Source organism: Lytechinus pictus, chromosome 17, assembly GCF_037042905.1.
Source record: "Lytechinus pictus isolate F3 Inbred chromosome 17, Lp3.0, whole genome shotgun sequence".
Classification (NCBI taxonomy): Eukaryota; Metazoa; Echinodermata; class Echinoidea; order Temnopleuroida; family Toxopneustidae; genus Lytechinus; species Lytechinus pictus.
This window is the reverse complement of record NC_087261.1, coordinates 31,366,371-31,438,459: the sequence shown is the minus strand read 5'-3', so window position 1 is coordinate 31,438,459 and position 72,089 is coordinate 31,366,371. Positions and strand designations below refer to the sequence as shown.

Genomic DNA, 72,089 nt, shown 5'->3' with positions numbered 1-72,089 from the left:
TGGTGGGGCGATCGCCCCCCTGCCCCCCCAGGATCGACGCCTCTGACTGGCAGGTCTCTGTGACCTCACAATGTTTTACTTCCATGGGGATTCTGAATAGACTTGCGCCGCTTTGAAAGTGTCGAATTGAAAAAATGTTGATAAGACAAAATATTTTTGATATCGGATTATCGCATTACTTTTTTGAGTAAAATGCATTTCCTCTTCATGAATTCCCAGGAACCGCAATTGCAATGTCGCCTTTTAATGTCAGAGTATCAAATATTTCCAGCTCGTGCTTTTGACTCATAATTTAGTAAGACACACTACTTGTTCATGATAACAAAAAGTGCCTATAATATCCCGATTTTAGGTCACAATCGCAAAAACGAAAAAAAAATCTCAGATCTCGTATTCTGCTCGTCTGATGTGATAAGTGAGATTCATGTTCCAATTTTTTTTTCACAGTTTTCACGTTTTTCCCGTTCCATGTCCTCGTTTTTTTAGTTATTCCCCGTTCAATCCTATGGCCTTATTCTGAAGACAGGTTTAACATAAACAATGTTTTAATGATGTGATAAAATTATGGGAAGCCAAAAATGTCAGAATTATGTTTATATTGTATGCTTCTCGTGTTAATTCTGCCCTTTCCTACTTCTTTAATGGTGAAGACAACTATCTTATTTATCCTTCCCAGACAGTTAAGAATTTTTTGAGTAACAAATGAGCTGCACGATTTCTTGTATCTCTACTGTTAAAGATTTATGTCACGATTGGCTTTCAATAGTTCAACCGCAACTTTAAGCCAGAGTTTAAATTAGACATGTCTTCAGAATACGCGCCTTTATCTTTTCGCATTAAGTCACCGTTACTATTTCCTTTGTCTCCTTTAGTTTTTGTTAAACTTCAGCGTATAATTTTCCTGGAATCATGGATAGAACATTCAACACTTCTTGCGCCTAGCACTTTCACTTGCTATGATTCATACCTCTTAACAGCAATAACATAGAGATGAGAAAAGAAAACCTATAGAATTTCTAGATAGCTTTATTTACAAGAAAGTGATTGAATATTTTGGAAGTCCATTATTTCGAATTTAGTTCGGAAGCGACCTCAGCCATTATTTCATTGAGAAAGGTATAAATGGATAAAGCATTGTCTGGCAGCCCAAATTCGACTTCTGGCAGAGACATTTCAAGCACGACGTCACTGTTGTCGTCATCGAAGAGATCATCGTCAAAGTCTGTCAGATCACTAACAGTTGTGAACGTGTCGACATCGTATTCATCATCGTTAGCGATGCTGGAAAGGCTGTCATTATCCATTTGATCCATAAACCTTAGCAGACTAGATGGAGAATCCGATAGGAACGATTCGCTATCACCTTCAATCGAGACATTATGAGCAGATCGATAAGAGTCATCGACGTTGTCGTCTTCGCCTTCGATTTGCTTTAAGGTGATTACCGGATAGTACAAGGTACTTTGTAAGCCATCTTCCAAACTCCATTCGGAAGTTGTGTCGCTGTAAGCATCACTGATATTTGTAGAGTGGAGCTGTGTTTCAATAAAGAAAATAAGATGTGGTCATATTAAAATCGACAGAAATGGGCCTCCAAAGTACGTAAAGGAGAGAGTACTTTAAAAGTCGATGAGAGATCTTAATTTTTAAAGGTGCAAGTCCATCCCAGACAGACATTGATTGAATAAAAAGAGAAAAGTCAATCAAGCGTATGTTTTATAAAAATTAGATGTAAAAAGAAGATAATGACGTTAAAGTTTCTTTTATTTTCACGAACGTTAAATCTACATCCTGCTTAGTATGCAAATAGGGGAACCGATGACATCATTCATTTACTATCATTTGTATTTTTTTATATTAAATATGGAATATTGCATTTTTTCTGTCATAATATGAACATTTGAAACTTCCATTGCTGCAACCTATTGATTCAATCAATAGCTTATTGTAAGATTTAAAAAATTATGAAATAAACATCATTCTATTTCATATACACTGTAATAAAAATGCGAAATGAAAAAAAAAATTAGTGTTTCACATTGTTGTGCATATTATCACTTGTTTTCCTCTATAAGCGAAAATTTAAAATATAGCTTTTATTTTACATCTAAATGGTATGAAATATTTAGCATTATGCTTATTGGATTTTCCTCTTTTTATGCAAATCATCTTTTTCCTGAGTTGGACCTGACCTTTAAGATTTTATCAAAATCAAGTCACGGAGCTTATTCAGTCACTTGGTTTTTTTAAGTACTAAAGTACAAATCATTTGAGAATAAGAATAATCGAAGTACAAATGATGACTGGCATAATTCAACATAGCAAATTTCTAAATGCTGCCAAACATACATTCTTCAGTTTATACATATTTCAATTGCTGGTGAAAACCTAAAAAAACACATTTGATTACCACTATGGATATCAATATTTTATCAGTTTACTAGCCAGTCTTCAAAATTGACATTATTTCTGCATCATCTATCTTCATGTCCACGTTATAGTCAAGTTCATTCATTCCAGAGAAGGATCCAGGATTTTCCAAATTTTTCCGAGGAAAAATTTGACAAGCAAAAAAAAATAAAATAATAATAATGATATTTCGTCCCCCCCAAAAAATCGACAAATAAAGGTCTTCACTTTCAAGGGGGGGGGGGCACACTTCTGTTTTAATGGTATTTTACACATTACAAATGTTTATTTTATCAAAATCAAGTAACGGAACTTATTCAGTCATTTATTTAAAACAGTGCAGAAGTACAAATCAATTGAGAATAAGAATTGTCAAAGTACAAAATGTGATTGACATAATTCAATATAGCAAATTTCTACATGCCGCCAAAAATACATTCTCTAGTTTACACATAATTTAAAGCCTGCTCAAAAAAACTTAAAACATGTTTGATTATTACTATGAATATCAATATTTCTATTAGTGTACTAGCCAGTTTTCAAAATTGACATTATATATGCAAGTGTCATCATGTCCACATTACAATAATGTTTCAAGTTGATTCACTAGTTATACTGAATCGATTGGTATTGTGTAACTTCTATTTAATGCCCCAAGTCACATGAACTTTGACAGGGAGCTGTCTGGTCTATTTGAATGAAATAATATTTTCCCTATTTGTTCACTATCCTCGCTTGACTGCCTTCAGCAAATATTCTTGATACAACGCAAACACCTTTTACAGGTTAACAGTTCATTATTTCTATGGGATGAATAGAAGAGGAAGTAGATGGATCTAAAAAATCAATTACTCACAACATGTAGATATAGACGAAACCTTGACATTACTATCCATTATTACATAGGTGTTTGAGATTATCCGTGTCTCAATCTTCTTGATTATTGGGAACCTTATTTCGGGAAGGATATTGAGCTTAAACATTGTTACATTTGAAGTAGGTTTGGCATGGCGTCTCCGGCTATAATCTTTCTGATTTTGATGATGTCTTCATTGAGCAGGGCAGTATATGGAGTGATTTTAGGTGAGCATAAAATATAGGAGGCATTTAGTAGGGCCTACAAGCTTTAAGAGTTCAAAGGCATTTTTAGATCTCATTAAAAAATATGTGACAATAGTGGTTAAGATCAATAGCGAACTTTATATTTCTGATTTGGGAAAATACTGTGATTGAATGAAGAGAGTGCATGGATATTACAGTGAAAGGCGTCATGAGATAACTTTTGAAATCTAATCTGAAATCTATAAATGAGAAAGAAAGAAAATGTAGAAATGGTAGCAGTAGTAGTAGTAGAGTATAGTAGTAGTAGTAGTAGTAGTAGTAGTAGTAGTAGTAGTAGTAGTAGTAGTAGTAGAAGTAGTAGTAGTAGTAGTAGTAATAGTAGTAGTAGTAGTAGTAGTAGTAGTAGGCCTAGTAGTAGTAGTAGTAGTAGTAGTAGTAGTAGTAGTAGTAGTAGTAGTAGTAGTAGTAGAGTAGAGTAGTAGTAGTAGTAGTAGTAGTAGTAGTAGTAGTAGTAGTAGTAGAGTATAGTAGTAGTAGTAGTAGTAGTAGTAGTAGTAGTAGTAGTAATAGTAGTAGTAGTAGCAGCAGCAGTAGTAGTATGTTGACTTGAAAACGGGATATTTTAATTGCCATTTAATCCTCTTGATGTTAGTAAACAGGCAATGCGAGCGCGATTGGAATGTCTATTTATGGTCACATAAAAGTGGATTTTATTTTCCAGGTCCACCCTTCCTCCTTTTAATTTTTTTTTTTTAAATCTTCATTCTTACTTTTTTTGCATTTTTTTTCTTGCTTCCCCATAATTTCCTTTTTGTAGATGGGCCCCCAGATTCACCGATGCGATTTTAATGCAGGGCGACAATCCCGATGCCATATTCCTCTGTGGTATATCTACTACTTGATTAATATATATACCATTGATGAATTTGAAATTTTAGAACCCTACTTTGAGTTAGAGGTTCCTAATAAAGTGTTCCAAAGCTAAGTTTTACTTTAATTTTTTTCATCGGCCCTTCACATTCCTGACTGAATTGTATCAAGGGGGATGACTGGCAGTGAGGTTTAAATCCATATTCCCTGTTATATACCTCATTACCATATCAATTTACATATCCAAATAGTTCTCTTAAAAGTTCACTTTTGCTAGCTCTTGAAAATAAAAAAAAAGCACTGGGGCGCTATTCAATTCAATTTAATTGAAAATTGTTTATTCAGTAATTGGTGATGAAGATCATTTTGTTTCACTGTTCTCTTTTCAACAATGAAAGATAAATACCTGAAATTGTACTTCAGAAACAGGCCAAACATGTCGAAGATGAATATAATGTGAAAGATTTCACAAATTACTAGTAAGCAAAATCTTGTAGGGTTATAAGGCTTCACTTTAGTTTTAAGTTGATTCGATTTGTACAGAGTAAATAGAATTAGAATACGACATTCATGATCACGCAATGTCTGTTTTTATCATCATTTTCAATAATTTGTTTACTTTTTAGTTATGGTTTCGCGTTTAATGTATAATTTAGCATGTTACAGATTGTATACTAAAATTGTTAGGCCTTTTGTTTATTTATTCATTAGTTTGTTTATTTAATTCTTCATGTATTTCTTCGTATATTTATGTAGTTGTAGTTATTACTGTCTGTATATGAATATGTAAATATTTAAATTATTGTTCTTATTTCAAATGTGAACTTATGATATTCTCCAATGTCAATTTCGGGTGACATGAGGATATAAAAAACACATTGTCATTGTCATTGTTGTAGATGTTCGGTTGGTGTACGGTAATAAGCCAAATGAAGGAACCATCATGTACACAGAAGATTGCCTTACCTGGAATACAACGTGTGGACAATTCCATGACAAGAGAAATGAGACGGACGTCATCTGCAGACATCTTGGCTATCCAGCTACTAATCTGGTAATTAAGGATTCACCTTTTGGTGGTTTTGATCAACCCACCACACAAATCAAATGCAATGGAGGTACGTTTACGTTATTGGTGTAAAACCATAGTATTTATCAACATATGTATATAAATTAGGAGGTAGCCGTTGACAAAACAAAATGGTTTGGTTGTTATTTCATTTAATTTCATTATTTTCCAAAAAAAAGTACTTGTTTGCATTTGAGATGATAATATATTGATAGGGTTAATGATCATGATAATTATATTGCTATGGCTATTGTGAAAACAAAAAAGTAATGTAATATGAAAAGGCATAATGAAAACAATAATCATGAACATAAAACATTGATAATAATTATCTTTTATGATAATCACTTTCTTTGGCATTCAAACCATTCACAACAAAACAATTATACAAACAGAAGAAAAATGCAAACATGTTATATGACATAATAAAATTTAAAAAAACAGGACATAAATAAATGTCATAGATTATAGTAACAAAATCGTATTTATTTCCAGGAATCAAAAATGTTAATAAAAGCTATTTGTAGGAAACACAAAAATAATAAAGAATATGAAAGAAGAGGAATAAAGGGCGGAGGATTGCACATGCAAACTTTAATTTGCAAAAGTGAGATTAAAATAAAAGAGAGATAGAGAGAGAGGGGGGGGGGAGAAAGCATTGCATACCTCGCACATACATTAATTTTTATTTTTCATATTTCACATGTAGTTTGGGTCAAACTTTCGGTGCCAGGTAAAAATGGCAGAGGTAAAAATGGCAGAGGTAAAAATGGCAGGGGTAATAATGGCAGAGGTAAAAATGGCAGAGGTAAAAATGGCAGAGGTAATAATGGCAGAGGTAAAAATGGCAGAGGTAAAAATAATCATAGGTGTTTCTTAGGTACCATTTTATCGACCTGTTTTGAAGAAGAAATTCACCCTGACAAATGGTTTACTGTAAAAATAGCAGAAAGATATATTGGGGAATGTTTGAGGAAAACCCATCAAAGATTAAAAAAGTTATTATGAATGTTATTTTTTTCATATGTGACGCCATATACAAGTAGCTGCCCCGTATTTTATGCGCTAAAATGTATACTTTTCATTTTTTTTTAATCAGTGGGTCATGATTGCTAAAAAATCTTTCAGGAGCGGATGTGAAATTATTTGTATACATGTTGATATACGTAAGGTACAATAAAAACCATTTTCATTTTTTTTTAAATGACATTTCATTGATATTTTTATTACACCATAATGTGGGGAAAAAACGGCTCGCAAATGATGTCGCCATTAAAATATAAGATTCTAATAGATTTTTAAATCTTTGATTCTAATAAGATCCTATAAGATTCTATAAGATTCTATAAGATTCTAATAGCTTTTTAAGTCTTTCTTTAAATCCCTGAAACCCTCACCAATATTATTTTGATTTTCTGCTATTTTTACAATAAACTTTATGTCAGGGCGAATTTCCCCTTTAATGAATTAAGTACTTGGGATCCAAAGTGTGCTTCAAATTTGAATATTAGAGGAGCGATTTGACACGAGAAGGCCGTGCATGTAAGTCGAGGAAAAAATAAGAAATACCCACTCAAGTGTTATCAATTTGGTGCAGAAGATCTACAATGTGATTTTAAAATGTTACCCTTTCCATTAGTTAAACATCGTAGGCGGATCCAGAGGGGGGGGGGGGCGAGGGAAAAAAGGGAAAACATAAGACTTGGAAATTAATTGAGAAAATCTTTCATGTCACTATATAAAACTTTTGTTCGCGCTTCGCGCTCGCATTGCCTTTTAGGTGATTTACATATGTTGTTCAATATGGAGTTTAAATATCAAGTTTGGAAGTCAATGTACAAAACACATTTTATCTTGGAAATCGAACTTTCATTATTTTGTGTGATTTACAAATTGATTTTTTTTAAAGTGCTCTGTAAAATGTCTGAATATTAACATTTTCTGCTCGCGCTGCGTGCTCGCATATTTCGATAAGGTACCTATATTATTTTTGTGTATTCCATAAAGTTTTAAAAATATCCCAGCCTTTTCAGGTCTGATGGTCAAAACGTATATTGAATATACAACAAATTACTTAAAATCCCTTTTTCATGACAGTGTATAAAAAAATTAGGCTCGCAATTTTTGCTCGCATTAATGTTTAATAATATATGAACTGATTCATCCTAGTTATGATTACAAAAGTGCTTTGAATGTCCCGTTTTCAAGCCATCATATCATCAGATTTCGCGCCCTCATTAGGCATTAATGAATAAGATATTAATTTAATAATTGAATTGTCCCCTTTGTTTCATCTTGCGCTTAGCAAGAGGAATTGGAAGACAGTCTTCATTTTTATATGATGAAATGTCCTAATGATGTGCCGGTCCTATGTAAGAACTCAAAGTAATAGTAATAAAAATATCAGCTCTCTACTAGTGCGAATCATATCCACCTCACAATTCTCCTACAAAGTGCTTGAAATATGGAGCTGAAATTGACTCCTTTTTCAGATCGGAATATGAAATAGTTTAAGCTCACGCTTCGCGCTCGCTTTGATTTCCAAGATAAAAGGTGTATTTAGAATGCCTATATTCTAGGTCTTAATACAAAACACGCGCGCGCATATTTAATTTAGATACTCAACTTATTCTCTATTTAAATCATCCAGTTTCAGATCACAATATCAAAAATTTTCCGCTCGCGCTTTGTGCTCCCATTGTTAATGTAGAAAGATCCCCTATTATACTCATTCTTTTCATGATTTACAAAACATAAATAGAGTGTCCAGTTTTTAGGTCTAAATCTAAAAAAAAAAATTCCCGCTCGCCTCAATTGTTTAGTTATTAGCTATCTTGTTCACGATTATAAAAAATTGATTAAAATTTTTCATTCTTTATGTAGAAATGTAAAAAAATTTAAGCTCGCGCTTCGCGCTTGCATTATTTCATTGTTGAAATATGTAAGGTCTTCATGGATAAGTGGCAGTGCTTAGCCTTTTCGATCAGTTTAAAACGCTTGTGAAAATTTTCGATCAGTTTAAAACGCTTGTGAAAACTTTCTGCTCGCGCCTTGCGCTCGCATTATTAATGTAAGGAAGATCCCCAATTACTCATCCTTTTCATGATTTACAAAACATGAATAGAGTGTCTCGTTAATTCAGTATAAATTTTCTGCTCGCGATACGCACTCGCATCAATTGTTTAGTTACATACCTATTAATTCTGTTTAAGTTACAAAAAGTGCTTAGAATTTCCATTCTTTTGGGTAAAAATGTCACAAAATTTCAGCTCGCGCTTCGCGCTTGCATTACTTGATTTTTAAAATATGTAACTTCTTCATGGCCAACTCCATGCAGTCTATAACAGGCACATTTTCATCAGTTCATTTCTGCTCGCGTTTCGCGTTCGTAGTAATTATTTAGTTGCATACACATCTTTTTCAGGATAACAAACATTGCCCAGAATGTTAAAATTTTAGGAAAAAAATACATAAGGTTTCCAAAAAATTTAGCTCGCGCTTCGCGCTCGCATTATATGGATAAGGATTATGATGTTATATATTTATGTTGATTAATATTAATAAAGAATAAAGCTAAAAAATGACTATTAGGACTACCCCTTCAAAAGAACCAAAAATCGTCTTCAAGCGGCCGATCGGAGAAAATATGGCTGAAAAAAATTCCGCCCCACCCCCCTATTGGCGAAGGTTGGATCCGCCCCTGAACATTTTAATTCTAATTTTCTTCCCCGAACATTTCTTATTTAATTTACTGTACATGGAGGGGCTTTTGGAATTTTTTTGCATGGGGTTTAAGACTGGTCATTTATACTTCTGTCATTTTACTGCTGTAATTTATATCTCTGCCATTTTTACCTCTGCCATTTTTACTTCTGCCGTTTTACTTCTGCCATTTTTACCCTTGCCATTTTTACCTCTGCCATTTTTACCTGCCATTTTTTTCTCTGAAATTTTTACCTCTGCCATTTTTGCCTCTCCCATTTTTACCTCTGCCATTATTTCCTCTGACATTTTTGCGCCGATCCAAACTTTCGAAACCCTTATAATTGTTATTAAAAAAAATATAATACTGATGATTACAATGAAAATGCGATCACGAATGTCTAAAAGGATAAGAAGTGCTTTAGAAATAAATATATTTATTGCTACATTATGTCTTGACAAATGCTCACACAATGCATAGGGGCCAAAGCCCCCCCCCCCTCTATTGGCGGCACAAAAAAGGTGAAGAGGGAGAACATGTAAAAGAAACGACCAGAGAGGAGAACATAGAGGAAAATAAGAGGAATAAATAAAATAAGGTGACGGGATACTTGTGAAAAAAATCATAATTTTTTTTTTGTAAATATCTAAAATATTTTTCTAAATAAATAAACAAATAAAACTAATTTTTTTTTTTTTTTTAATATGGATATTTCAATGGTGCCAAAAATATCCAGGTTTGGAATCAATATACAAAACAAATTTCAGCTCGGACATCAAGCTTTCCTCCTTTTGTTTGATTTACAAATTGATTTTTTTTTTAAGTGCTCTGTAAACTGTCTCGCTTTTTGTCTGAATATAAATAATTATCTCAACCCAGACAAAATACACGAGAGGCGAGTAAATGCAGTTTCTGTGGAGTTTAATACAAATTGTTTCTGAAAAGCATCTTCCAAACGATGTATACCGAAATGTAAAATGATGTGTTGTCAAATAAAGCCAAATGATATAATGTAACAATCAAAACATAATAATATAAACATAAAGCCTCCTGAGATGTGTCATATGCGAAAAATTAAAGTTATTAAACCAATCTCCTCAATTGACAATTAAAACACACATCCACATTCATGACAAAGACACCAGTTTGTCGTGTTGGCCAAATGTGGGCAACGTAAAATTCCATCTGCAAAGCTACGAAGCAAAGATTCCCGTTTGCAACACGAGCTTATGCAGAAAAACTTTTAAAACAGAAACTTGTGCTCACCAACGGCCCTGAACTAGAATGTGAACGAGGCAACGTTAATGTTCGGTTCGAAATGGAATTCGCTGGCGGCCTCATCCAAATCGGGTGACGAACCAAGCCCCGTTCACATTATAACCTGAGGAGTGGAATATACGAAATGTACCGCTGGCGGGATATGTTGTTGTCCAGCTAGTCTGACCTGAGATAACCTCTCATTAACTCGCTTCGCGCGTTAAGAGGTATTTTCAAGTCGTAGATACAAAACGACATGATTATGCAACAAAAGCAAACATTCAAGATTATATAAAATCGAAATAAGGGAGGGGTAAAATCAAATATAGAAACAAAGAACAAAAACATAAAAATTGCATGTTGATGTCCCAAAATATAGGAGTTTCGGAAAATTAATTAAAACATTTATATCAGAATCTATATCAGATTAAATTCGTATTTCCGCCTTCGTTCAAAACAAATTGATATTGATTGGGCGTTACTTTATTCAGGTGATCGACAACATAGTAGGCGTATACATTTGAAATTCTAGCATTTTATGGCAACAAAATTTGCGTGTTCAGTAATTAATCTTATTGTAATTCAAACCTACAGATGAGAAGAACGTATCCAAGTGTAACGTCACGGATTGTTCATCAGGTACTCCGGGAGGCGTGACTTGTTATGGTTTGTTTGATTGTTTATCACCGTTTTTATACTCAGACTTCAGACTTTTTATGTCTAAACAGACTGAACTCTCCATAATTTGGTTGCACATAGTGACTATGACTTATCTTAATTTTATGGTTAGGTATAATGCATGCATCGTTTCATATTTCAAGTTGTTGTTACTGTTTGGTTACACTCCAGATTCCAAAGATTTAAAATAAATCCAGATCGGCTGTGAATAGTGACCAGCCGAATATTTGAATTTAGATCTTTTGAGATTTAAAAGTTAATCCTTAAGATTTAAAATAAATTAAAAATTCGACTGGTCGCTATTCACAGACGATCTGGATTTATTTTAAATCCTTGGAATTTACAATGTCCAGCTTGACATACTTTGAACGTGACAAAAAAATGTTAGTTTGTTGTGACCCGACTTTCATTTTTTATTCAAATCGACCCCCCCCCCCTGCAAAAAGAAATCCGACCTACCTCAATTTTTTTGGCCTAATTTTTTCTTTGCGAATGGCGCAATAGAGAAAAACAAAAAGCACAATCCGACTGACCGACCCAGCAAACAACAATTTTGTTCGCCTCAAATCAACGTAAAGAATTTTTCGTTAAAGTATAACAAGATCTGTTATTCCGAAGGTTATTTGGTCCCAAAATGGGGAAAATGTACAGCCATGGCTATTATTGTTCCATAATGAATAACACATGTAAGAATTTATTACATTACTATCCACTTCGTTTAATTTTCCTGCTATTCAACGATCAAAAAGTCATAGGAAAAAATTTATATAATCGCGAGACGCTGCTTAATGATACAATTTACCATCCTTGTGAAAATTATCGAGAATGCTTTGCGATAAAAAAATATATATCAGAAATGACGGAGAGTCGGGGAGGGGCATACAGAGAGTCAAATGGGGACGTACGGGGCAGCTGGCCTGTTGTTAGCCTTCCTGATAGCCTTCTTAATTCTCTTAAAATGCCCTTGTGAAATATTACATTCACGGTCTTAATATTTGATTTTCTTGTTAGTTTGTATTATTAAACCGAAATTATGACTGGAAGGCTGCGGCCCCTACTCAATTTGATCTTACCCAGCCCTTAGCTGCAGCCCAGAACCCTGCAAGCAGTCAATTTTGGGAGAGGGGCAGAGAATTGGGGGAAATACGTTTTATCCCTCCGCTCCACATTTTCATGATTATTCTCGAGGGATAACTCCTAAAATCCCCACCCGTACACCAATACACTTAACGCACTCTCTTTCGTTTGGGGTTTCTGCATTTATTGTTACTTCAAAACATGAAACCACATTGATCATAATGTAATATATAAATCATGCAAAATAATTTATCAGATTACAAAATTTAATATTTACATAATAGTAACAATAGATAATAGACATAATTCATATAAGCATGATTCACATAAACATAACTTTTCGCAAAAAAAGCACTGTTGACGAACCCTTTTTTCCAATTCTATTGAACCTTCAGGGGAAAAACGGATCGGGGTGGAGAATGATGGGGTGCTAGCCCCTCCCTCTTTTACGGTTCACTTGATGTAAAAATTTAATACTGGGCATTGACGAATTTAGGGACGGGGGGTTTGGGGCCCTATTTTGTCTTGTTCAGTTTACATTTTATATTCATCAGGGCCCCCTTCCATTTTTATTCAGGCATCATGCCCCTTTCATATTTTAATATGAATTAAGGACGTTCCACAGTTATGTTTGTGCACATTGTGCTCTGCGCATAGTTTACACTATGCGCAGGTGATTAATTAGCTGCAGGTTTGAGCTGATTTTTCTCATCTTCTGCACTTTAACTGCAGATCCTATGTGTTATTTCATGAAACTAAAAAATGGAATTATTCCATGGACCATTAAAAAAAATTCTCTACAATTTCAAAATACTTTACTCTGCAGTGCTGCCAAGAATCACGAATATTACCCCGAGTTTGAATAAATGGTAGAGTGGTTTTGATTTTTTCTTCACATAGATACAAAGCAATCGGCGCATTTTTGGTGTTTTAAAAAGCACATTTGCTCTAATAAAAATGCTGATAGTTTAAAAACAAGCACATGAACCCCTATTTTTTAATGTTTGTACCTCTTAGGTATACCTTCCTCTACAACTCTGCAAATTTTGGTGAAAATGACATGGATTTTGAATAAAGCGCAGCATATATTGTACGTTTGTAGTTTGTTACTGAAATTTCACATTTTTTAGATTGGGATTTTGTTATCTTTTACGCCATTTTTAAGAACTGGCAGTGCTGTTAAACTTAAAATTGCAAACAAATAGCACTATAAATAGATTCTCCATTCTAACGATACAATTATTAACTCTCTTGCGAAATTTGATGACTTTTTCATGTATTTTGACTGAGTAATAGAGGTTTAAATCATTGTAGTAATCTTGGGCGGTCTAAAAATGCCAAATTCTTTTGAATGCGCAATTCTTAAGAACATCAATTTGGGTGAACTTTGAAGCTCTTTAGCAAAAAATCAAGCACATGGACCTATGTTAATTTTTGCATATTTCGAATATTAAGGTTCTAAAGTATCTATGAGCAGAGTTTGGTGAAAATGACATGGATTTCACTTTAACTGTGGAACGTACTTAAGGCTTATATCAGCGTTTCTGATGAAAGTCTTTTACTGTATGAATCTGAAAAGAAAAATGATCACAGAAAAATGCAGAAAAATTATTTTGCTAGAGGATAATGATTGGGAAGATATATCTTACAACTCTTATAATGCTGGCCTGCATGTGTCTCTCATAATCATGTAACTATGTTTGTCTTTTCCAAAGTAGAATTCCTGGTCCGTTCTTACCCATTAATTATCCCCAATCTTTCATCAAAAAAATTAAAATGAAATTATTGTAAGGAATAGACACATGACTCGAACGTTTTCTTATACATATGCAAAGTGGAATTCATTTCCTTAAACTGTATATTTATTGATGGGCAAACTATATGCAATTTCCGTATTTCGGAATAATGAACGCTAACCAAAACTAATTGAATAGACGGTTTCATTTCAAGTGCGTTTTTTTTTATTATATGCATGACTAAAAGAAACCCGACATTGTGAAAGTGAATAAATCGATTGCATGACCAACTATACAGTGCGTATCAAAAAAAAAACGGGACAGATTTGAAAAGTCTATCAAATTTTTGTTTCAAATTATGATCTCTATATTTTGGTGTCAATGGGTGCTCTGAGGTCTTATCTTTCAAGTGCCTTTAAAATAATTTAGTTTCGTTCATGCTTGAGCGAACACGGAATGTTTTTGTCTGGGGTTAAAAAGGAGGCTTGCGCCAAAAAGGCATAAAATGATAAATATGATGGTTGGACTTCTTGCTAATCAGCAGACTTCCTCTTAACCTTTTCATTATCTTTGTCATAATTTTCGAATTATGCGGTCAAAATTCATTTCCAAATATACTTATTTGCTTGAATTGGTCTGTTGTTCCTTTTTAATATGTTCTCTTTTAGCTTCGAATATTCCTTCTTTAGGCAAGAACATTTTTGTTCTTTTTTTAAACCGAAGTATGGGAGAGTGTTTTTTTCTTCAAATCATTTGATTGTGTGCTACAAAGGTTATGGTTTCTCTGAACAGTGGCATACTGATGGGTGGGGGCTTGGGCCCCCCCCCCCCCCACCAAAAAAAAATCATGGCCAAGAAAAAAAAAGTGGAAAGGAAAATAACAGAAAACATAGAAAGCGAAATATGATATCATTTTCTTAATATTATGTCAAAATCACAAAACTTTATATATATTTTAATAAAAGAGTGGAAATGTTTGCTTGATGGCTTCACAACTTTTTAATACATTTTACCCGATCTGCCATATCTTGCTCCTTCAAAATTGACCCAATACACCATTGCCGTTGAAAGACATGAATCATTTCCTGTTTGTCCTGTTTGTCCTGTTTGGTGAAGGATTCTATAACTCCTTGAAAATAGGATTCGTGTCTTTTATAGGTACCATAATATAATTTGTTTCACATAATATAAAAAGGATTTGAATAATTAAAAATACTCCCAATTAATAATGCAAATCTTCTTACTTGGGTTGAGAAAAAGTCTTCTTTTCTTTCTTATGAATAGTAGAGCGGATTAGCCGAACAATTGTGCAAATTATGACTAAAGCATGAAACTTTCACAAGTATTAGTATATGCCATAAGATTTATTTTAAAGATGGGAGGTAAATTTATAAATGCCATTTTCGGCCGTTGCCATAGCAACGGATTAATTTCTCCAAAACAACATGCATTCCCATGTAAATGGTAAATAAACATGATATAGATGACCAAAATGATAATTTTCAGGCTCTCAATTGAATACATATGAAATTTAGAAATATTCAAGATCATCAAGAAAGTTCCAATTGGTCCGTTGCCATGGCAACGGCTTGTTTTTCCCCAGAAAAGTAAAAATTTTGATTAAAAAAACGTTGTAGAATATGATTTATCTTTAATTTCCCCTAACTTTACAGTGCTTATCGAAGATATTTGGTTGCTAAATGTGTAAATTACATCTCAAGCCATTGCCATGGCGACAAAATAACATCTAATTTACAAAAATAACATCTTTGACAAGACAATGGACAGGTGGAAAATACAAGTGGAATTAACTTAATCTGTATGCTTAAGATTTGACCCCCTCATTTGAACAAAAAATACAGAAAGTGTTCTGCAGGAGTTCTTTATAAAGATACAAATTAATGTTGCCTTGGTAAAGCTTGAATTAAATTTAAAAAGGAACAATTTTGCAAAGGACCCGTTGCCATGGCAACATCTTATTTCCCTCTAGAAAAGTAAATATTGATAAAAATGTAAAATACATGCACAGTATGATCATCATTCCATTTCCCCTAGTTTCAAGGTACTAATCGAGATATGTTTGTGACTAAATTTTATAAATATAACATCTTAAGCCATTGCCATGGCAACCAGATAACATCTAATAAAAAAAAAACATAGATGATAAGCTTATGAACAGGTGAACAATACAATAAAAATTAACATGTACATATGCGTAACGTTTGACCTACTCAATTAATTTAGGGGGAAATAATACAGTCAGTGTTCTGCATGAACTAAATTAGAACTAGAATTTTAATTCGTCTTGAGGACGAATTAGGTGATCTGTCTGTCATTCTCATGATCACGATTTAATATTCGATCATTACAACCATGTCAATGTAGATCAATATGATCATCATGATTAAAAACGGACTTTTATTAACAAAAGAACATATTAAATACAACAGCTTAAAGACAAAATATTAGGTTATGTAAACGATCTTGTTTTATTAGAGAATGCCGAATGCAATTTCGCAAGTGACTACACGAAATAGTGAAAATAATGTTGCCGGAATCCATGAATGTAGAATCAAATTTGGAGAAAAATCAGTATTTAATAGAGGTTACACACAAATACATGAGCAAAAAAAAAACATTGTCAAGTGAGTTTCGAACCTAGGACCTTTGCATTGCAAGGCAGGTGTGCTATCCATTAGACTACACAGCGTCCCGTACTCTCATCGTTCAAAGAAGGAATATTATCTTAAATTGACTTATGATAGTGAAAATTGGCATTGTGATATGCGTCTATAAATTCTCAGTTTTGGGGATGAATAATTAAAATAAGTGAAAATGTTATGCAATATTCAGTAAGAGTATAAGCTCAGCTACAATATGTCGGAATCTGGGCGAAAAATGATCAAGAATTACGGAGTTATAGTCATATTTGCAAAATTATTCAAACGTCATAAAACCAAAATGGAAAAATTTAGTTCCGACGCCATTTTGATGACGTCATGATAAAATTTAGGGTCAAATGTGACATAAAATCACATCTATATTTCATACTCTATCCGAATATAAAAGAAAATTTAGGGGTCAACGGACTATCTGAAGAGCTATATTGAATTTTGTAAAGGCATGTTTTTGCACATATTTGGTCTATTGTTAACGCGCGCGTGCGCGCGTGATTCAAACTTTGATGGAAGCTAATTCCTTTACTACTGGTCGTAGAAGGTTGATCAAGGTATCAAATTATTAGAAATTTAATACCAAATGCATTGACGTAAAAGAAAGTGAGATTTTACATTGCGTAACGACGCTACGCGCGTGAACGCGCGCGAAAACGGTTGAGCGCGCAAATTCTTGAAATGCTTCAAATGACCTGATTCGTACTCTACTTTGATCAAAAAGTGATTTGGGGCATTTTAAAATTTTGACGCGCGCGTACATGCGCGTCGTTACGTGTACATGACCTTTGATGACATGGACAGTTGACCCTTGATCTGAAGTTAATTCGATGTTGATATTGTTCATTTTTGATGATCGATGATGAAGATATTGTTGATAATGTGATTTTACAAAATGGCGCGTAGATGACGTCACGATGACCATTTGACGTTGAACTTGTTTCGTACACATCGCATGATAACTGTTCATAATTGATAATATTTTGATGAAAATTGATTGAGCACTTTTTCAGCTTTTGGTGGAACAAGAAAAGGGTGGAAAAAGAAAAATAAATAAAAACTAGAATTTTAATTCGTCTTGTGGACGAATTAGGTGATCTGTCTGTCATTCTCATGATCACGATCTAATTTTCGATTATTACAACCATGTCAATGCAGTTCAATATGATCATCATCATAATAAACAGACTTTTATCAACGGAAGAACATATTAAATACAGCTGAAGACAACAAATTAGGTTGTGTAAAAGATCTTGTTTTATTAGAGATGCCAAATGCGATTTCGCAAGTGACTACACGAAATAGTGAAAATAATGTTGCTGGAATCCAAAAATGTAGAATCAAGTTTTGAGAAAAATCAGTATTAATAGAGGTTACACACAAATACATGAGCAAAAAAAAAAACATTGTCAAGTGAGTTTCGAACCAAGGATCCTCGCGTTGCAAGGCAGGTGTGCTATCCATTAGACCATAAACCTTCTCATACTCTCAACGTTTAAAGAATGAATATTATCTTAAATTGACTTATGACAGTGAAAATTGGCATTGTGATATGCCTCTCTAAATTCTCAGTTTTGAGGATGAATAATTAATATAAATGAAAATTTTATGACATATTTAGTAAGAATATAAGCTCAGCTACAATATGTCGAAATCTGGGCGAAAAATGATCAAGAATTACGGAGTTATAGTCATATTTGCAAAATTATTAAAACGTCATAAAACAAAAATGGAAAATTTTAGTTCCGACGCCATTTTGATGACGTCATGATAAAATTTAGGGTCAAATGTGATATAAAATCACATCTATAATTCATACTCTATCCGAATATAAAAGGAAATTTAGGGGTCAACGGACTATCTGAAGAGTTATATTGAATTTTGTAAAGGCATGTTTTTGCACAAATTTGGTCTATTGTGAACGCGCGCGTGCGCGCGTGATTCAAACTTTGATGGAAGCTAATTCCTTTACTACTGGTCGTAGAAGGTTGATCAAGGTATCAAATTATATAAAATTTAATAACAAATGAATTGACATAAAAGAAAGTGAGATTCGACGTTGCGTAACAACGCTACGCGCGTGAACGCGCGCGAAAACGTGTGAGCGCGCAAATTCTTGAAATGCTTCAAATGACCTGATTCGTACTCTACTTTGATCAAAAAGTGATTTTGAGCATTTTAAAATTTTGACGCGCGCGTACATGCGCGTCGTGACGTGTTAATGACGTTTGATCACATGGACAGTTGACCCATGATCTGAAGTTAATTTCATGTTAATATTGTTCATTTTTGATGATTGATGATGAAGATATTGTTGATAATGTGATTTTACAAAATGGCGCGTAGATGACGTCACGATGACCATTTGACGTTGAACTTGTTTCGTACACATCGCATTATAACTGTGCATAATTGATAATAATTTGATGAAAATTGATAGAACAGTTTTTCTGATTTTGGTGGAACAAGAAAAGGGTGGAAAAAGAAAAATAAATAATAAAAATAAATAAAAAAGAAAATTCGTAGAAACACAAGAGGTGATCTGTCAACTGACAGATCACCTAATGATAAACATTGATGTTGCCTTGGTAATACTTGCATTCAACAATAAATATCAATTCCAGCAACAGATCATTTAGTACCAGTTTTGATTAAAAAAGGGACTGCAGAATCTGATTTTTCTTGCATTTCCCCTAATCTTTGTGTGCTAAACATCGATATGTTTGATGCAAAATGTATAAATAACATCTGAAGCTATTGCCATGGCAACCAGATAATATCTAATACTAAAAAATAATGATTTGGATGACAAGATTTTGGACAGGTGGAAATACATACAAATAACTCAATATGCGAAAGGTTTGGCCGGTCATTTAATTTTGAACAAAAATTTCAATAAGAGTTCTGTATGAGTTCATCAGAATAATAAAATTACATGTATGTTGCCTTGGTAATACTTGAATTTAATGATAAATATTAGTGTTTCAAATGTCCCGTTGCCATGGCAACAGCTCATTCCCCCCAGAAAAGTATCATCTTTGATAAACAAAAAACAAATTAAAATGTGATTTTTATTTCATTTGCCCCAATTTTAGGGAGCTAAGCATATATATGCTTGCTGTTAATAAATAAATGACATCTTCAGCCATTGCCATGGCAACCAATTAAGATAGAATTTTTAAAACAAACTGACACAGTTGTAATGATAATGGACTGGTGGAATGTAAAGTAAAGATTTACTTAATCTACATAAGGTTTGACTTTGACCAGTCATTAAGTTTTGAACAAAAAATACAGTAAGTGTTCCGCATGAGTTCATTAGCATGATAAAACTGATGTTGCCTTGGTAATGCTTCTTCTTCTCTATAAGTACAGGCCACCGTCTGGCGTATTGTCGTACTGTTCTGGTGTATTGTCGTACTGTATTGAATTTATTGATATCAATGTTTACAAATGTGTGTTCTGTTCCCATGGCAACGGGTCATTTTATTCCCCCTAAAATACCATCTTTGATAAAAAATACCTTGTAGAATCTTATTTTTCATTCAAACATACACGTACATCTCTGTTGTTTAATGTATAAATAACATCTTAAGGCATTACCATGGCAATAAAATAACATTTAATTTACCAAAAATAACATGGCTGACAAGATAATGGACAGGTGGAAAATACAATAAAGTTAACTTAATATGCGTAAGGTTTGACCTACTCTTTTAATTTTAAAATCACATTAAGTGTTATGCATGATTTCTTACGATATGTTGATTTGGTAATGCTTGAACGTAATGATAAATATCAATGTTGCCAATGGTCCCTTAAAAGTACAAATTTTGATAAAAATAATATGTTTATTTTATTTCCTTTTCCCTTATTTGAGGGTCCTAAACATATATATGCTAAATGATAAGCACCATCTTATTTCATTATACATGGCATCGAAATAAGACCTACAAAAATTTAATTCAAGCATTTCCAAAGCAACATAATATTTTATCTTTATAAAGAACTCCTGCAGAACAATTTTGTATTTTTTGTTCAAATGAGGGGGTCAAAACTTAAGCATACAGATTAAGTCAATTCCAATTGTATTCTCCACCTATCGATTGTCTTGACAACCATGTTATTTTTGTAAATTAGATGTTATTTGGTTGCCATGGCAATGGCTTGAGATGTAATTTACACATTTAGCAACCAAAATATATTTGTTAAGCACTGTAAAATTAGGGGAAATTAACGATATATCATATTCTACAACTTTTTTTAATCAAAATTTTTATTTTTATTTTTTTATTTTTCTGCCATAGCAACGGACCAATTGGGACTATCTTGATGATCTTGAATATTTCTAAATTTCATATGTTTTCAATCGGGAGCCATTTTGGTCATCTATATCATGTTTATTTACCATTTATATGGGAATGTATGTTGTTTTGGAGAAATTAATCCGTTGCCATGGCAACGGCCGAAAATGGCATTTATAAATTTACCTCCCATCTTTAAAATAAATCTTATGGCATATACTAATACTTGTGAAAGTTTTATGCTTTAGTCAAAATTTGCACAATTGTTGTGATTTTTGGAGCTAATCCGCTCTACTAGAAGGAACATTCAAAGGTAAAAGAAGTTTAAATGAAATACAAAATAATTCAGGTAAATAGATAAATTTGTAAACGAAACAGCATAATTCGAAAATTATGGCAAAGACAATGAAAAGATTAAGAGGAAGTCTGCTGATTAGCCAAAGGTCTAATCATCAAATTTATCATTTCTGCCAGTTTTGCGCAAGCCTCTTTTTGAACCCCCGACAAAAACGTCCCACGTTCGTTCAAGCATGAACATTGTTTTTTTAAATGGCATTTCAAAGATAACATCTAGATATAATAATTTGCAACAAATTTTTAATAGACTTTTCAAACTGTCCCCTTTTTATACGCACTGTATAGACAGTTAGAGACATTTATAAATCACGTAATTTGGGCTGATTATCGCGAAAGACAATATTTGTGAAGTAGACTTTTCCTTCTCAACAACATGTCAGTGCCACATTGCGCAAAAAACGACACATTATTCATGTTATTTGTCATATTTGGATATCGAAAAGTTTGATATTAATTTGATTTTTTTACCATTAGAATAATGTAATTTCCTCGGCTTATAACTCAATAGTTTCCAGTTTCGTTTACTCTTTTCCTGTATAGAACGCAATTATTTGGGCTGCTTTTACGACAATACGTCGAAGCGCGTGCTTGATGGAGCGGATTATAACCAAAGCTTCACTGGGCTAACGATCGCTAAATGTTTGGAGTTCTGCCGACGCAACGATGAGAATGTACTTGCAGGGGTGGAGTTTGCAGTGGAATGTTATTGTAGCAGTGATACAGCAACGAACCTCAGTCGACGAGCCTCGGATGATGACTGTAATCATCCGTGCAATGGATCCGCAACAGAGAATTGTGGTGGACTAGGCAAGATCGCAATTTTTAATCGTAAGCACTCTTTTTAAAAATGAAATACAACATATTTATATACAGGGGCGGCGGAACCAGGGGGCAGGAGGGGGCAAGTGCCCCCCTCCCCCTAAAAAATATATATATATATATACATGTATATATCTTAAAGATTCACGTATTGGCTTCTGTAAGGTAACAAAATAATGCTGAAGATAATGCTTTCATTGCCAATAAAGTTTTTTATTGTTTATATATATATATATATATATATATATATTTACATGTATAACTTCACATATATATATATATATTTATATATATCCTTTTTGAAGTAGTTAGAAAATTACACATTTTTGGCTCGTGCTTCGCGCTCGCATCAATTATTGTTGTATAAGGTATTCGTCCTGTTCATGGTTAAAAACATTCTTAGAATGTCCAGTTTTATAGGTTTTAATATTGCACATTTTGGCTCTTTTTTTGCGCTCGCACCAATTATTGTTTATTAAGGTGTAGTCATTCTGTTCCCAGTTAAAAAAAAAAAAAGAATGTCCAGTTTACTGGTGAGAATATCACAAATTTTCAGCTCGCGCTCACATTCTTCGATTGGTGAGATATGTAGCCCGTATCCTATTCATGGGTCATGCACTAAATGCAGTCTTTAAACGGTTCCTTTCTGGTCAGTAAAGGTTTCAGCTCTCGCTTCGCGCTCGCGTTCTTTAGTTCACATCCTCTTTCATGATTACAAAAACTGCTCGGAATGTTTACTTTCATGTCCTATTAAAAAAAAAATCCCAAAGTTCGTGATTCGCGCTCGCAGCATCTCGCAAGGATGCCCTTTCAACAGTAATTAGGTCCGTAATTGAACCAAATTAAAGCTCGTTTTGCAACTTCAGATATCTTCAGATATAAAGTTAAAAAATAAAGCCTAAAGATATATCTTATCAATCACAAATCACTTCAATTTTTTTTTTGCTCAACTTAATTACTACATAACACGCAACTTGGTTGTACATAGTGAAAATATACGTTTGCACAAAAATGCCCTTTTTGTCATATAGGCGCCCTTTTTTGCTTTGCCCCCCCCCCCCTCCCTAAACGAAAATACGTTACGCCGCCCCTGTTTATATGGTGGCTTTTATGAGGGGTTGGTCATAAACGCTTCGTTGAAATGAAGAGACTGGAGGCTGAAGCCAGGGCCATGGGAACGATTTTTTTACTGGGGCCCATGTAAAATAAGAAGGTTATTCTGTTCCCCAAAAAAATGACAAGAAAAAAAGATGGTTTCACTAATACCGCGTTCTCTTACCCCCGCCAGCTCGCGCAGCAGACTCGCCTCGCGGGTCTGACTCGCGAGCTGGGGCTCAGTGAGAATGCGGTATTTTTAATGAAGCTTATTTCGGTCCGGAGAAATTTGATAAACCAAAAAAGGAATTTCGCTACAAAATGTAGGTCATTACATTTCTCAATTTTTAACACCTACCGAAATCCCAGGGCCATGAATGGATGGAGCACTTTTCTGACAATATCCAAAACTATTGAAGCCATTTTGAATAAATGGAAATGAATTTCTTACAACTTAAATCATATCTTTCATCAAACATGCTTGTTGATAAACATATGTTGTTAGAAACAATAACTTGGATTTTCACTTTAGTTCATGAAAATAAATGCTGGTTGAGAATCTGATTTTGCCTTCATGATGTTCCGATGTCTTTCGTAAATTCATGCGTAACGGATATGGAACGGGCTCTTGTCTTTGAATTCCTTAACGGAGTTTAATATTTGCATAACCACCCGATAAAAAGAATAAGGGTATTATGTTCAAAGGATTCCGAGTTTTGTACCTATTCTGAATGAACATCGTCCCTCATTCGATGACCAGCGTCTCAAAGGAAGAAAAATACTGATTTCATATTTATATAGTTTATATGTAGGTCTAATACAATCTTTTTTTCATCCTAATATATCCCGTAGAGCAAGAGATCACGTTCTACATTTCTTAGGCCTTCTTAAAGAAATGGAAATTAAATTGGATTTTGCATGTGATTTTCTTTTAACCCCGGCAATGAAGTAAGAGCAGATCCCACCCCATCTACACAACCGATAGAAACACCATGTGATACCATCCCAGATATGACTTCATCTACCATGCCTTCGACTACTGTCCAATCCTCGACACACGATACACCTGGTGAGTAATGTTTTGTCAGGTATCTGACCAGGGATGGCACTAAGGGGGGCAGGGGCGATCGCTCACTCGTGATTGATCAACATATAGCGCCCCCGCAACTAGGAGGAACAAAATAAAGAAGAGTATATAAAAAAAAATGTCCGGGGGGTACTCGAATTATAACATGAAATACCTATGTGCCGCACCATAAACGAAAAAGGGGGCTCTGGACTAAGGGAGAAGTCTGTGTCGTTTAACTCGATATTACCCCTGTTATTAAATTGGAAATACTTTCGTCATTCCCAAACCGTAGAGCCGCCTCTGTATGCCCCATCTGTCATACCTCGTTCAGACTTTTGTTAATAAATAGCGACCATTTATAATCATGGTAATTCAGCTAGGATAATGATACTTTTCTTGTAACAAACTGGAGAAATTGATCGGTCTCTGTGTATTTATTTTTGAAATATTATTAGATATGATATGAAAGCTTCTAAATCAATTTTTTTCTGATCCATGCGACGGGGACTCCTCGCTATTTATAGAGCCGTGTTCATGCATAAAATGCACAATATTCTACCGACATTTTTTAAGAACACGGAGTGAATGTCCGGTCAATACATTTTTGTGGTCAGTAGCGTACCGTGACCCGGAGGAGACAAAGCATTGGGGGCACCGCATTGTCTGTGAACAATGCTGTGCCCCCCCCCCCATGCTTTGTATCCTCCGGGTCACGGTACGCTACTGTTTGTGGATAAATTTCAATTAAAGAATAAAAGTCGACAGGTTTTACTATAGGCTCGTCGGATGAATTACGTCAAACTTTTCGTTTTGCCTAATTGCTAAATCCAATATTTTTATGAATTAAATTAGGTTTGCAGTAGTATGATTTTATCTAAATTGGCTTATTGTTGCTCATCAAAATTTCATATGTAGACCTATCGACAGAAATGGGCACCTATGACGAGGGAATTACTGCTTCATCCGAAGGAATAACTTTCATATCATCTTCTCCTCCGGGAGGTAAGAAAAGTAAGCAATTCTTCTAATCCATTACAGTGCCCATATACTTAGACTAAAAAGTACCTATCATTACTGCGAGGTGCTCAATAGTTTGGGAATGACTGGGTGTCTACATGCCTTCGCATTTTTACCTGTGGACTAAATGAAATAATTAAAGAAAATAACAATGGGCTACATCACGGAAGTAAAAATCAGAATATGATCTATATGACTATCTGACTAAAATTATCATTCATTTAGATTTGTCAATAAATGTATTATCCAAACGTAGACCTTGGGCATTTTAAAGACGTGAATGTTGTTAGAGTCAACCTTCAAGTTAAAGGTTTCAGCTTTTAGATCTTAATTTGAATGCATGAAACCTCCAAAAACAAAATACACAAAGATGTGTCATCTGATCGTTGTGTTCAATTATCGTTTTGTATCGATACAGCTCCGTATGGTGCAATCGGTGGTGGAGTGGCTGTAGCAGTAGGTGTTGTAGTGGTCATCATTGTCATTATTACCTTGAGACGCAAGTAAGTTAACACCAACGGAATCAACATCAAACCAACTCCAGAATGACCAAATCTATTATATGATTAAATTGGCTTGTAGATGGGGGTCATGTCCAATAAAATTAGATAAATGAAATAAATGAATAAATATAAATAAAAATTCAACGACCAAAAAAGGAAAAATAAAATAAAATGATAGAGAAGGAATGGAATATTATACTCTTGCCCGAATATGTACAACAACAAAAAACCTCGAAAAATTAATTTATATTTGCTCGTTCTTATCTTTTTAGAACTTTTTGCTCCATCCACATTATCTGCCCCTTCTCAATTTTTGGGCTCATTACGCTACTTAATGTTATTTCAAATGTCATACCATATCTCCAGCCCTCTGATGGGGATAGCTTAACAACATGATTACAAGAAGTTGATAATTGAAACTCTTTGGAAGATATCAAGATGCGTTTATGTTCACTCACAAAAGGAGATATGGTTGTCAGTATATCATCATTATACTAGTTTAGTATTACTATTATTATTATTATTACACCATTACCGCTACACCGCCGTGGTATAGCGGTTCTGACTCTCGACTTGTAATCAGAGGGTCGTGTGTTCGAATCCCACCATGGCCTAGTGCCCTTTGGCAAGGCGTCAATCCACACTTTGCCACTCTCACCCAGGTGCTAATTGGGTACCGGTAGGAAACAACCGTCACTGTGGTTGGTTTAGCAAATTTGCGCCTAACAGGACCCTGCTTGGAATGATATGAATCCAGTGACCGGGTAATAATAATTGATAAAGCGCTATATAAATGCAAATTATTATTATTATTTTAATTATTATTATCATTACTATAATTATTCATCATCATCAACATTGAATTTACGACTGTCATTATCATTATTATCATTATCACTATTATTGACATTATCATTTGCATTACCCATTTGCTTACTGTGGTATTGGCTCTTTCTTTACAGGTCCAAGGAAAAAGAGGACCAGAAATATGGTGTTTGTGAGATGACAAGAAACACATCCGGGTCTCAAGGATATGAGAATTCTATCGTAGGTTTCCATGAAGCCACTGATAGGGATACAATGGTAAACAGATAGAAATATTCAAGAATAATATAGCAACACAATTATTAAAGGAGAATGGAACCACTGAAACCAGTTGACTGGTCTAATACAGAAAAATATCAACAGATCAACAAAATTTTGAGAGATAAATTAGTAAATGACAAGAAAGTTATGGACAATTGAATGTTGATATCACTAATGCTATAGAAATCCTCTCATTGGCAATGCTAGCAAGATGCAGTGGCGGATCCAGGGGGGGGGCACAGGGCGCCGCTCAAATAAAATGAAAGAAAAGTAAAGGAAAGAAAAGGTACCGCTTAAAAATAAAAATAAGGAAAGAAAAGAAAAGGCGCCGCTTAAAATAATTATACACTGAAATAATATTAGCAACAGTAAAGGAAAGACTATCCCCCAGCAAAGCACAATCATATCATCTTCCTTATCTTTTCTTTTAACTACCCTTTTCCCAACAATTTCGCCGATTAAAAATAATTCATGAATGCACTGCCTGCATATAACTGGCGCCAATCAAGAATAATCAGTGCCACCTAAATCTAAATCGACGCCGGACAAGAATAATCAGCGCCATTTGGTTATAAATAGGCGCCAGTCAAGAAAAATCGGCACTGCCAGAGTCTTAACCGGCGCAGATCAAGAATAGCCAGCTCCACCTAAATCTAAATCGGCGCCGGGCAAGAATAATCGGCTCCATCTGGTTATAAATCGGCGCTGCCAGAGTCTTAACCGGCTCCGTTCAAGAATAATCCGCGCCACCTAAATTTAAATCGTCGCCGGTCAAGAATAATCAGGGTCCCCTGGTTCAAATAAAGGCGCCGGTTTAATAATGAAGAAGGGCCTATCGCCAACCAAATCTAGATCGGCGCCGGTCACGAATGATCAGTGGCACCTGGTTATAAATTTTATTGTTGAATGGTCATAACGAATAACAAAGCTGATCGCATGCCCTTTCAGAGTGGACTGGGGCGGAGCAGTTGCCCACAGATGTCATGAAATATTTAATTTGTTATTTAAAAAATCCCCGAATCATACAAAAGTGTAGAGCAAATCCTTTAATGTTGATCTTATTTTCCAATGCTTTAATAAAAAAATGTCTGATGGTTGCTAATAACGGGAGTGTATAATTATGCAACCAGACGTATATTCGTTAGACCTAAATATCATTTTCAATGTATAAATACAGTTTGTCAATACCTTTGTTTTAACGTTTAAATGTTTACGTCACAAAATTTGATTTATTTTCATCTTCCTTTAAGTTAAATATTATTCATCTGATCACTCGGGAAAAAGTTAAAAACAAAGGTAGCGATACCTGTAAAACTGGAGAACTATTTCCAAAGCTCTGTCTTGAAAGATCTCTTTCTGAATTCAGGTCATAAGCATGATATCCAGTTTCGTCAAAGTAATTAGATAAAAATTACTCATCATTACAAATTGAATTAGATTTAGTGAAAAGCATCACAATATATATATATATATATATATATATATATATAGGCATATACATCATGTACATGAAAATTGAATGATAAAAAAAACCTGGATTGGTGATGTATTCCAAAATCCAAATGATTCATGATGTAGTATCATTGTGTATGTATATATACATGTATATATAGTAAAACAAAACTTGTATCTCAATTAATATGCAAAAGTATTAGCCTCATCGCAATAAATGGGTTAGTACACGAGATTTTAAAATCGCACATAATTTGTGTTACTTTTGACTTGTTTCTTTCTTTAATAAGTTTTTCAATCTATCTCTATATATGTTTTAGAAAGATTATATGTTTAAATTGATGTATATTTTCTGTTATAATGAGCTATGTTTAAGTGGACTTCATGGAATGGTCGTACGCAGCAAGAGGGAAGGGGGGGGGGCAATTCCCGATCAGCTGTTGTGAAAACACATTTTGTTTCCTTAACATTTCATGAAAACTATGAAAAATGTGCAAATGTGAGATGTGCACCAAATACTTTAATTACACTTGTATAAAAAATTATCACCCCATTGAGGGTCCGTTTACTCTATTGTTTTTATATTTTTTTTCAAAAATATGTTCGAGTCTTGCCCCCCCCCCCCCGGAAATATTTGCGTGTGGTCATGCAAAATGGCATGACTGGAAATCCTACATTTTGAAAAGAGCATTTGACAGGGTCAGACTTTACCCCTTTTTCAACATTTTCTTTTATGGCGGCGGTGAAGTGCAAAAATATGTGCGCCGCTCGGCAGTACGCCCCCCCCCCCCACCATTTCGCCAAAAGCTGGATCCGCCTATGAGATGTGTGATGCCATTACTATTAAACATAATAAATTTCTCGCTTTTATCCTCATGGGAGGACATGTAATAGAGGTAACACGAAATTCATCGTGGACAAAGTGTTTGCACTAACATCATAGATTGTGCAAAAATTAATGTCTTGGGTGTATTTTCAGTGTACAAATAGGGAAGTTGTACTTCTGTAACATCTCAAACCTTGATCGCATTGCCAATTGATCTCTCCAGCGTTAATGATCAAAATTAAAATGTTCATAACTTGGTCAGATTATTCTCAAACTTTCATTAATTTCATTCTTTTATATTTATGTTTTCACAAAAGTTAACTTGTTCCAAGGGTTTCATTCCCATTTAATTGGGTGACCATCAAGACTTGACCGAGTTATTCTTAACCTTTATTAATTATGTATACTCTTATAATATATCGCTACCTCTAAATATATAGATTTCCAATGTTACTTGAAGCGCCTGCTTGCAATTCAATTGTTTAGCTGCCCGCTATTTTGGACCTCTCAAAATTTTGATATGATAAGGGAGCCTTGCATTCTGACAAGAGTGTTGAAGTGTGACGAAATTCGATAGTATTATTCTCATCATTTTGTTTATAGTTTTCAGCTAGTATTTGAATTTGTTGGTGTAGGCCTTAGAGACTGAAGCCTGACGGGATCATTGTGGCATTGTGGCCAACTGACATTACAAAGCCATTTTTTATCCAAATATTACCGTTTATTTTACTTGAAGGATGATCTGTACGGGGTGGTCGAGAAGGATGCCTTTTCAGCCCAAATGAAGAGAGGTACCATGATAGTAGAATACGTCAACGTGAAAGGGGAAGCTGGCAACACTCCAGCCGTGGCAGAACCAGACTATAGCTATGAAAACATGGCAGCTGATACAACGGGCAATGACGCTATGACATCAAAGGGTGTGGGTGGTTCGGATGAGTTGTACGCGATGTCGACCAAACATCGTCTGGGACCAGACGGTCGAGAAGTTGCCGATGAAGAAGCGGATATGTATGCGGTACCAGATAAAGGGCGAAAAAGTCAACCTTCCCATGATGCCTTAGACAAGTCCCATCCTGTTGAGAAAGCAGACGACGCTGGTGATTTGTATGCGATGCCCGATAAGAATCGAAGGAGCAAGAATGCTTTAACTTCCTCACCCTCATATGATATTGAATTAATGTATGCTATGCCAGATAAACCAAGGTTTGGTCAATTACATGATGACGATGATACAACCGAAATGGTGGAAAATGAGTTGTATGGATGAACTTTTGAATTCTCTCACGTACTTTCAGCAACCAAAAATTTATGCTTTAAGGTGTTTAATGAAAATTATAAAAATCAATCAGTAATACTTTCATCTATCATGTCTATTTTTGTGATAATTGTTGCAAATCAGAGGTTAGGAAAATAATCGTCTAAGCTTGTCACCCTAGTATAGGATATTAGGGACCGGGAGCATTCGGATATGGTAAGGGTAGGTATGTGGCCCCAAATTTTGAACCGAATCCCTATAAGCAATCGAAGTTGCTATGAAATGAATGGCTAAACAACGCTGCCTATGGGATTGGGATCTGGAATTTAATGTGAAATGATGGCGCCTGAAATGAGGGGTTCATAGGTCTTATGAAATAAACTCGAGAGACTGACTGACCACTGTTTGTCGAAGCGATGATAATGATATGTTTTGGAAATGGAAGTACATGTACAGTGAAGCAATATAATAGAGTGAATTGTGGGTAAACCCCCCCCCCCCCCGTGAAGGAACACTCACGTATAAATGACGGTAAGGGTATGACAGCTCTTTTAAACCCCACTCCCTCCCTTTTACATCTTGCTAACAGTTCACACGCATATTTTAATGATTATGATTATTGTTATTTCAGGAATAAAATATGCCCTGTAAATTGACAGATAATCGAGAGTCTAACAGTTTCTGACATCATCTAGCAGTTTTTTTTTATTTATGACTCTGTTTATTGTTTAAAATGTTAATTTATTAATGTAACTTTTTGTTTGATATTTTGTATATTTTTAATTTTCTTAGATTGTAATGTTTGGATTTGAAATCAATAAAATAAACTTGAAACTTTTAACGCTTTTCATTTGACAACACGTTCTGTCCCGTTCCTGTTCCCCTCATTCCAGGCGTTAGTTCTCGGAGACCCCTGGTATTTCATGTTAAATTCCAGTTCCCAAGTACCCCCGTTTGTAGAGGGCTATCTAGTTCATATTTCATAGCAACTTCAGTTCTTAAGGGAAGGTGGAGCCGCAAACCACTACCCTGTCAAAATCCGGGGGTAGGCCGGGGATGGGGTTACATACGATGTGGTAAAAAGGGATCTAAATTATATAGAGATAACAGAACATGATATTTTGTTGTGCATTGTGTTCTTTTAAAATAATTCTGTCTGATTATGTGCTAGAAATATTCACTATTCTATTTAGCTCTGACAACCACTTGACATAAAACATTTGGGTCAATAAACATTACATTTAAGGAATAATAATATGTAGAAATGTATTAGCCAGCATATGGAGCGATACATGGTTACTTTGTTTATTATTATGTCTACATTCTGTATTCAGCATTGTGATAATACATTATGGGCTGTATATGTATACTTGTAAATTTGTGAGTTATGAATGTTCCTTTTGATACATCAGTTTGTGTAACGACGATGTGACTTTGAATATGCATACCATAATATTGAACGATTTAAGTATTGTGAACTAATCGGGAATGTTTGTGCTTTGATTTCAATGGCTGTCGCGTAAACATTCGCTTATATTCTGCTTAGTATAGCCTGTTATCATAACAAGCATCGCTAAAATAATGTAACATTCTTACCTTTTGAAAATACTTTCACCTGACTTGTATTCACCTGATCAACGAAAACAGACCTACATTTTCACGAGACCGCCATCATAGTCATGCTCTCGGTCACGATGGCGGTCTCCTGCATTCCTTTCAATTGTCATTCTGTTTAATGAATCATATATCTATTTTCATTGTTTGTATTACGACTACATGTATTGTATTATTGATTGTTTTATATTAACTTTGTATATGAAAACATTTTAAATAAATAGTGATAGTTATTAGTTTATGATATGATAATCTGCCATTACTATTCCTATCGGGGTCCACCCGCTAGTCATCGTAGTCATAAGGGTCGCTCTTCATAAAGGTCAATGTTCATAGGGATCGCTATAGTAATGATGAACGAAGAGGGCTCGTCATAGTCAAAGAAGAGGGTAGCTAGTCATAATCATGCAAGGGGTTTCTAGTCGACTCATAGCAGGGAAAATTGTTTCAATATTCATAAGGCTCTCCAGTCAAATTAGAAGAGGGTCGCTAATCATAATAGGAGAAGAAGTTCACCAATCATAATATACAATAGAAATGTTCGTCGTTCGTAACAGGCCAAAATGATCGCTACGATAGTGGAAGTATATGGCTGCCTATCTTAACAGGCAATGGCTGCGTGAAGCACAAAGATTTTTTTTTTTTTTTTTGGGGGGGGTGGGGGTAGTCATTAATGTTGAATTTCCCCTCATTTTCCCCCTGTACGTTCCTTTTTTAGCTCATCCGGCCCGAAGGGCCAGATGAGCTTACGCCGTGGCGTGGCGTCCGTCGTCTGTCGTCTGTCGTCTGTCCACAATTTCAAAATGCTTCTTCTTCGCCATTTCAAGTCCGATTTCAAATCTGTTTGCTTTATATGATAGCACTAGGTAGGGGATTCAAAACTTCTACACAGAATTTTGAAACTCATTAAATATGCTAATTTATGCGCATTTGTCAAAATTCACAAAAAATGCTTCTTTTTCTTCATTTGTTGACCGATTTTGAATTTTTTGCTTCCATCTGGTAGAGCTTTATGAGGTTCACCAAACTTCTACACAGAATTTTTTAATTTGGAGTAGAAAATTATTTATGCTAATTTATGCGAAATTCATAATTCACAGAAAATGCCTCTTTATTTGTTGACTGAATTTCAAAATGTTTCTTCTTCGTCATTTCAAGTCTGATTTCAATTCTGTTTTATTAATATGATAGCATTAGATGGGGGATTCAAAATTCTACACAGAATTTTGAAACTCATTGAATATGCTAATTTATGCGTATTTTTAAAAATTCACATAAAATGCTTCTTCTTCTTTAATTGTTGACCGATTTTGTTTTTTTTCTTCCATCTGGTAGAACTTCATGAGGTTCACCAAACTTCTACACTGAATTTTGAACTTTTCAGTAGAAAATTATTTATGCTAATTTATGCGAAATGTATTCATAAATCACAGAAAATGCCCCTTCTTCTTTAATTTGTTGACTGATTTGATTTTTTTTCTTCCATCTGGTAGAGCTGCATGAGGTTCACCAAACTTGTACACAAATATTTTGAAATTTTGTCTAGAAAATTATTTATGCTAATTTCTGCAAAGTTTATTCATAAATCACAAAAAAATGTTTTTCTTCTTCATTTATAGATCAATTTCAATTTTGTTTGCTTTATATGATAGCTCGAGGTGGAGATACAAAATTTCAACCCAGAATTTTGAAGCTCAATAAATATGCTAATTTATTCATATATTTTCAATACTCACAAAAATACTTATTTATTTGTTGATTGATTTTGATTATTTTTGTTCCATCTGAGAGCTACATGAGGTTCACCAAGGCTCTAAACTGAGTTTAGACATTTTGACTAGAAAATTATTTATGCTTAATTTATATGAAATGTATTCATAGATCACAAAAAATGCCTTTTCTTCATCAACTTCAATTCTATATCCTCAATTTATGTCACCAATGTAATTCACTACAGTGTCAACTGGGCTGAAATTAAACTTGTGTTAAATTTCGTTGCAAGATGCCGGATGAGCTCCACATCATTGATGTGCTAGTCGTATCCCTATTAGAGAGGTACAATGCTTGATCGTATACCGATGAAAGCATAAAAATAAAGTTTTCACTCACACACTCTACTATTTGATCCTCGGATTATTTTCTCTATTTTCCTTGTTTGTTTATCGTTTAATTTTCCTCTTAAACCATTTTCTTCTGGCGGCAAGGTGTTTTATGCGTAATATGTAATTAATATTTATTCAGTTTCACATTATATCGCTTACTGTAAGTGCTTATGTTTTTCCCCAATTGGAGCCTACTTTACAACAAGATCTGTTTCTTTTATTTAGGCTTTGTGCGTTATGACAAATACTTAATCGGATTTGAAGCGTTATGTTTATTAATACATATTTTTATGTATACATATTTTCATTTGGAAATGTAGTCTTATACCGCAACCGCTTGCTGCATGACTGGAAAATACATTGATATAAAAAGATGCTGCTTTAACACAAATATCATTATGAATTTCGTTATTTCAGTTGTTTCAACTATTATGTTATGCATAGAGACAATATCGGGTTTATGTGTATCATGATGAATAACCAAGTGAGGAATATGAATAAGTTATGGGTATCCGTTTTATTGGAGGTTCGTAGTAAATTGATCTTAATATAATATTATGTTTCACTTTGAAAAATTAAATTTCTGCTCGGGGACTTACCTCATCCCTCGTAATATGTTAATGGTTAAGACCCCCATGTTCTTTGCAATATCCTTTTGTACTGTATTATAGGGGATCTAAAATGTGTTGTATAGCTCATTGAGATTTTTAAAAAAATCCCACTCGCATATTAATAATTTAAACGATTGGAGATGGTAACAACAAAGACCTCTTTCTGATTGCTAATCGTGACTCGAAATGACATCCCGATTCAAATAATGGTACAAATTAATTTTTTTTTGGCTTGTCAGCTTTTCATTCAGCTTGAACCCCCCCCCCCCCCTTCAAAAATCTTGGATGGATTCATAGCTAGATAGCTAGCTGGATAAATACACTCCAAACATAGATTGGTCAGATTGAAGTACTATCCTCTTTGTTAATATGTATATATACTTGTGTGTGTGTTTGTGTGTGAGAGAGAGTGAGGGTGTGTGTGTGTGTGTGTATATATATAAACCTGGTAAGCACGTTAGTTAGCTATACCTAAATAGATAGATAGATAGATAAATAGATATGAATGGATTTTCAAAAGATAAATTCAACTAATGGTCAAATTATAATAAATTCGACAATCGTGAAATATTTAATGAGCCGTAGACCGTAGATACACCTATGTATTTATCAAACTTGACTAAATCAAAGGGGATCTATCTGAACCTGAAGAAAACCAAACCTTCTTTTAAAAATGTAAAACTTCAAGAAGTCTCCGGCTTCAAAGATTAAGGGAAATTCCCGAGGATTGTTAATTGTGTAGCACAACATTCTGTCTATTCGTTAATGAAAGATATGGGTGCATTTTCTAGACACATGCGTGCTGTATTAAAACACCAGCATGCCAGTATATATCCGCTATACGGATGTACACTCTAAATTACAGGGATTTAAAATAAGTCCAGATGGACTGTAGCTAGGGACCAATCGATTTCTGAATTTAGTTTTAATCCTAACGACTTAAATTTATATCTCAAATGATTTAAATTTAAATCTTTCGAGATTTAAAAATGAATCTTAAGGATTCAAACTAAATCCGGAATTCGATTGGTCCCTAACTACAGTCCATGTGGACTTGTTTTAAATCCCTGTAATTTAGAGTGTAAGGTTTGTTTGTAAGGAAGAACGAAAGCAAAAGTACTTCATTCTGTCCGAGTCCTCACAATTTGACTAGAATAGGCCTAATTTGAGCTGCACGGTCAAAGATTTCTCCAATATTATTTTCAATTTGAATAATTCTGAAGTTTGAATTCACCAACTACACAATGATGAGAAGAGTGAGGAAGTGTATTATCATCATCTTTGGTATATTGCCGAGTATTATCACTCCTAACAGCGCCGCAATCGAATGTAAGTACTGATTCCAGACAAACATAATGTTTGCATTTATCTTTAACAATAAACAGTAGGAGGGTGCACAATCTGTTTTAAATACTTTTAAGAGGAAATCAATCCTAACAAAAGAAACAGAAAATCAAATGAGTTTAAGCACACTGGGTAAAAAATGTCAACGAAATTTCAATGTGAAGTAAGAAAGTTCCGACATTCTATAACATTGCTTATTCCGAACAAACGTTTATTTGAATTTCAAAAAAATATATCAAATGCGCTTAACACTGGGTAAAACTTTCCACGAAATTCGGATGTCAAGTAAGAAAGTTCACAAAACAGTTGTGTATCAGTAAAATGTAAGTAGACTCTAAAAAAATTTTACCCAATATTGGGTAAAATGGGAACATGCATGTCGGTTGGGTAAAAACATTTGTAAATTTTACGCAATTTACAGAATTCATAGCTTTACACAGACAAATTATAAAAACAATTATAATCATGAACTTTTGACAATGAAAATGTATCAATTAAATCAAATATAACAAACAGAATGGTTAATTTTCATCTTCTCTTTCTCTTATGTTATTTGATTTTATCCCTTTTTCAATCTCCTTTTTTTAATAAGAAAACAAGAATGTAAATTCATTTATCAAAACCAAGTGAATTTTTCTCCAAAATCAATTTATAAATACTCCATAATGCAATTTGCCAATGTTAATAAGGAAATCATATTGATTTCTATTACAGTATGGAAGACTTTTTGCAATAAAATATTAAACGAATATAATTTGTTCAACTCTCAGTCAAAGAATGCATGATTAATGTCTTCTTCAATATTGAAATTTAAACATAAATTACTAATGATTATTTTCCACTTGTAAAGGTTTTTCCGGTTGGGAAGTAAATTATAGAGTAATTTGAAAGTAAAATCTCGAAGTCTATTATCGTCAATCTCTATTTAAAAAAAAAGTCTGAAAAAATGTGACCAAATAATATAAACACCATTGTTTATTAACATATGGTAATCTATCACATAACAAAATTCTATCATTCTATAGTATTATTTACTGCTTAAATCATGTGCATTTTTTTTTCTTTTTTGTTGACAATTATAAAAGGTAGCGTAAGACTTTTGCTCCAAATATTTACATCGTTTTGTAACCATGCATTTGGTATTGATTTTGTAATTTACTATAATAAAAGAAAAACATTCACCAATAATGCGAGCGCGAAGCGCGAACTGAATTTTTTATCTAATGAACTTAAAAAGGGACATTTAAAGCAACATTTGAATCTATGGGCATGATAAGTATATCACTGAACAAATAATGCGAGCGCGAAGCGCGAGCTGAAATTTTTTGATCTACCAATCTGTAAAAGGGGCATTTCAAGCTCCATTTGAATTCCTAAACGGGATTTCATTAAACCAATAATGAATCCAATAGCCCGAGCTCAAAAAAAAATGATCTACTGAACTTCAAAAGGGATATTTCAAGCATTACTTGGATTCATGAGCAGGATATCATTGAATCAATCATTAAATTTGGCGCCCCCTCATAACAGGTAAATTTGGCGCCCCCCCCCCCCCCGACGAATATCGATTTGGCCCGCAAAAACGTGAAAACTATCCCCTAATTTAAAAAAGGAGTCGGGGAAAAATACTTCAATACCCCAATTTTCCCTAAAATTTACCCTTTTCCGGAGAAATGGGAAACAAGCATACGTGTATAAATTGAGGGGGAGGGCCGGGGACTGTATATGTGCATGAAGTACAGTAGGCGGATCCAGGAAGGCCCGGGCCCCCCTATTGGCGGAGCAAAAAAAGAGAAAAAAAATGGAAAGAAAGAAAAAAGGAAAATAAGGGAAAAGAGAGGGGGAAAAGAGAAAACAAAAGAGGAGGAAGACGAGTGAATAAAATAAGGTGAGGGGAAGACTTGGAAAAAAAATCCTTAATTCATGTCACTATACAACATTTTTGCTCACACTTTGCGCTCGCATTGCCTTTTAGGTAAATTAATTATCTTGCTCAGTATGGAGCTTGAAATATCAAATTTAGACGTCAACATGCAAAGCATATTTCAGCTCGGAAATCGAACTTTCATTATTTTGTTTGATTTACAAATTGATTTTAAAAAAAGTGCTCTGTAAAAAATTATGTTTTATTTTCTGAATGGTAACATTTTCTACTCTCGCTTTGCGCTCCCAAAATTGATTTGTCAGGTACCAATTATTTTCCTGTATTTATAAAGTTCTCAAAATATCGCGATTCAGGTCAAATTGTTAAAACGTATCAGCTGGCGCTGCACGCTCGTATTTTGATTGGTGAGTTATGTATATCTCAATAATAATTCTATAACAGACTACTAAAAATTCCCATTTCACGACCGTTTAAAAAAAATTCGGCTCGCGATTTGCGCTCGCATTGATTGTTGAAAATATATTAACTCATGCATCTTATTCATAATTACAAAAGTGCTTTAAATGTCCAGTTTTCAGGCCATAATATGAACAGATTTCGCGCTCTCATTAGGCTTATTAGATTAATAAAGAAGACATCAGTTTGATAATCAAATTGTCCCTTTTTAGAATGAAATATCGACAAGTAATGATAATGGAACATATCAGCTCTTTTTAAACTGTGATCCATATCAACCTCACAATTTTCCTACAAAGTGCTTAAAATAAAGAGCTTATTGACCCCTTTTCAGATCGGAATATCAAATATTTTACGTTCGCGCGCTCGCTTTATTGATGTTCATGATGAAAGAAGGTATTTATAATGCCCAGATTCTAGGTCGAAATCTGAAACACGCGCGCGCCTGTTTATTCAAATACACAGCTTGTTCTCTATTTAAATCGTTATCCATTTTCAGATCACAATATAAAAAAGATTGTGCTCGCGCTTTGAGCTCGCATTATCAATGTAGGAAGATTTCCAATTACTCATTATTTTCATGATTTACACAACATGAATAGAGTGTCCCATTTTCTGGTGTAAATCACGATTTTTTACGTTCGCGCTCGCATCAATTGTATATTTAAATAATTATCCTTTTCACGATTACAAAAAGTGCTTGGAATTTCCATTCTTCAGATAGAAAATCAAAATCCTCGCGCTCGCAGTAATCATTTAGTTGGATAGATAGCGACGGCCTCACAGCCGAGTTTTATAAATGCTTTTGGAGCAAGCTAAAAGATATGTTAATGAACAGTTTAAATGAAGGACATAGAAAGCAGCAATTATCTCCATGACAAAACATGGCCATGTTGGCGTTATTGTTTAAAAAAGGAAATAAAAATATCATTCATAACTGGAGACCAATATCAATCATAAATGTTGATTACAAAATTCTTGCACAAGTTCTTGCCAAACGACTACAAAATGTAATAACGAGCATTGTATCTCCCGATCAAAGTGGTTTTATTAGAGAAAGGTCTTCAGCGGAAAATATACGTCTGGTGCAAGATATAATTGATTATTATCAGGGCATAAAAGCCCCGGGCATAATTATGTTTCTGGATTTTGAAAAAGCCTATGACAACATAAGTCATAATTTTCTATTTTACCTTTTAAAAAGAATAAATTTTGGAAATTCATTCATTCGGTGGATTCAATCGATGTATAATAACGCAAAAGGCCGTGTGTTAAATCATGGCTGGATCTCTGAAACTTTTCAAATTAAAAGAGGTGTAAGGCAGGGGTGCCCCCTCTCATCACTACTTTTTATTATTGTTGCAGAAGTTTTGGCGACGAAAATTAAACAGAATCATAAAATTGAAGGTCTCAGTTTACCGATTTCGCAGATGAATGATGATCAAGTAGAAGTAAAACTATCCCAATTTGCAGATGATACAACTATATTTATGAAAAATAAAAATTCTCTTTCTATTTTGATGGAAGAATTAATACTATTTGGTTCAAATGCTGGGCCAAGGATTTATTTGCAAAAAACCAAGCTGCTGAAGCTTAATATTGATATTGTCCCCGGACAAATAGAATGTACTGAAGAACCGATAAAATATTTAGGTATATATGTTGGGGAAAATGAGAAAGATGTTGAAGATTATAATTGGCAAAATAAACTAGATAAGATACAAAATATTATTAGAGTATAGAAACTAAGAAATCTAACATTTTTCGGAAAAATTATTATCATCAAAACTTTGTTGGTGTCTCAAATTGTGTATCCTGCAAAAGTGATTAGAGTTCCCCAGAAAGTAATCAAATCTCTAAATAAAATGTGATATACTTTTATTTGGAATTCTTCAAAAGAAAAGGTTAAAATAAATGTTTGTATAAATAAAACAAACGAAGGTGGTCTTGGTATGGTCCACTTGGAATCGAAAATTGAATCGCTTAAGATTTCGTGGATAAGCAAGTTGTTAGAGCAAGGCGAACGTAGTTGGAAATTTCTTTTTAATTATTGGTTATCAAAGATTGGTGAAATTCCTTTATGTTTTGAATACAATATATCAACAAAAGATATGAATTTTCTTTGTACAAAAGCAAATATACCTAGTTTTTACCATGATTTTTTTGTAGCTGGTCTAAGTTAAGATATATTGGTATATTTGGAGTAAAAAACATTGAAAATGAAATCATTTGGAATAACAGCAATATTACTTTTAATAAACGTATGTTGGTATTTGAGAAATGGAAGCATGCAGGTATAATTAGGGTAAAAGATGTTATAAGAAATCGTCAGTGGTTAGCACCAAATATTTTAAATAAATCTGTCTATTCTTCTCAGCTTTTATTTGATTTAGAATATGCTAAATTAAAAAAGTATTTTCCTGTTTATTGGTTGAATAAGTTGTTTAAGGAAAATTATCCACTCGAATTAAAAAAAAGTGAACGAATCGTAATTTCATTAAAAAGTGGAGAACAAATAACTCTAGATTATTTACCAACAAGAAAGATATATTCTTTATTATGTTCGGAGGTATCGGAAAAACCAGGCATTGTTTCTTTTTGGTCTTATCTTTTTTCATTACCAGTTTCCTTTAGTTGGAACCATGTATTTTATTTTAAGTTGCATTTAATTGTGGATAATAGAATTAGACAATTTAATTTTAAATTTTTTAACAAGATTTTACCCTCAAGAGACAATTTATTTAAGTGGCATGTAGTAGAAAACAACTCATGTAACATTTGTGGAGAAGTTGATACCACTTTTCATTTCATACTGTATAGTAAATATGTTCGATTTTTTTTGGAAAACTATAGAAAGGTTGGTATTTTATATTTTCAAGATTACTATTTCTATAGATGAAAAAACATTAATCATAGGTTATGATCTGCAAAGTTCCAGCAATGTTATGTGTAATTTATTTTGTGTTATTGCTCAATTTGTTATTTATCGAAATTACATAAAAAGCATATTTAAAGGAAAAAGATATGATGCGAATTCTTTATGGATTGAATTCAAGCTTACTAAATTTATTTAGAAAGTTTATGTAAACAAAAAAGCAAGTTCGGAATTTTGAAAAAATGTGATATTCAAAAAATTATTGCATTATTGAAGTGAATTAAATTTTTTTTTAATGTTTGTATATATATGTACATGTTATTGTGAATAAATACCTCGATTAAGAGGATAAAAGAAAAAAAAATTAGTTGGATAGACATCTCGTTTAGGATCACTAACATTGCCCATAATGTTCAAATTTTAGGACAAAATACATGAAATAAAAAAATAGCTCGCGCTTCACACTCGCACTACTTAAATAAGGCTTGAGATTATAATATATAAGAATAAAGCTTAGAAGTGACTATTAGGACTACCCCGTCAAAGAAACAAACAAAATTCAACTTCGAGCGGCCGATCGGGGAAAATGTGACTGAAAAAAATTCCGCCCCCCCCCCCTCCCCATTGGCGAAGGCTGGATCCGCCCCTGAAGTACTGTTGTGTGTTAACTGACAATGCATATATCGGCCCCGCGAACTATAACATGCAGTCATTTTGGGTAGTTATCAGAGGCGATTGCCCAGGGCTATTTATTCTAGAAGGTCATATCATTTTACCTTAGACCCCGCGGACTATCGGGATGTCCCCGGACAGATAGTCTCGGTTTTGACCCAAAATCCAGAAATCTTCGTTCTTCTTCATTCCTACGCTATTAATGCCCCCTCTTACTAGACAGCAACATGATCCCCTCCCATTTTTGCTTAAATTCCACTAACTCAGCAATTTAATTTTGGCCCTTACGGCTGCCCATAAAAATTTACCCGAAAATGACTTGCAAATTACGCGGCCATTTATATCGAGCCCCTTTCCCCGTGCTGCCCATGGCAGACTATTCACTCTGTAAACTTTCAAGCCCCAGAACCCCCCCCCCCCTCCTAAAAAATAGTATACATGTACACTGGTGTAGGATCCATACATTCTTGTCAAAATATTAATGCTACCCACAACTTGATGGATGAAAAATGGACTTCAGGTTAAGACAAGATATATAGAACCATATGGGACTAAGCCCCACCCCTAAAAAAATATCAACGACAAATTAAAACAAAAATGATACTAAATCTACTATGTATGCCCTATATGCGTATTTATTTATTGAGTGATACAGTATACCATTCATGATGCAAAGTGCTCTAAAATTATAGCTATTGATATTAAAATTCCGATCATTTTCCGCTCGGTCGCAACATAACTTTTAAATGCAGAATATATGCTTTCCTAAAGTGCTAGTATATAGCATTATATAGGCACTTCAGTGATCCCCTGCAATACATTAGAATGTAAAGCAACTTTTATTTTTCAACTTTACCTCTCTAATTTACCCAACACGAATATTAATGCAGTGAAATTCAAGTTTGTCTTATCAGCATGTACCTTGGTACAACAGACATCCTTTCTTTGGTATTTCTTTATTCTCAAAACAAACTAAGATTACATATACTGTTCTTACTTTTTCCTGGATCTATAACATTCACTGGATATATCTAAATATTTCACTTTTCATTTTAGGTTATTCTTGCTTGACCCTTAACCAAGGTAACATTTGATAATAATACTTCTTATACTATTATCATTATTTCTTATGACGGAAATGAAAAGGTTGGATTTCAGTACGGATATCTGAATTTCCGCTGTTGGTGTTATACACACACTGAATTGCTGGGTGCGTTAATTCGCGGTAGATCCAGGATTATATGAATGCGGGAGCCTGATTATATATTATATTTATGTCATATTCATATATCCCATCCCTGATCTACTGTGCATGTTGAATAATATCCAATCGCTTTGAGAAAAAACAACAACAATGTGTTTTTTCCTTGACTGTTATTAGGACCTACATTGACTTATGTAAACGGCAAAGCTGAACGGATCGCGGATTTCAAAATCAACATTAAAAAAATAAATATTCTACGCTGAAATAAAAGGGAAATTTCCCACTTTTGAAGAGTTTGTTGTGAAAAATAGAAGAAAAAACAATAAAAAGATATTGGTGAAGGTTCGAGGAAAATCCAATAAAATGAATAAAGTTGTTTTGGAGTCATATACGAGCAACCGCCCCATATGTTAATGTAATACACAATGCATATATTTTTTTATGATTCGAGATGATATTTTTTTGGTTCTCTTTAGAGTGGGCTTGAAATGATTCGGCTATGTATACCAAAGGTACAACATAAACCACTTTCAATTTTCTGATAAAATGACATTTCATTTATTTTGTGTATGTAGAAAAGCTACTCTTATATGACGTCACAAATAAAATAATTAAAATTCTTATATTTTTTGTATTCATCGATGGATTTTCCTTAAACCTTCGCCAATATTTTTTGCTATTTTTACTATACACTTCATGTCAGGGTGAACTGTGATCGGCAAATTTAGTTTGCCTACAAATTATCTTAAGAGATAAATTAGTTATCTCACATATCCACGATATAAAACATTGTATTCATATCGATCGATTCTTGGTTTAGGAAGCTTCAATTTTATATATAATTTATTTACAGTGTTCTTTGAAACTAATATATAAAGGTGTTTCATAATAGCCAATTAATTATTTTAATCATGATGGTGGAGTGGGTTGGAAAAAGTGTTCATAGGGTGATACAAAATTATATAAAGGAATAACAGAGAAAGTGTATGGCAAAGTGAACTAGGCTCTGTCACCTGACAAAAGAAGGCAAACAAGAAAGAATAAGAAGAATTGAATTAGCATTTACCGAAACAAATCCCATCCCAATCAGGTATACATAACATAAGCTAATGTTAGACATTAATAGTATAGTGATATGAGTTGCCATTGTTCTACAATAATTAGTAAATACTCCGACGTAAACGATAAGTTAAGTTGAGAGGGTCATCTAAGCCCAGGGTAGTTGGTACTGTGCAAAAAAGGGTGTGGCTCAGGTGAAATTGTGCGCTTCGATTGGATTATAATTATTTAAATGAGGAGAAAAGGGCTGGTCAATTTGCACTCGGACAGCTTACCACTAGTTTAAAGGTCAAGTCCACCCCAGAAAAATGTTGATTTGAATAAATAGAGAAAAATCAAACTAGCATAACGCTGACAATTTCATCAAAATCGGATGTAAAATAAGAAAGTTATGACATTTTTAATTTCCACTTATTTTTCACAAAACAGTGATATGCACCGTTCCCTGCACAACTCAGTTGCATGCAAATGAGACAGTCGATGATGTCCCTCACTCATTGTATCTTTTTTGTTTTTTATTGTTTGAATTATACAATATTTAATTTTCTTACAGATTCGACAATAAGAAGGAACTTGACTGAGCCATAATAGTATTAAACAATGTTAATTCCACATGTTCAGGGCGGAATTAATTGTTGTTTCACTTGACAATGGGGAGAAAATTAGAATAATTCATATTTCGCATAATAAAATACAAAATAAATAGTGAATGGGTGACATCATCAGTCTCTTCACTTGCATACCAGCCAGTATGGGCATATAACTGTTTGGTGAAATTTAAGCGAAACTTTAAAATATAACTTTCTTATTTTACATCCGATTGTGATGAAATTTTCAGTGTTATGTTTGTTGGATTTTTCTTTTTTTATTCAAATCAACTTTTTGTTGGGGTGGACTTGTCCTTTAAAACTGGTTGCATCTTTTGGAAGAGACAGAATCTACCTCATTCACCTCCAGCAAGCATCTCTGACATCTATCTTCAGAATTTATTGTCAGAATTCATCTTCAGAGTTTACTGTCAGAATTCACCTTTAGAATTTACTGGCAGAGTTCATCTTCAGAATTTACTAGCAGGACTCATTTTTAGAATTCATCCTCGTCAGAAATCATCTGCAGAATATCTTTTCTGCTTCATTTTCAACGTCATTCTTGTAAGATCGTGGACTAAGGAGGCCTTCCTTCTCCCGGTTACTTTTTACCTCTTGCCGAGACAAATTAGGGATAGGATGAGCATCAGTGGCGTACCTAGGATTTTCCACAGGGGGGGGCAAAATCGGCCGCCAAAAAATTTGACAAGCAAAAAAAAAAAAAAAAAAAAAAAAAAAAAGGTCTTAAGAAAAAAATAAAGGTTTTCGTTCCAGAAAAAGATTGACAAGCAAAAAAAAAAAAAAAAAAAAAAAAAAAAGGTCTTCAAGCTCATCAGGGAGGGGGGAGGAATAAAGGTCTTCAAGCTCGTCGGGGGGGGGGGGCAAAAAAGGTCTTTTAAGCTCGTCAGGGGGGGCAGGTATATGTCTTTTGTATGGGTTGTGGCTCGTCAGGGGGGCAGAGTGCCCCCCTGCCCCCCCCCCCCCGTAGGTACGCTAGTGATGAGCATTGTATACTGATCTTCAGTTAAAGTAAATACAGCGAGGACACCGATTGTAGAATCACAGATCTGTTACTGCTGGAGGGAAAACTCGCAATCATCGGTGCAGAAAACGCATAATATGTGTTGTATGGAATTTATTATTTTAAACGTGATAAGATATATCATCGTCTAACCAGGCCCCTCTTCCCGCCGACGGTCTCACCGCTGGGGTGGGGTTCTCTTTTCAAATGTTATATGGTCTGCCAGCTCTCAGAGCCTACCGTCGTCGAGGAGGGGGGTCGGTTAGTTTAAAACAACAACATCACAACGTGAAAAAATTATAAGACAAATAAAGTTTCAGTTAAAATATAAATTAATCCTTGTTTGGCTCCTTATTAAATATTAATTATAAATTGCCAGGGAAATACAGTTATACTCTCCCTTTTGTTATACTATAAGTTTTCCCTTTTTTAATGAATAATCAATCAAAATTTAGAATTTAATCTTCATATACCAATCGGGGGGGGGGTACTTCAGCGCCCCAAGCACTACTACTTCCCAGGGCAATGTGCTCTTTGTTATATCATGTTTCTATTTTTCAAAATCTTTATCTCAAGAAGTAAATATTCACGTTTGATTATGTGGGTTCATTGATTTGATTAAGATCACATGGCTCTTAGTGACTTTTTTTATTCCGGAATAAATCTTTAATCCGGATATAAATTTATCTACTTAAATGTTTCCGAATTACATCTTAGAATCTGTATTTGCTCAAAATTTACACTCTTAAAAATGTTGGGCAACATACTGTCCACACAATTGGTTAAAAATTTATCCAATTCTGGGTAGTTTTATCCAATGATGTGTGCTTTGCTTGAAAACTACGCAGTATTGATTGAAAACTACCCAGAGTTGGATTTAAAAAAAAAAACCAATTGTTGTGTGGACTGTATGTTGCCCAACATGTACTGTAAACCTCTTCCGCGATTGCTCATACCACCATGTAAACCTTCAAACATCATCTTCGTGCGTCTTGTCATACTAGTTTCAATGTATTGTTATGTTATTGCTTTGTGATAGTTGTAATTCGAAGTATCTTTCTTGCTTGCATAAATAATTCGACTGGTATGATATAATGTACTTTGAACTGTGTTATTTGGATCTAGCCATTTGTTGTACATGGAGTGTTAAACTTAAATGTGGTGTCAAATGTACACCCTATATAGAGATTGAAAATAGCACCAACAAGTATAAAATCAACCTTTTCTTGTTGTTTCAGTTCAATTCATTTATTCATTTCTAATATACATATATATATATATATACATATATATATATATATAGTGTGAAAGAAATATATATATATATATATAGTTCAATACAATTCAAATTTATTTCAACATCTGATTAAAAACACAAGTACAAATTCATATGCAGATAGATATATACAATTAAAAATACATTAAAATGAAACATATTCAGTTCGGAATCATAATGTGGTGGGAATATCACAAAGGCCAAAAGGCCTATCAGGGTTATTCCCAAAGGAAATACAATTTACATACAAATTTTCTTGAATATATACAATATATAACACAAAACAATAGAAAAAAAAAATAGACACACATGTAATTCAGAAATATAAGTGTAAATGAAATAACAAAAGACAACCAGACATCCGGGACCCCACCTAACCCATAGGCAACATTTATATATATATATATATATATATATATATACACTTCGAATATATACATCAATAATTTAAAATGCAAACATGCACAAAAAACTTAAAATAAAACACAGGCCTAATTAGTAATTAAGCCTGTTTACAGTAACAATAAGAAAAATGAAAAGGGGGACTTAAAATAAATCTAATAGTGGCATTGTGTAGTAAAGTCTCATAAAGTAATGAATGATAATTTGGAGGCTACTTAGTATATACAATGTACAATAATGTTGCAATAACGCCCGTTAATGTTGAGCTAATTACCACAAATTCAACATCTTATCAAAATGACTGATATGGTCCTTTTTAACATTGTTTTTTTCTTGTGGGTATATTTCAGCCTCTTGCTGCAAAACATATCAATAAACATTATCATACTAATTCATATGTGTATCTCACTTTCAGTTTTACTTTCTGCATATTCTACTAGATATTTCCTGAATGTGGACCTTTCATCCATCTACCTTGTTTCAAGCCTAACCATGCTTACGTTTATTTTCAGTTTTAGACTACACGGGTTTCATTATACAACCTTGTGAGGAACACGAAGCATTAAACTTACAATATCATTCAATGTCAGTACGAATATAACTCTATAACCAGGAAATATTGACATTTCAAAACAGATCCTAATCAAAATAATAAACTGAATCTTGAAGGGAAAGTGAAAGCGATAGTAAGACGAGTAGACTAAAGGTCTTAAGTAATATTTGCAGCCAATCAACATTTTTTGCACTCGCTCGCAGCATAAAATGCGCAAATATGGTAACTTTTTAAATAAGAACTCCATACGATTTTGACCGACATATCGGTTGATTTAAAAAAAAAGTTTACATTCGTTTTACATACATTTTTTTAAATTTTAACCAACAGTTGGTATGTTCATATGTTACCAAATCTAATATTTTTCTGACAACCCCAAAGCCCAAAATTTGGTTAAAATATGAACGAATGAACTGTTTGTTAAACTAATCCCAATTCATTTTTCATGCGGTTTTGTTTTCAACAACATTTGGTATGTTCATATTAATTTGAACCAAATTATAGGTTGGTTTAAAAACTATCGGAGAGCGCATACGGCGTCAAAATCAGCCCGATATATTAGAGGGCGTCAAATCATCCAAATAATGAGAGAAAATTTGTAGTTGTGCAGGATAATGATCTTATACCAAGGGGATAGAGATTTTTTGGAGGGTAAATTCACTTGCGTTGGAGGTACTTGTTTCCTCTATTGTTTTTTCAGATCTTCTTAAGATATTAAATTATTTGACTCCGAGGAATTTTGTAAAGAGTTTTACTTGTTAGTGTACTCGATTATTTGTCAGTCATGAGAGCGTACACTCCTCGCGTCATGTGTTTCTAACTCTAACAAATTTATCATCAGGTATGTCATGATGACTAAGGCCAGATATAATGTTATTGAAAGTTAGTTGCTCTTGGATTGGTCGAGGGCCTTTATTGTATCTAAATAAAATTTCACCAGAAGGTGAGATATCTGTTATCACATGCAGATCCATTCAATGTAATATATTATATTAATAACAATTATCAATTATTTAACATATCATAACATCCCCCCCGATTGTCACTCTTTTTAAGAGTTAAGAGTTTTACTTGTTAGTGTACTCGATTATTTGTCAGTCATGAGAGCGTACACTCCTCGCGTCATGTGTTTCTAACTCTAACAAATTTATCATCAGGTATGTCATGATGACTAAGGCCAGATATAATGTTATTGAAAGTTAGTTGCTCTTGGATTGGTCGAGGGCCTTTATTGTATCTAAATAAAATTTCACCAGAAGGTGAGATATCTGTTATCACATGCAGATCCATTCAATGTAATATATTATATTAATAACAATTATCAATTATTTAACATATCATAACATCCCCCCGATTGTCACTCTTTTTAAAAAAGAGTTAAATGTGCTTGGGTTTTTTCCACTGGCATAAATCCGGTCCGAGCACAGGGGGGTGGCAGCAATAGGTCTATACTTATCTGAAAATTTTTGGGCACACCCCTACATCAAGGGCTATGTAATTAAAAGAAAAATATCGCAGAAAGGAAATAATTTTAATAACCTAAAGTGTGAAAACGTAAAGTGTGTGGGAAATATTGCTGTCCTATAACTTGCCTCTGTGTTTCACTAATGGCATTGATTTTGTCATTGTCATCAGTAACTCACCGTACTCTAACTTGAAGCATACTATCCGTTAGTAGCCCCATGTTTGAAGTATAGAGCATACCTTTATTTTCGGTACAAAATTATCCCCCGCTCTAAAGATGCTAGGATAGTATGACCCCCCCCCCCCCCCACACACACACACACATACATTCACGCCAGTGTATTCAAATAATGTTTTGTTAATTGTGTAATGATCAAAGTTATAACCATATTCAAAAGTCATTGGTATCATACAATTACTAGACTATCACTCTCATGGTACAGGTGATAATAATTGCAATATGCTAAACGTAGGGATTTGTCATGGCCAAAATCTTGTAAGATTAGATTGAGCGCTGGATTAGAGCGACCGCGCGATGATTTTTTCATTTTTAGAACGCGGAAATAGGCACTAACATTAAACTACTCGATTATAACTATAATTGATGTTACCAATAAAGTTGTTTTATCGTTCTTTGTGGGTATATAGTAGCATTCATGAAAAAAAATCCATGACCATTAACTTCAATGTAATCATTGTATCTTAATATCAGATATCAATTTGGACCATTGTGACGTTACCTATGTCACCTCGCCCAATTACCCAGACAACTATGATGATAATATTAACATGACATGGATGGTAACAGCGCCACGAGGTAACCGAGTAGTGCTTCGTTTCATGGTGCTTATCATCGAGGTAGATCATGACTATGTCACAGTCTTCGAAGGTTGGACACCTGAATTTGAGGGCGCTGTTCAAAGACTTCACATATCCGGTTCTACCCCGCCTCGTTACAACCTAACCTCCGTTGGATCATATCTATGGCTTCGATTCACAAGTGATGTCGACTTAACACAAAAAGGATTCAAGGCACTTCTGTCATGCATTCCTATCCCTGGTAAGTAGGCATATTTGCATATTTCGTAAATTGTCACATTTCATTTCATTTATTCAGAAATCATTAATCCATTTTGGTGTCAACGTTCCCTATTAATAACACGTAATTTTAGGAGTGACAAATAGAATATGACATCAATCAAGTAAATTATTTTTTATGGAAAATCGTTCCGTCATGTTCATTTTTGTTTATTTTTTTCTCTCACTTCAGAAGAGCATCAGGGGAGCGTTTCATGAAAGGACTTTTATCCGACAAGTCCCATTTTATCCGACAGTTACCATAGTACCAGTGGTTCTCAGGCAATCAAAATCAAGAAAAGTAGTCAGAGCTGACAACTTGTTGGATGAAACGCTCCCCAGGTCCAACTAACACCAGCCACATTTATATTTTATTCATATTTCAAACAGTTGTAGATTTGTCGCTGCTTGAGTCTGCCAACTTATCATCACCGTTTTACCCAGAACAATACAACGACAACATCGACCTTCTTTGGAAGGTAAAATCTCCAACTGGCTTCAGGGTCGTACTGAACTTCACAGCATTCAATACTGAGAATGATCATGACTTTGTTACTCTGTTTGAAGGTCGATCTAACTTCTTCAATGAATCTTCATTAAGAAAGACACTTTCTGGAACTCCTCGATTAGGTAGCTATAAGTCTATTGGTTCCCATATGTGGGTTCGCTTTAACAGTGATGATAGTACTGTCCTGCATAGCAGTTCATCTAAGGGCTTCCAGGCGCTGCTCTCTTACACTATGGCAAAAGGTATGTTTGAGCATCTCAATAAAGCTATGTCATACGATGGTAGAGCAGATCTAATCTAATGATTGGAGGGGGAGCCTTCACATTACCTGGAATTGGGCAGGCTCTCGTGCAATTACCACTCTCAGTAGGTCTAAAACATCCAAGGCTATCACTTCGGACAGTTCCCTAGTCATCTCGTGGGAGTCACTATGATAGGCCTTTATCCTAACTTCTGAGTTTTCGATTCTTACAGAAATGAATGCACACAGTCCTAGCTACTAAACATGTTTCCTATATCATTTCAATCACATATTGATCGATATTTTAATAAAATCAATATGTTCGTGGAGAAACATTACCATTTTAGTTATTTCATGTAAAGCTTGATGCATTTATTTGGGAGATGGCAAAAACTTATAGTTATGATTTATCAAAAGTAACCAATACGGATTCAATCACAACATTATCTTGATAAATGCACTTTAGCATGCTGTCAAATAGGTCTTTTGAAGGTGGCACACTGTACTAAGAAACATCCAAAAGGAACTATGATCTAACCAGCTTTCCATAGCTGTGATATATTTACCCCCGCCCCCCTCCAAAAAAAAATGAAAATAAAATGAATAATGCATCATTTTAGTTTCAGAGGTGCTGCTAGTAGATTCAGAAACGAGACACGACGTTACATCCCCGAACTACCCTGACAGTTACAATAGCTACGATGATATCCTATGGAGAATCACAGCTCCAGAAAACGACCGAGTTCTCCTCCACTTCAAAGACTTCCACACAGGAGACCATGATTACGTCACCATTTATGAAGGGCGTGGACCAAACATAGAGGAATCTACTTGGCGAAGCAGACATTTTGGACATGGAAGTCAGCACAATATCACATCGATCGGATCTTACCTTTGGATACGATTTATTAGCGAGAGGAATGACAATTCCTATGGAGCTGATGGTTTCCGGTTGTTGGTCTACCCACTCCCAATACCTGGTAGGTAACAGTGGGTCAAATAAACATACATGTTTACTATGTTTAGCAATCAATAGCATAATGGCATTGGTCAATGACCTTTGTCATGTTTGTGTCTTTTGTTTAGAAAAATGACCAGTAGAAATAACCAAGTAGAATGCTGCTTTTCATATTTTCATTTGACCGTTTAAAAATGCTGTACGACCCCAGATCGAGCCCACATTTAATGTTTTGAACAGAGACGAAATTCCAAATCTGAAAACTTTTTGAATCAGCATTACTAACAAACACACACGAACAATAGAGACATGCCCAACGAAAAGATAAAAATTTCACTTTCAGCATGTCAAGAATTGACTTCCCGTAACAGATTTCATGGTGATATTGATGATCCCCATACTAATATCTACATGAATTTTCACAAACTTAGTTATAAGTTGTTATATCAAATAATTGAAATATATGTCAATTCCTGATTTTATTCCCTTGGATCATGTTTCATTGGTTGCCGGTTAATATTCACTGAATTTTTAACCAATTACACCGTGCTTACACAGTGACTCGGCTCGGGGGGTCGAGACGCGAGCCGTGCTCAACACGGCAATGTGATCGCGTTTATACTGAAACTAAAAAAAAGGCGAGCTCGACACGGATCGCGGATCATTGTGATGTTTACTGTCAGCATGGACTGCATCATGAATAAGTCACTTTTTTACTACAATGCAAAGGCTTTAACAAATCTAGGCCTTCGGAATTTAGCGGACAGATTTCAGGAATTTTTGTGAGGTGTAATTTTTTATACGTTCCAAATACATGTACGTAAGAGTTGGACTGAAAACAAATTTATAAGTGTAAGTTCTATTTATCAGTACTAACTAACAATATCAATCACAAGTCGAGTTGCGATCAACTGAAACTTAAACGTGACAGGTCCTCGTTTGTTTTACCCGGCTGACTGACGACTGGCAGAACCTTTACAACATTTAAACAAATGACATACTTCTTCAGTTTCAATGATTAAACAAAAAAATGCAAAAGTTCAGTAGCCTACAGTTATACCAATAGATGAAATAATGACAAATCAATTCACATATATCATAAATGCAGGCTACATCTATGTCTCTTTAAGTCTAATCTAATTTAATAAAACAAGTTTACTCACCCTTCCTGGTTGATGGCTGTGAATCGATGTCACTGACCTTAGAGTTAGAGCTCTCCGCATTATCCACTTTGGAGAAATGACGAAGAATAAGTTTTGGTAGGATCATAAAAAGTAGAGATATATCATACATTCTTTTGAGCAATAAGATAATTTTACGATCCCTATTAAAAAGGAGTATTTTTACTTATAAACACCGAGCGAAGGTAGGGGCACAGGTTCGACACGGCTTTCTGTTTACACACGAAAAAATAGTTGAGTCTTACTCGGCTAGCGGTTTGAAATCTACGATTTCGCCGGATCAAAAAAAGTTGTGTTCGACGCGGCTAGCGGATCCCACTGATCGCGTTGCACAGCTTAAAATTTCCGTGTTGAGCAAGGCGCGCGTGTCGAACCCCCGAGCCGACTGTGTAAACACAGTGTTTATAACAAACAAAATCGAACAAACTACCATTATCAAACTCGATAGGAGATGGGTGGTCCATGTTCAGATGCATACTCATATAATTCCCAATTAAATGAAAACAAAAGAAATTCCACGAATTCACGCATATAGTGCGATGTATTATCAGGGAGTATTTGGTATTATTTGGTGTAGATCAAAAACTTTGTTTCATTTGCTTGATAGATATCCCATTGACGTCAATGAAGGCAGTAAACTTATCATCTCCTAAATATCCTGGATTATACGACACAAACACTGATATCATTTGGCGAATCACTGCTCCATCGGGAAGTATGGTAGTGATCAGCTTCATTGATTTCCATACTAAACAAGGTTCTGATTTCCTAGCCATCTATGAAGGAATAACTGGTGATTTTGAGGGCGCTGTTCGGGGTTTCAGACTGTCTGGAGAATCTACCCCAGACAACATTGCCTCGATGGGATCCTACGTGTGGCTTCGGTTTACAACCGGTAGCGAGATAGACAGTTGCGTATCATGTAGTGGATTCATGGCGACGTTACAAGCAATTCAAGGTGAACCCTACACTGTACACATCATTGAAAGCATTTGTAAGAATAACACACATGAGATACATTGGGAACAGTTCTGGCACGTTTTAAACCATGAAAAAAAAATGTTTTATGGACTGTTTCAAAAGTAGCTCATGTGTAATTCCCTTGCAGAATCAGGCGGGTTTTTTTTATAGGATAGAACGATTATACAAAATAAGAAATTTATTGTCAAAAGCCCGTCATGCCAAAGCAGTTTTGGTCAAAAATGAGTGAATCAAAACAGCAGTTTTGTCCTGGACTCTTATCAAACGTCACATTTTCAATTTTCGTCAACTCAGAATCTAACGACGATCAGCTGCCCAGGTTCACCAATTTTCAACAATAGCATCTCAGTCATTCATTGTGACTTGGCGGGTATATTCAATTGATTTTCTATGTTGTTGTCTGAATACGTCCCCGTCGCGAATTGGAAAACTCGCTGGTAATGTGAATTATTGTTATTTGATAAACCAGCATCATCTTAAAAACCATGGTCGGTCAATAAAATCAATCTACAGTCTCTTCAATGAATCTAAGCCAAACAGGTGGGTTTTTTTTTTTTGTTATTATCATCGTCTTTAGTTAAACAGAAAAGAGATGTTATTCTAAGCTAATGTCATTAACAAAACGCCAAATTGCATTTTTATTTTGCACTTCGACTAACCGAACTGAAACAGGATGTGGAATTCAATCGACCATATCATCACCTGATACAGAAGCACTTATCCCAAAGGCAACGTCTGAAACAAACCTACAACCCAATATCATTGGTATGTATTCGTCACTCCCGTTAACAAACCTGCAACCCAATATCATCGGTATGTATTTGTCACTCCCGTTAACAAATACATTTGATGACATTTTAGTGATGTAAAATTCCATGTAATAATTTCAAAATCAGGGGCTAAGAGAATAAAAATACTCACCCTGTTTTATGTGCTTTGCTCTTTTCATAAAGCATCGTGAATAATGTGGCAACCCCCCCCCCCTGTTGCCCCAATAATGAAATTAATCTTGTGTGTATCATATCTACATCGTAAACATTAAAATATAAAGAAAACTTTAAAGTATTTCTTCCAGTGAATATTGTTGTTTTGTTCTTGTGAATATCGTACATTCAAGAAATGCAAAGTAAGCCTACAACCGATTTTATAATTCAAAGGATAATCTTTTATGATACTATGTTTTGATATTTCTCTCTTTCTTTATTCTTTCTCCTTACAGTTATAGCATCAGTTGTGTCTTCTTTCATACTTCTCCTAGTTGGATCGGTTCTTTTTACATTATTCATGTGTCATCGTAAGAGGTATACTCACCTTCCTGTGTAATTATCATGATATACATTTTAATTCACATATACGTTATTTGTAATAAATAAATCCTTCATTATTCCTTCATCTAAGTCTCTGACTTCTCTATTCGGAAATTTGATGATTCTACTTAAGATTTAGAACATAATATCAAATTAAGAAAGAAATTCTATAATATATCATGGTATGCAAATTTGCAAAGATATAATGATTTCACTTTTGTCTGAATAAATAAGCATGATGATGTACAAGACTTATTCTAAATGGAAAACAATACGGTTTTAATAAAAGCTAGGTAAAATGATAATGATCAAAAATTTTATTTAACCTTATTCAAGAACTTATTATACTTATTATACAGAATGCAATTTTTCAACAATGCAATATTTCAAGGATTTTATAAAAAGCACACATACCCGTATTTACGAAATAGTTCATTGATTCCCAGAAATTACAGGACATCTCGTATTTTATTGAAATAATTTTTTTTTTGTAATTGATTTATCTGCTGCATTTCCAGAACAAAAACTGAGGATTCTCCCGGGCCTGATAATGAGTCTGCAGACCACATGTATAGGAATCCAGTTTACAGTCCGAATAATGAATCCAAAGACTGTATCAATTGCTCAAGAAGTCTTGAAGGACACTGGTCGCCTTCTGAGCTCAGTCAGAGTGTGACTTCAGTTGCGGGTGTTACTGAAGATGATTTCAATCTGGACTCTAAACGAGATAAGTTGGAAGACACCGCTTATTCAACTTATTGCTCTATTACCGATCTACCAGATAGTGATCAACCAGCATCCCTTCTTCCCAAGGTCGATTTACCAAATAATACTTACGAGGCGTTTGCTGAAGGAGCCTTGCCTAACGATGCAGCAACTGAGGAAGTAAAATCAAGGGTATTTATAACCACTCTAATAACAGAGGTTGTTCCTGAGAAACGACATCTAACAGAAGATGGATATGAACAATGCATCGTGGAAAACAACAAGAGTGTTTCTTTTCCCTTAGTAGACACCAAAGACGTCTTCAGGGGTATGCTAGAAAGAAAATTGCTACCCGAACGTGACGCACACTGTGAGCACTATACTGACAGTAATACTGGCTTTAATCAAGTAAACACCCAATCTATCGCAGAGAGTCCCGTGCAACGCAATGCACCTGCTGATGATGGGCAATATCTGGAGGTTAATGTCTCTACACCGACAGTTTTGGTTCGTACATTAATCCGTAATGCTGAAGAGGATGACTTGCCTGAAAAGGCAACATATGAGGTATCACAAGCTCCTATCACCTGTATAAAACTAAACGCTGATCCAGCAACACGTCGAGTAACAGAAGATGGGTATGAAGAATGTATTGTTAACAACACTGGTAACATTTCTAAACATTCGGTAGATACAACAGACGCCCTCAACGACACAGAGAATGGGGAAACCTCTTCAAATCTTCAAATGCAATATAAATACGATTCTTACCGTGACAATTATAATGACAATGGAAATGAACAACCCAGAGCAGTAGGTTCGTTACAAGCTAACACTGAAGACTATAAAAACGATGATCAATACCTTGATGTTAATATCCCTAGGCAGTCTATTGGTAACTCTACATCTAGTGCTGTTAATGCAGCCTCTTTATGTCGCGAAGAAGAATACAATACATTAGACTTTACGAGGTCATGTCCTAGTTTACGTTTTCTTTCAAACTCTCAAATATCATTATCGAGGAGTGAAGATGGTAACCGTTGTAATGGTGATACCTATGACGTTCTTACTCATCGAAAGATGGCATCACCACGAAATTCTGCCGATATTTGCCTTCATAATGACAATGTTTATAATACTCTTGGTGAAGTTAAACCACAGCACTAAGATGGGCTTCGCCGTCATGAAAATCAGTCAATTAAGTTTCAGTATCGTAGAAGAGTTTAGATATAGTACAAGATTACATGCTAAATGGTATAGTGTGATTTTGTGGAGGATTGCGAAATCTGAACGATTATGCTACATACTGTAACCAGCATGCGGTAATTAAAGGACAAGCCTACCCCACCCCCCCCAAAAAAAAAAAAAAAGTTGATTTGAATAAGAAAAATCCAAGCATAAAACTGGAAATTTCATCAAATCGGATGTAAAATAAGAAAGTTATGATATTTTTTTAAATTTTGCTTAATTTCACAAAATAGTTATATGCCCATCCTTGTCGGTATGCAAATGGGGTGATTGATGATGTCACCCACTCACTATTTCTTTTCTATTTTATCATATGAAATATTCTAAGTTTCACCCCATTGTCCTGTGAAACAACGTTTTGTTCCTCATGTAGTATTACCATTGTTTAAACATTTTCATGGTTCGGTCAAGTTGGTCCTTATTGTCACACAGGTAAAAAATGAAATATTGTATGATTTAAACAAAAGACAAAAGAAATGGTGAGTGAGGGATATCATCGACTTTCTCATTTGCATATCACTGAGTTGTGCATATAACTGATTTTTGAAATAAATGCGAAGCTTTAAAATGCCATAACTTTTTATTTTTCATCTGATTTTGATATTTTTTCTCCAGTCAAATCAACATTTTTTTCTGGGGTGGATTTGACCTTTAAAGAGGATCGCTTGATAATCTGAGTGTTAACTTGAGCTTTTATGGGCACTAAACATCAACAGCAAACGACCGATCTCAAGTGATTCGTGTCTGACCTACAAGAGAAATTATATTTATGAATCCTGAATGAACAATAACTCTGATGGAATTATCAGTATGGACACCACTATTAGTATTTTCATGACATTGATTAACTTAATTCTAGGTTTACTTATCAATTTTCGTTTCAATTTAGTACTTATTGACAACTCTTTCACAAAGTGCGCATTAATTTGATCAGTACTGCTGTGGTATTGTGTAAATGATGGTACAGCTTGTAAATTGATTCTCTGTAGACGCATGTATTAAACATCGGTGTTAATAGTGACATAATTCCAAATTGACATTAACCATACTCTATCATTCGATACCCCTCGCATATCAATAATATGTAAAAATATATGTTTGTCAGAGAGTGTTTTTTTTTCTCGGGAGGAGTCTACCACTCTCAATACTCTGAAACTTTGAAACTAGCTGAAACTCTGAAACTAGCTGAAGTATAACAGTGGTGATAGGTATTCTTTGGCAACTAATAAATCCCCATAAAATCAGAGGACATACTATATACCCCCCCCCCCCCCCGAAGACTGAAAGCGCGGAAAGAAAGTTAGGTATGTGTGACCTATCGGTTGCCTCCTATGGCAACATTTTGAAATGCATTCATAAGAAGACAACAAAATTATTCCTTGCTTCTATAAAAGAAAGGGTTCATTATCGGGGCGCAAATCATTGGCATTTTCTTTCTTCTTAGCAAATTATTCAAAATTAGCTAAATCCTCAAAAATCAATTGTGATAGATCGCACATGCAAATAGATCCGGATTCACCAGGCTCATTTTGGAAACAAAGATTGGCAAGCAAAATAAAATCCCACGAGGCGCCCCCCCCCCCCCCTCGGAACTCGACCCGCGTATAATAGTTTCCCTGATTTCAATTCCATGTATATCCTGTTGGGTGATACCTATTTTATAGTCTTATTTATTTATTTATTTATTTGTTTAAAAACAGGGAAGCCCATTCAACAGTGTGTTGGTCTCCCATGGGGCCCTGTGACAATGCACATAGCATAACATAACAGTTATAACAATTCATTTACATAGCAATATCATAAGAGAGGCATAAATAAATTAGTAAGTACATGTGAAGGAAATAAGGAAACATACAATTAACAATAAAAGTACAATGATTTAAAAAGCATATGACGTGAAAGTAATAAGACGTGTATTGTTACAATTACAATCAGCAAAAATCTGTAAAATTAAAAAAGAAAGCTAAAGTTGTGAGTCGAACAAAAATATCAAAATAGAGGGTCGAATGTTAATTATGTAAGTGAATGAGGTACAGCTTGAAAAGAAGAATGCTTATGGGTCATGATTAGATAATGCTAAATGCTTCTTCAAATTAAATTTAAATGATGCAAGGCTAATTTGAGATCTTATTTCAGTTGGTAGGTTGTTACATAGGAAAGGGCCGTCATAGCATAATGCGTTTTTACGGTATTCTGTGCGACATTTAGGGAGTACTAGGTCGCCTCTTGCTGATTGTCGGGTGTTAATTTGGTGAAATTCACCAAGTTTAATAATTTTGTTGGTCTGCGTTTTTTAACGGTTTCCCCAAATCTCGCAGCAATAGTCCATTTGTGATTGGATTCAACAATTATATAATAATTTCATAGTGTCATTGTCTATAAATGGACGGATTCTTTTTATCATTGCCAGACCCGCAAATACTTTTTTGCAAACAGAGTTAACATGATCATTCCACATAAGGTTCTGGTCAATAACTACTCCGAGACATTTTATACTGGAGCAATGCTCTATCTCTGAGTAAAGCATTTTAGTGAGGAATCTGGAAGCAAAACTTAACTTTTTATGATACCAGTACTGCGCGAAATTGTACGACATATAGTTTCAATTGTTTTCCAAGAATATTTGTAGTCTATTATGAAACCTGAAAGTTTGTTGTGGCAACAACTTCAATATTTATATTATCCAATTTCATATCGAATGGTAAATGTTCAAAAGAATTGCTCAATAGCATTTTTTCGGGGGGGGGGGGTTGTACATTAATTGACAATTTGTTAGCCCTTATCCATTGTACCTACTTATCCAGTTCAAGTTTCAATACATTCACTAAAATATCAGGATTTGGATGAGAATAAAGTACATTCGATTCGTCTGCAAAAAGAATATAGGATAATATTTTAGAAGTGTTCTGTTATTTATATAGACTATAGATAAAATGCTTTCTGATAACGATATTGTTATATCTGGCAAATTAAATGTGTACTGTCTTTTGAAATGTGTGTATAGTTCATTGCACATGCGATAAAGCATTTGAAGTGTTACATTAATTTTGTCAAATTTAAAGGAATTATTTCCGTGACCGATTTTTTTTTGCCGTTGTGTGTTGTCTGAATATAAGCGTATTGTGAAGATGTTGCAAAAAGTGTTGAAACCATATCGGTATCAAATCTGTCGCTTGTCTCCCTATGTATTTTCGATGATTTTACGTCATATTTTTATTCGATTTCCTGTGAAATTTTTAAATATATATATATATATATATATATAATAGAGTCAAATGATCTGCTCGGACATTATTAGTAGGTTCAATCAAAGAAAAGTATCAAAACACCGTGGACAATAAATTCTTAACGAATTTTCGCCCTGAGGGCTTTGTCAAGCTTATATATATATATATATATAATAAACACAAGTTCACAAGGTTGACTGGAGGTTCATCAAATTTAATTGCAACTCTGAGTTTCACGCAACCTACGTGAGGTGCGATCTTCAGGCAACTGATAAAACTTTTCAATACCATTGAACAATGCATGTCGCGATCGCGCGAAGCGCGTTACACCAAACACGCACATACTGTGCGCAGGAAACTAGGTAACCAGTGCGCGCTGAGGTTTTTATAATTTGAATGTTTTTCAAATGTTTTTCAAATAATCGATACTCCGCGATGGGTGGTTGATCGATTAATCGATAATAAGATGAGATGCCATAGAATTGATAATAATGAAAGTGAAAATGAAAATTATGCCTATAAAGGCTGCATCACTAGTATTGGTGATGTCACTGCATTATACGATGTGCGTGCATGGTGATTACGGAAGATTGTCTTTGAAATTGCATAACTTGAACTTGTTTTGGTGGCGGCATTTCGAAACGAGTTCTGGGCGTTTGTTCAGCAGTAACTGCTTATCAGCGTTCATAATGAGAAGTTTTTCGGTGAGGCACAGGTCACATCTCTTTGTCTCGTTGGAGTATGCTTGCGCATGGCTGGCGATGGACCACTTGATGGTATACGGCGTGTCGCATCGTTTCAGGTCCCAGATGAACTTCGACAGTTCCGTGCTGTTCTGGTACCGTTCGTGTCGGAAGGATTGGAGGTGGTTATAGTATCTGGACTTGAAGGGGGGCTCCGTGAGTCCAATGTAGGTCATCCTCTTGTCTGGGGTTGTTACTTCCGCGTTGTAGATGACGTTGGTAGCCAAACAATTCCCTTGGAGAGGGCAGAAGTCTTTTTTCCGGCAGTTGCACGTTTTGCTGTTTGACTTATTGTCTACCTTCAGGGCTTGCTTGTTGTGAGTTTTGATGATGCTGGCGACGTTCGGCATGCAGCTGTAACTCACTTTGAGCGTGTTTCTATTGAAGATGCGATTGAGTTTGGAGTTCTTTGGGAAGTGTTTGTCGACCAGCTTTAAGAAGATGCAGCCGATATTGGTTGATACGTTCTTGCTGAATGGTGGGTTGAACCAGATAATATTACGCTGCCTGTTTTTTCTTTTCCGTCTTGGTGGGTCATTCGTGTAGGACAGGCTATCTGCGTATCCACTGGATCTCAGGGCGTTGTCATACATTGGAGCGGCTTTCTTGAAGGTCTCTTCATCACAGGAGATATTTGATACTCGTCTGCTTACGGAAGCTGGTAGGGGCTGGTAGGTTCTTGATGATTGATGGTGGATGGTTGGATTGTTTGTGAACGTACATGGGTTGGTCATTTGGCTTCCGGTACGGGTAGAACTTGCCGTTGTTCAAGTTGAGAGTGATGTCGAGGAAGTTCACGATCTTGAGGTTACAGCTGATGGTGATTTTGAGGCCGAGCTGCTGGAAGGTTTTCGTCAAGTTCTTCCTGATACGATCAGCTTCACTACCGGAGATACTTTTGCAAGAACGTATCAACCAATATCGGCTGCATCTTCTTAAAGCTGGTCGACAAACACTTCCCAAAGAACTCCAAACTCAATCGCATCTTCAATAGAAACACGCTCAAAGTGAGTTACAGCTGCATGCCGAACGTCGCCAGCATCATCAAAACTCACAACAAGCAAGCCCTGAAGGTAGACAATAAGTCAAACAGCAAAACGTGCAACTGCCGGAAAAAAAGACTTCTGCCCTCTCCAAGGGAATTGTTTGGCTACCAACGTCATCTACAACGCGGAAGTAACAACCCCAGACAAGAGGATGACCTACATTGGACTCACGGAGCCCCCCTTCAAGTCCAGATACTATAACCACCTCCAATCCTTCCGACACGAACGGTACCAGAACAGCACGGAACTGTCGAAGTTCATCTGGGACCTGAAACGATGCGACACGCCGTATACCATCAAGTGGTCCATCGCCAGCCATGCGCAAGCATACTCCAACGAGACAAAGAGATGTGACCTGTGCCTCACCGAAAAACTTCTCATTATGAACGCTGATAAGCAGTTACTGCTGAACAAACGCCCAGAACTCGTTTCGAAATGCCGCCACCAAAACAAGTTCAAGTTATGCAATTTCAAAGACAATCTTCCGTAATCACCATGCACGCACATCGTATAATGCAGTGACATCACCAATACTAGTGATGCAGCCTTTATAGGCATAATTTTCATTTTCACTTTCATTATTATCAATTCTATGGCATCTCATCTTATTATCGATTAATCGATCAACCACCCATCGCGGAGTATCGATTATTTGAAAAACATTTGAAAAACATTCAAATTATAAAAACCTCAGCGCGCACTGGTTACCTAGTTTCCTGCGCACAGTATGTGCGTGTTTGGTGTAACGCGCTTCGCGCGATCGCGACATGCATTGTTCAATGGTATTGAAAAGTTTTATCAGTTGGCTGAAGATCGCACCTCACGTAGGTTGCGTGAAACTCAGAGTTGCAATTAAATTTGATGAACCTCCTGTCAACCTTGTGAACTTGTGTTTATTATTCAAAGCTCTTCCTGTGAAGGACATCGAGCACTCTATACAAGGATAGTATTCCCGAAGTATATATATATATATATATATATATATAGAAATAGTCTGCTTCGGCATAAGGAATGAAATAATCACAAAAGGTTTAGTAAATGCCGTAGAAAATAAAATCGTAGATTTTAAAAGGAGCATAGCTCTCAAAAATGAAAGGTAAAGTCACACTCTTCGTCAGTGCCCATGGTGTGACAAAAAAGAGAATTCAAAATCCGTTTCTGAAACAGTCGTGAAAAACACGTCTGTTCATGGGCAAACGGATTGTGAAACTCACCTTTTAAAGAAATCAATGCGCTGAAGATGGAGGAAGCACACTGTAAAAGACGCATCTAAAGACGCGTTACCATGACTGCAAGATGACAATGGCGAATCTCCGGCTCCAAAACAGGAAAATCTGAAAAGGGCCTCATATATATATATATATATATGGTGCACTCTCTCAGTTGTGTTTTCCCTTTTGTTTGAATAGGTACCCTTTCAACAATTATCTTACACAATTAGTAATCAGATCAGAAAACTACTAACAGTCCTTTATTATTTCCATGTATGCACTCGTTACAAACTGTGTTGTCACAGTTGTCTCCCTATTATATTGTATCTCATATAAATGTCTTAATGTGATTCCTTTGGAAGTACATGTTATTAATTGAACTGATTTAATTCAGGTCATAATATGCTGTAATTTTAGCCTGTTAACTACTTAAGAAATGGTCCTAAATCATAGATGAAAACATACACAAGTATTTTGATGGGAGGGAAAATCACACACCATAACTATGATATTTTTTTTTGCAGGATTTTCTGCATTTATTGGAATATATACAAAACAAATTTACAATGCTTGAGACATAATCATGATATAGCATAAAGTACATAACCAAGTGACAATCTTATATGACTGGAGAAAGACATAAATACAATATATAAAAAATATATATAATAAGTAAAATGCAGAGGCAAACTATATAAGCAAATATATAGATATGATTTGAAATGAAATGGTGTCAGCAACTTTTTGGAGGTGGGACAAACCTTGAATTATGCTATGATCGAAAACTTAAAAAATATCCATGGTAAATATCATTATAAAAAAGGGGCGGTGGAAGGGAGGGCAACCCCTCCCCCCTCCTTTCCCGATGTTCTTTTTTCAGGTAGTACAAAGAGAGGAGATAAAAAAAAACGAGGGAAAGAAGGTTTGTGAAAGAAGAGTTTAAAAAGGAGTGATCTTGGCTATGTAATCACCCCTATAATTCTATTGATTTGCCAAAAACATGCATTCTTTCAAAGGCAATCAAAGCAATGCGATGGAAACCTGCATAATTATTAACCCCCATGAAGAGGTATTATGTATTGTCGAGAATGAATTAGGAATGAAGTCCCTTGTTAACAATATTTGTAGGGCTGCTGCAATTGGGTTACACAAAATTGGGAAAATGAGGAAATATCTTGATAGGAAAACAGGAATCACTTCTCGATAAATTACAACATATCCAAAATTCTGCTGCAAAACTTATAACTCGAAAAGCATCACCCCTATCTTATCCGACCTTCATTGGCTACCCATTCAATCAAGGATCTTCTTCTTCTTCTGTGTTGAATTCCTCCGTTCACCGGAGAACTGCAAGCCTTTAGTTGCAGTACAGCATGGTAAAAATAATGAGCTATTAGTCACTGTTTGCAGCCGCTTGATCAACAAGGCGCTGTCTTGAGAAATGTATATCAAACACAAATTGAAGAGTAACAGGATGAAAGTCAGGAAACTGATACGAGACATTGTCAATGACACCAAGGAGGATAAGTCTGGTTCTTGCAACATGAAGATAGGAGTCTGTATTTGAAAAGCTTGAGAGCACTTTAATGGCATCCTCTTGAAAATGATTCAGAAGATTATTTCTAAGATGGGTATAGGCTATGCATTCACTAACAAAGTGAAAGACAGTTTCCACAGGTGCATGGCAAGCAGGACAACTTGGGTCGGAAACTAGTCTGGAGATCTTGCACAGTCGACTTTGGGTGAGATAGGTGCTGGTAAGAAGCTGAGCTTTCATATTGATGGCTATCCGGAGATGTGCAGGGTGAATGACGGACGGGAATACATGATAGGGAAGCACCAAGTCAATATCATGGAACAGAAGAAGGGACGACTTAAGGGAGGTTTCTTCGGAGAGGGATGCAAGGACTTTACTTTCCACTGCATTTGTTACTCTCTTCTTCCATGTCAGATACGAGCAACCTTGCTGCAGGAGATCCGGTAGAGATGGAAGATTGTACTTCTCTAGAAGAACCTTGAGGACTTTAATGGTAGGAATAGTAGGCTCCTGGCAGACAACACTCGAAAAGATCCTGTGCTCAATTCTATCCTGAGGTAGAGAGATAATCTTTCCCAAAAGACGCAGATGTAGGAGATTAATTGAGTCAGATAGAAGGGGAATCCCTGTAAGCAAAGGAACAGCCTCCTGTGCAGTTGTCCTTGGAAGACCAAGTAGCTTTTTGAAAAGGTGGCTCTGCATCACATCCAAGGCCCTCTTATCTCTATCCGGTAGGTTAAGAGCCTCAGTTCCGTACAACATTCTGGGCGTACAGAATGTTTTCCACAGTGAGGAAACAATGACAGGGGACAAACCACTCCGGTAAGCACCAGTACCTGTCAAGCTGTACAGGGCCTTATTACCCTTTTGAAAGATCAAATACAAACTTCTCATATTAATATTCAAATGTATTCATGGTATTGCCCCTGTGTATCTTCAAGAACTTGTCCAAATTCATAAACCCAAGCGTAATCTCCGTTCTGGCTCACAAAATCTTCTCTCTGAAATTACTGTCAAGACCAAATCATATATGGGATCGGGCTTTCCAGAAAAAGCTGCACCAGCACAATGGAATTCTCTACCACCGACATTACGAAATATTACCCAGCTTGAGAAATTCAAAGTACAATTAAAAACCCACCTCTTTCAGAATGTTTAACTTAGTTGCATGTAGGTCCAATCCAAGTTTAATATTCTTTGATGTTATGTATATTTATTTGATGTTTAATATTTAAATTTACAATTCTAACCACATTTCTTGCTTTCCTCGCGCATATATGTAGGTGTTATGCGTATTTAAGAATTGTACTATTATTATTATCATTATTTATTGGAAACTTATTACCTGACAATATCAAACATATGAGGTGCCGTGGCCGAGTGGTCTAAGGCACCTGACTACACTGTGAAAGTCTGGGGTTCGATTGCTGACACGGCCCTTGACCAAGGCATTTATATCTTGCATCAAATTGATACCAACGAGTTCAGATGGTTTTTAAAAAATCAAACAAATTTCAATTCAAAGTAACCTTCTACTCCCCTTCATTTTACTATTTCTATCTAAATACTCTGCATACTCCTTTTTCTCCCTGATTTTGTTTGTGTTGTAACAATATAATATTATGTACCTGTATGGAAATGGGGAAATAAAAGTATTGCACCGGTTCAAGCTTTAGGCTTATGCTGCAACACCTTTGTTTGTTCTATTCATTATTAACAATGTTTATTTGTCCATGTATAACGCTTGTCTATGCGATAAACATGTAGGCCTATTATTCTGTTGTGTATCATCATGTTATTACGTTTGTTATTGTAACAATAAATAGATAAAAGTAGGGGGATGCACACCAAGGGGGGCGGGCCGGTACCCCCCCCCCCCTGGATCTGCCAGTGATATAAACATCGGAGATCTCTCCATATGATCTTAAACACATTTTAAGTGGTCAGAAATTGTTTCTTGAAATTTACGTCATACTTGAACGTTGAATTACCACTTAAGGACGTTCCACAGTTAAAGTGAAATCCATGTCATTTTCACCAAACTTTGCAACTAGATACTTTAGAACCTTAATATTCGAAATATGCTAAAATTAACACAGGTCCATGTGCTTGATTTTTTGCTATAGAGCTTCAAAGTTCACCCAAATTGATGTTCTTAAGAATTGCGCATTCAAAATAATTTGGCATTTTTAGACCGCCCAAGATTACTACAATGAGTTTAAACCTCTATTACTCAGTCAAAATACATGAAAAAGTCATAAAATTTCGCAAGAGAGTTAATAATTGTATCGTTAGAATGGAGAATCTATTTATAGTGCTATTTGTTTGCAATTTTAAGTTTAAAAGCACTGTCAGTTCTTAAAAATGGCGTAAAAGATAACAAAATCCCAATCTAAAAAATGGGAAATTTCAGTAACAAACTACAAAAGTACAATAAATGCTGCACTTTATTCAAAATCCATGTCATTTTCACCAAAATTTGCAGAGTTGTAGAGGAAGGTATACCTAAGAGGTACAAACATTAAAAAAATAGGGGTTCATGTGCTTGTTTTTAAACTATCAGCATTTTTATTAGAGCAAATGTGCTTTTTAAAACACAAAAAATGCGCCGAATGCATTGTATCTATGTGAAGAAAAAATCAAAACCACTCTACCATTTATTCAAACTCGGGGTAATATTCGTGATTCTTGGCAGCACTGCAGAGTAAAGTATTTTGAAATTGTAGAGAATTTTTTTTTGGAATGGTCCATGGAATAATTCCATTTTTAGCTTCATGAAATAACGCATCGGATCTGCAGTTAAAGTGCAGAAGATGAGAAAAATCAGCTCATACCCACAGCTAATTAATCACCTGTTCATCCATTGTGACGTCAGCGCGCGGAGTGTAAACTATGCGCAGATCATAATGCGCACAAACATAACTGTGGAACGTCCTTAACTGATCACATTCTTGCCTTGTTCCACCAATCAGAAATTCCATATTTGGAAGAAAAAAAAAACACTTTCTAACCCGTAAAAGAAACATATAGCACCCTTACTCTTCTCAAGTGATAGGCCATGTTCTTGTTTTCTGTACGTCATATTTGTTTTATTTCCTGTGTTTCCTCATTGGCACTTATTAAACCGGTTTATCAAATTACATTTTGAACGAAAAAAAAAACAACCTCTTGACCTTGTTGAGGTCTTTACATTTCCTTGTGCATTTATTTGGTCTCTAACATAAGCAATTAAAACTGAATATCGGACTATACTTGCGTATTGATTGACCATCGGCGCAGGACATGAGAAAGTTTCCAGAAAGATTCTCTAGGAGTAACGAAATTCCCAGTTTTGAAAATGTTTAAACATCGTTTGTCGATCACCTATGCCGTATTTTCCTGGTTGAGCATCGCACTAGCCCATACTTCAAGTAAGTAAACATAATGCTCTCTCTCCCCCTCTCTCCCCCTTCCATCTATCTATCCATCTCTCTCTCCCCCCCTCTCTCTCTCTCTCTCTCTCTCTCTCTGCCTCTCTCGAACCATTCTAATGTATTGATTAATAGCAAATGTTGTCTTAGAAGCAGGACAATGCTACTCGATGGGGTGGGTCCCCTCATGATATTTGTTTTCAAGAAAAAAGCAAAAACAAATAAATAATTAAAAAAACGAGGAAGACGGACAAGGTCGTGTGTCTCTCAGATTAACGGGGAATCCATCTTAACACATGCTGTAATAAACTAGAGAAGCAACAGGGAAGCAAATTGTATATATTTCTTTTACATAAATTTCTGCATTTTATTCATAAATCAATTAACATATTTATATTTTGATATAAAGAATACATTTTGAATGTGAAAATCGAAGAGATAAATGATACTTATAAAGATTGAGAATGATAAAGCATGTCAACCTCGGTAAAATTTGTATAATGGTGAAAGGTCGAACAAACTGGACAAAGAAGACAGTTAATTTTGTAAAATATAAACACTCTAAATAATTATGGGTACTTTATTGTTTTCATGGAGGTACATTGTGACATTGTTGCGTAGGGTATGGATCGCTTATTATTTCTTGATGCACAATATCAACGAAATATCAAGTTATGCTTAAAGTTTCAAGTGGACATGTACGATATGATGCCCCAAAGGGACGAGGGGGGGGGCTTAAAGAAATCTGGGAATTTCTGATTTTACGTTCATGACAAATGGGAGAGTTATCACAATTACTAAAAAAAATTGCCACTTTGGAATTTTGATAGCCTAGTCTTATGGATATAATTTTCAAGACATTTATAATAATAATGATAATGATAATAATAATAATAATGATAATAATAATAATAGTAAGAATAGGCATTTGTATAGCACCATCTATCTAGATCTATTCCGAGGCGCATTGTTGTTATTACATTATTATTATTATTACACCGGTTTTAGCTCGAGCTGCCTTTCAGCGCTCGTGCATTCAAGGAATTAAGCCTGCCGGGTACCCCCGGGGGGCAGTCAAATATATTGCTGTACACACGCGTGACCAAGGAATTTCCTAACACCCCCTAAACGAGTTTTTCTCTTGTGTGCAAAATAACCCCCTAAACAAGTTTTTCGCAGGCTTTATTTACACATTTTGGCCCCTAAACAAGTTGTCGCCAAAATATGACCTCGGGGAAAAAGCTTGGGAAAAAAACATACCCTAAACACGTTTGGCTAGTCTTTAAAAAAAAAAGCTTTGGGGAAAAAAACATACCCTAAATACATTTGACCCTGCGATTGACCAATGACTAGTCTTTCAAAACCACACTTTTTCTTGAAAATCAGTGTTTTTTATACCCTTATCGAGTCCAAGCGCGGACCGCGTCCAAAACTGAAAAAACACCCCTTTAAGAATTTCTTGCTGAAGTAAAACACGCCATGGCTTGGATTCGAACCTACGACCCTCTGTTTGAAAGGCGAGAGTCAGAACGACTAGACCACGTCTATTTTATTACCAAATTTGGACTCCCCTTTAGGGACAGTATAAAACGTTACCGTTAGTTTATTTTCCTCCTGACCCCCCCCCCCCCCCATCAAAAATAATCTAGCATGCCGCCCCTGTTTAGAGTTATAGGATAGCCGTCGTGCTAGGGGTTGTTTTGTATTTGTTTTAATTTATATATTCTCCGAAATTCACAATAAAAACATAAGTGTACAAATAAACATATAAAAGCAAGATATAAAAAATAACAAGTTAGAACAGACATATACAAAGAAACAACAATATCAAAGAGACATGAGAATAGTGAAATCGGAAGGACACCCAGTTCAGCTCTGCCCATAGACAGTACTGTTCTTCCATGGGGTCCAAGGATTAAAACACAAGTAATAAAGAAAAATTCTTAGAACAAAAGGAGAAAATAGGGGATATGGTGTGTCCAGTATCAAATTAAAAATACTTCATAGATCAAGGAGGAAGGCATTGAGCCTATTTTAGAAGACTTTGAAACTACAAGGGACCTTTAAATTTGCAGGGAGGTTATTGAATTGAGAAGCACCTCTTTACGAGAATGAACGTTTACAATAATTTGTTTTAGGTTTTGCTAATATTAAATTTCCATGGGACCTGAGAGAATAGTTTGACATCATCGTCTAGTTGATAAGGTTTTCCAACCCAAACGAACATGTAACTCACGTATAGACACGCGACTGTATGGCCCTTTCCAAATATACTTCTGCATGCTCTGTTTTGAAGTTTCAGTAATGAATCGATGTATTTTGCACATGCCGAACCATATATATCACCATAGTAAAAAATGGGAAGAATACTGGCATTGTACACAAGTTCAAAAATTTTCTGATCAATATAAAGTGCGTATAAAAAATTCAATTCAATTCAATTCAATTCATTTATTTGACATCCTTTAAAAAACATATGTACAAGTATACAACAACAAAGGAGTACAATAATTAAAATCACAGTATAAGCGATAAAAAATTGTCAAAATATAAAAGAAATGAAAATAAAATGTAGCGGATGTAGGAAGTCAGAAAGGCCATTGACCTGTCAAAGCCGACTCCCTTGATTACTACATTATGGTACGATTAAAAACACAAATAGAATAGTGGCCAAGAAAACAAACAAACAAAACAGACACGAACACATCGAAATCAACCCCCCCCCCCCCTCAGATAGGCAGTTGGACTTATTAACTATAAGTAGACAGTTGGTTTTGTTTCAATCTACGTTTCAATGATGAGAATGTAACAGATAATTTTAAAGTATCGGGTAAATTATTCCACAAGTTTGGTCCTTTATAACGAATTGTAGATTTAGAAAGCGCATAACGAAAGAACGGTATATATAATTTGTTTGAATTTCTCGTTACATAATTATTTATACTGCTATTAAATATAAAATAAGTATTAAAACAAGATGGAAAAATAGAATTTAAATTGAAATATTTGTACATAAATAAAATAATTTGCGAATCATAAAGTTCATTTAGCTTTAAAAGTTTTAGCTTAAAAAATAAAATCTGTGTATGAGCTCTAAAAAAGGAATTTGTTATTACCCTTATTGCACGTTTTTGAATCACATATATCCTTTGGAATAAATATGATGCACATCCACCCCAGATAATCAGACAATAGTTCAAATGTGGCAAGATCAAGGTATTATATATATTTACAAGGATGCGTAATGGTAAAACTTTTTTGACTC

At 34.9% G+C, this 72,089-nt stretch overlaps 2 protein-coding genes across 2 annotated transcripts; both read left to right on the top strand.

Annotated features, from left to right (window-relative positions):
- The first annotated feature begins 21,798 nt into the window (after nt 1-21,798).
- On the top strand, nt 21,799-34,049 carry LOC129280741 (uncharacterized). Its single transcript, XM_064112023.1, has 6 exons — nt 21,799-22,022; nt 24,058-24,177; nt 25,093-25,188; nt 25,613-25,697; nt 26,660-26,780; nt 29,798-34,049. Exons 2-6 carry the CDS (start codon nt 24,120-24,122, stop codon nt 30,329-30,331), a joined length of 894 nt encoding a protein of 297 aa, XP_063968093.1. The 5' UTR covers nt 21,799-22,022; nt 24,058-24,119; the 3' UTR covers nt 30,332-34,049.
- Nucleotides 34,050-35,502: 1,453 nt separating this feature from the next.
- LOC129280837 (cubilin-like) lies at nt 35,503-57,757 on the top strand. Its single transcript, XM_064112063.1, has 8 exons — nt 35,503-35,975; nt 50,157-50,504; nt 50,912-51,271; nt 51,891-52,250; nt 54,017-54,367; nt 55,063-55,155; nt 55,610-55,691; nt 56,216-57,757. The coding sequence occupies exons 1-8, from the start codon at nt 35,891-35,893 to the stop codon at nt 57,567-57,569; spliced, it is 3,033 nt and encodes a 1,010-aa protein (XP_063968133.1). The 5' UTR covers nt 35,503-35,890; the 3' UTR covers nt 57,570-57,757.
- Nucleotides 57,758-72,089: the final 14,332 nt, after the last annotated feature.

What these genes read in the sequence shown, in the direction of transcription:
- LOC129280741 (XM_064112023.1), top strand. Translation starts at nt 24,120, where the DNA reads ATGACTTCATCTACCATGCCTTCGACTACTGTCCAATCCTCGACACAC. An exon ending in ATTATTACCTTGAGACGCAA is followed by an intron (nt 25,698 to 26,659) that starts GTAAGTTAACAC and finishes CTTTCTTTACAG; the next exon opens with GTCCAAGGAAAAAGAGGACC. An exon ending in CCACTGATAGGGATACAATG is followed by an intron (nt 26,781 to 29,797) that starts GTAAACAGATAG and finishes TTTTACTTGAAG; the next exon opens with GATGATCTGTACGGGGTGGT.
- LOC129280837 (XM_064112063.1), top strand. Translation starts at nt 35,891, where the DNA reads ATGATGAGAAGAGTGAGGAAGTGTATTATCATCATCTTTGGTATATTG. An exon ending in CTCTTACACTATGGCAAAAG is followed by an intron (nt 51,272 to 51,890) that starts GTATGTTTGAGC and finishes GCATCATTTTAG; the next exon opens with TTTCAGAGGTGCTGCTAGTA. An exon ending in CTACCCACTCCCAATACCTG is followed by an intron (nt 52,251 to 54,016) that starts GTAGGTAACAGT and finishes TTTGCTTGATAG; the next exon opens with ATATCCCATTGACGTCAATG.